Source organism: Cricetulus griseus, chromosome 3 (genome assembly GCF_003668045.3).
Source record: "Cricetulus griseus strain 17A/GY chromosome 3, alternate assembly CriGri-PICRH-1.0, whole genome shotgun sequence".
Taxonomy (NCBI): Eukaryota; Metazoa; Chordata; class Mammalia; order Rodentia; family Cricetidae; genus Cricetulus; species Cricetulus griseus.
Window position 1 is genome coordinate 200,099,663 of NC_048596.1, and position 70,134 is coordinate 200,169,796.

The 70,134-nt window shown below is 45.7% G+C and overlaps 3 protein-coding genes across 5 annotated transcripts; 2 read left to right on the plus strand and 1 right to left on the minus strand.

Annotated features, from left to right (window-relative positions):
* The first annotated feature begins 474 nt into the window (after positions 1–474).
* On the plus strand, positions 475–19,644 carry Def8 (differentially expressed in FDCP 8 homolog). Of its 3 annotated transcripts, XM_027410584.2 has the most exons (14): positions 475–578; positions 3,929–4,083; positions 4,912–5,123; positions 5,870–6,003; positions 7,542–7,639; positions 10,704–10,853; positions 11,983–12,124; positions 13,267–13,431; positions 14,172–14,299; positions 14,417–14,530; positions 15,869–15,949; positions 16,647–16,787; positions 16,910–17,019; positions 17,878–19,644. In XM_027410584.2, exons 4-14 carry the CDS (start codon positions 5,880–5,882, stop codon positions 17,978–17,980), a joined length of 1,356 nt encoding a protein of 451 aa, XP_027266385.1. In that variant the 5' UTR covers positions 475–578; positions 3,929–4,083; positions 4,912–5,123; positions 5,870–5,879; the 3' UTR covers positions 17,981–19,644. The 3 variants fall into 3 exon arrangements, with proteins under 3 accessions (XP_027266385.1, XP_027266383.1, XP_027266384.1); XM_027410582.2 differs by lacking the exon at positions 4,912–5,123; XM_027410583.2 differs by lacking the exons at positions 475–578; positions 4,912–5,123 and adding an exon at positions 603–979.
* Positions 19,645–23,381: 3,737 nt separating this feature from the next.
* LOC100758986 (AFG3-like protein 1) lies at positions 23,382–53,390 on the plus strand. Its single transcript, XM_027410580.2, has 17 exons — positions 23,382–23,560; positions 26,980–27,058; positions 27,673–27,747; positions 30,728–30,822; positions 31,842–31,991; positions 33,664–33,732; positions 34,508–34,632; positions 35,631–35,901; positions 39,787–39,924; positions 40,136–40,289; positions 41,875–41,982; positions 42,906–43,031; positions 49,200–49,310; positions 50,803–50,918; positions 52,073–52,273; positions 52,352–52,546; positions 52,710–53,390. Exons 1-17 carry the CDS (start codon positions 23,423–23,425, stop codon positions 52,926–52,928), a joined length of 2,370 nt encoding a protein of 789 aa, XP_027266381.1. The 5' UTR covers positions 23,382–23,422; the 3' UTR covers positions 52,929–53,390.
* Positions 53,391–57,883: 4,493 nt separating this feature from the next.
* Positions 57,884–66,789, minus strand: Dbndd1 (dysbindin domain containing 1). The gene is given in 5 exon segments (XM_027410581.2): positions 57,884–58,041; positions 60,246–60,386; positions 61,064–61,213; positions 66,653–66,725; positions 66,727–66,789. Coding segments are annotated over 5 exon segments (585 nt in total).
* Positions 66,790–70,134: the final 3,345 nt, after the last annotated feature.

The window sequence follows — 70,134 nt, forward strand, 5'->3', positions numbered from 1 at the left end:
AGAAGAGTGGCTAGTCCATGGCACTGGTGGAAGTCAGGCCCCACAAAACATCTGGGGAATGTGATCAGGAATGCACTCAAGTTTGACTTGAGGTGGGAATGATTTACCTGCTGTTAAAGAGGTGTGTGTGTGTGTGTGTGTGTGTGTGTGTGTGTGTGTGTGTGTGTGTGTGTTGTTGTTGTTGTTGTTGTTGTTGTTGTTGTTGTTGTCTGAGATAGGACTTTTCAAGCTTGAGATATACCTTAGGTGTTGCCATGGTGGTGTCCTGGGGACATTTGAATGCCAGTGTTGGAGTTATGGGGACGTTGAGGGGTTGCCACTGCAGAGCCATTCGCTTGAACACAATTACCAGGGGAATAAAATTTCTCAAAAGCGAGAAAAGACTCATGGCAAAGGCAAAGCACCCCATGGCTCTGAGTTGGGAGACTTGGAAGCATTCTAATGAGCCAGAGGGGCCACCGGTGTCATGAACCTCCTAGCCGCAGGCGGCAGCAGCGGGCGGCGGAGCCGGTACAATGTAGCAGCGGCAACAGAGTACAGTGTAGCCAGCCGGTCCGGTACAATGTAGCGGCAGCCAGGTAAGCGGCGGAGAGGCCTGCGTAGGCGACCGATGGGTCTGGTGGGGAAGCAGGCAAGGGTACAGATCTCCGCATGTAATCGCCACGGGCCGAATTTCGGGATCCAGTTTCTGTCGCTCGCACCCTGGGAGCAGAACTGGCAGAGGCCTCAAGCAAGACGTCCAGCTCCCGGCTGCCGCCTGCTGGCTCTCCGCTTTGTGCAAGGCCTTGGTGACCTCATTGGTCCCCGCATTACGTGGGGCAGAGCTCAGCATCCACAGATGGGGACCCCCACCCCTCCAACCCCCAGGGTGGCAGTCAGAGGCTGTGTTTGGGACCCCCGACCTAAGGACCACAGCGCTGTCCGCCCTCTTGAGATGCTGGGCTTTTTCTGAGCCTTCGGTTTCACAGCTATGAAATAGGTGAGGAATGTCGTACAGACCTGCCCCAGTGAGGACAGGAACATTCTCAGAATGAATTCATATCGTAATGGGTAGAAGTGTGAGGCGCGCTTCTGGGGTGGCTTCGCTGCACCTGCCTGGGTAGTTGAGAATGGTTAACACTGGCCCTGATTGGCCCGTATTTCCTGCCCATCCTTGTTATAGAAATGAGCAGATAGGATGTATCTTGTCCATTCTCAGGGCCTCCTGTGGTCCTTGGACTAGCACTTTTTGGTGGCTGAACCCACAGTAACACTTGAGTGGCAGGTTCTTGGTATCAGGAACACTTCCAGAACTTCCACTTAGTACTTACGATGCGTCCACAGACCCTCCATCTTTACTCTGAGGATTTCAGTTGTCGAATTGTAATTATTATGTGCTTACTAAAGAGGGTTCTGGAGGGGCTTGATGGAATAGAGTTTTGTTTTCCCCTTTCTTGAATCTTTTCCTTGTGACCAACCATGAATACTGGGTGCAGAACTCTGTGAGGTGGGTGGGGAAATAGGAGATGGTGTCATACTCAAAGCCAGCTGTTGCTTCCAGCAGCTTGTGCTGGGATGTTTGTCTATTTGTTCTCAGTTGTCAGGGCAATATGATTCTCCAAACTGGTTCCAGACAAACTAGGCAGACAGGTCAAATGGCTTCTTTGCTTAATTCATCCCCTGCTTTTGTTCCAGAGCTGCTGGTGGCAGTGCCAATCAGGAAATGGATTAGGAAACCATTTTCTTGGGAAAAGTATTCCAAAGGAGGGTTGCTAGCAAGTACTCTTGTCAAGACCTTTGTGCCCCTCTGACTATATTCTAAAACATCAGAGGGTCTCCAGGGAAGGCTTCTGGGAGTGGCTCCTGCATTCTCGGCCCAGCTTCTTTTAGATTTTGCTGGTCACTCCATGGTGTCAGCAGCAACTCCAGTTTCTGTTGTCACCAAACTGCACACTCATCCTTCCCTTCTACCTCAGACTACTCCCCAGCTTCCCAGCAAGAGAATAGGGCCATATATTGATTCATTTTATATTATTGTTGTTATTTTGTTCTTTTTCTTTTCTTTTTTCCCTTTTTTTTTAAAGATTTTATTTATTATGCATACAGCATTCTGCTTCCGTATATATCTGCACATCAGAAGAGGGAACCAGATCTCATAATGGATGGTTGTGAGCCACCATGTGGTTGCTGGGAATTGAACTCAGGACCTCTGGAAGAGCAGTCGGCGCTCTTAACTTCTGAGCCATCTCTCCAGCGCCGTTTTTTTGAGACAGGGTTTCTCTGTGGCTTTGGAGGCTGTCCTGGAACTCGCTCTGTAGATCAGGCTGGTCTCGAACTCACAGAGATCCGCCTGCCTCTGCCTCCCGAGTACTGGGATTAAAGGTGTGCGCCACCAACACCCGGCTATTTTGGTTTTTCATGACAGGGTTTCTCTGTGTAACAGCTCTAGCTGTCCTGAATCTCACTTTGTAGACTACACTGATCTCTAACTCACAAAGATCTGCCTGCCTCTGCCTCCAGAGTGTTGGGATTAAAGGCATGCACCACCGATGTGGGGCTTGGAACTTTTTTTCTTTTTTTTGTTTTTTTTGTTTGTTTGTTTGTTTTGGAAACGGTTTCCCTGTAGCTTCGGAGTCTGTCCTGGCTGTCTTGGAACTCTCCCTGTAGACCAGGCTGGCATGGAACTCACATAGATCCGCCTGTCTCTGCCTCCCGAGTGCTGGGATTAAAGGTGTGCACCACCACCACCAGCCTGGAACTTTTTATTAATGAATTTAATTATTACAGCAATCCTGATACTAGACCCTATGGAGATTGTCTCAGTGGTTATAGAAATGAAACCAGCCTCTGTGTGAACTATTAGGCAGCAGTTTTAATTGCAAAGGAGTGAATTTGAGAGAAAGGAAACAGCTGGTTTTGAGAAGCTCATGCTGCCAAAAGAGAAACATGAAGGCATTTTATTGTTTTTTGTTTGTTTTTTTGGGGAAGGATATAGAGTTTGTTAGTCATTAAACTTTCTTCTTTTTAAACAGGGTTTCACCATGTTTCTCTGACTGGCCTTGAACTCACAGAGTTCCTTCTGCCTCTTCTTCCTAAGAATATAATTGATTTTATTTTATTGTGAGACAGAGTCTCACTGTGTAGCCTTGGTTAGCCTGGAACTTGATATGAAGTATAGGCTGGACTTGAACTCACAGATATCTGCCAGCCTCTGCCTGGAATTAAAGGCATGTGTCACCTGCCCATGGGATGGATGGATGGACACACACACACACACACACACACACACACACACACACACACACACACACGGTCTTGTTTTTTGAGACAGTTTCTCATTTTTAAAAGAAATGTCTTCTTCATTGTTGAAGGGGATTTTTCTCATGTAAGATGGAGATAGATGGCCAGTTTGTCCTTGGAGGCCTCCAATCATTATCCTATGCTTGGTGGAGTTTTCTCTAGCAATAAGAGGAAGGACAATGAGTACATCTGTAGAGTGCTAACAAGAGGGGAGGACCTGGGTGAATAACAGACTTTATGGATTAAGGGCATGAGAGTCTGCCTCTTTCCCCCCATGATTGTCCTATTACTGCTTAACCCTTCATGGTACTATTATAATTCCTTTTTTGAGACATGAGTAATTGGGAGCAGAGAAAGGCTGAGCGGGTGGCAGAGCTGGTATTCTGGTTGAGTCTGTTCGTCTCATCAATATGAGGTGACTGGAGTGATCTATTAGAATCTGTTTTGGTTGCGAGAAAGAGAACTCTCCCTTCCAATAGCAGTGCTACAAACAAGTTTGTTTCTGCCTTACTTGACTAAAACCTAGTGGTGAGCAGCTCTAGGCTAGGCGGAATTGCTTTAGATCTTGTTACTTGGCAGTCCTCGTTTGTGGCTTCTGTCATAGCTCAAGGTGGTTGTGCCCTCTTCACCCATTACGTCTGCATTCCAGACAGAGGAGGAAGGGCGGAAGAACAATTCTGAGAAGTCCTGAGGATCTTTCTGCTCGTGTTCTGTTGATCAGAACACAGTCATATTACCATGCCTAGGTGCAGGGAAGACTGGGAAGTCATGTGACGATGGTGGCTCCTCCCTCAGGATGAAAGGGTGAGTGAGCACTGGGGTAGTTTAATCTCTCCTGCACTCTGGCTGTTCCTTGGGATTCTTGGGAGGTGCTGGGCATTAGTTAGGGACAACTGGCAGTAAGTAGTACACTGTGTGACTTACCCAAAGTCATTAGCCCAGGGCACCTGCATCCCCTTAGGCCAGTGGTTCTCAACCTTTCTGATGTTGTGACCCTTGACTACAGTTCTTCATGTTGTGGTGATCCCCAACCATAAAATTATTTTTGTTGCTACTGCACAACTTTAATTTTGCTACTGTTTTGAATCATAGTGTAAACATCTGATATGCAGGATATCTGATATGTGAGCCTTGTGAAAAGGTCATTCAACCCAATCCCCCACAAAGGGGTCAAGACGCACAGGTTGAGAACCACTGCCTTAGGCCTTCTGTTAGCAGCTGTTAGTTCTTAATCACTATCCTCCCTAAACAGAGGCAAAGCCAGCAGGACTTGACCTACAGGCATTTGGAGAACCTGGCTCTGGAGAGGGCCTCTGCTGGTGCTGAGAGGGGCCATCGGTACACGTTCCCACTCTGCATAGTGAGGACTGAGCAGGGCCAGCCATTCTGGACTTAGAGCTCTTATTTTTCTTCCAAGGGAAAGAGCAGGGAAGGAGTCACAGATTGTCATTTTATTTATTTATTTATTTTAACATGGGGTTTCTCTGTATAACCAGGAGGAACTCACTTTGTAGACCAGGCTAGCCTGAATTCACAGAGATTCGCCTGCCTCTGCCTTCTAAGAGCTGGGATTAAAGGTGTGCACCACCACGCCTGTTGTGCTTAGTGCCTATGAACTAATTTCACCAACAGTGTGACTCACCTCTGGATGAGGAAACCGAGGCAGAGAGAAGCTATGGAATGTGGCCCAACTAGATAAGTGGAGAACTGCATTCCAAGTGCTTCAGTTTTACTCGGATACAGCCCTTCCCTTTTTGCCAGGAGCCACCAGCTTTGTATTCCCAATGTGGGTTGATCTCTAGAGAGGGGAAAGAGTGCCAGTGATCTTTAACTTCTGACAAGTGGTAAGCTAAACACTTTCTGCTGCATGGGATCCCAGGGCAGGAAGCTATGGGAATAACTCAGCCCATGTGGTTCTGAAGCAGGACTGGAATGCAGGCCCAAGAGGCACAAGCCCATACTGGAACCTAGATGCATTTGCTGGAGCCAGGGAAGAGTGTAGGTCACCCTGCCAGTAGCAGGACAAGGATGGGCCTTGGATTTGATTCCAGAGAATTCACTGGTGAACATTCTAGCAGGGATGGTATTTTTGGGTGCTCTGATTTATATGGAACACCTCAAGTAAGGGGTCAGGAAGGAGGATCCAGTTCCAAGAGGTGTGTCTCATAGGAGCAGGCTACCCCAAGCGCCTGGATGGACTGGGGCCAAGTAAGAATTTTGACATTTGAGGCCTAGCAAAGAGCCTACTCCAGAGCTAGAGCCCTACAATGTCTGGGACCAAAGGAGCCCCTGCACAGGAGCAGGGCCTTGGATTCCAGACTTTGCATCTGGCACTCTGGAATAAGCCTTTAGCCCTGGGCCAGTCCTCACCACTGGGGGTTCTTCTGAGAGAACACTGCCTGTGGAGCCTGGTTAGAGGTAGCTGGGGTGGCCTGTAGGAAGGTTAAGGATTCAGGCTGCTTTGTGGGGCTGCCCTGCACTATCCCCCAGCCTCTAGGAAGTGAAAGAGACAGGGAGCACTGGAGAAAAGGGATGAGCCATGATGAGCCTGGGGCCTGGACACTCATCTCAGCCATGCTGGGCCCCGCAGGTGGGATGCTATGGAATATGATGAGAAGCTGGCTCGGTTCCGGCAGGCCCACCTCAACCCTTTCAACAAACCGATTGGATCAAGGCAACATGAACAGGAGCCCAGTGAGAAGGCCCAAGAAGTCACTTCTGACGGTGAGCACTGGTGGTGGGTAAGGGCTGTGTAGACTGACACCTTATACCAGCCCTACCACTCTTTCTGCCTGTGGCCCTTCCCGTGGGGTGGGCATAGTCACTTTCCACCTGCTCTGGGGTTCTCTTTTGTCTTCCTTACCAGAATGAACACTCTAGAGGTCAGGGATCTGAGTCTGGAGAATCACTGTTAAGTCCCAGGGCCTCACACAATATTGCTTAGTGAACACTTGAGCAAACCCAGAGCCCAGATATAGGGAGAAGAGTCCAGTGGGTGGAATGTCCGTGGATAGACCCTCACCTTCTTGGTATCAGAAAGGGAGCAGGGCAGTCATTTTGGATAAGGTAGTTAGAGTCTTGGAACCAGAGGTCGAGAGGGTGGCCTGAAGTCTACACAGGACTTAATGAATTTTGTGATGTAGACAGTCAGTGTTTTTTCTTCAGTCACACAGGAAGCATCTGCCTTAGAAATTGGTATTATTTGTTTGTTTATTTCTTATTTAGAGACTGAGTAGTTCTCTATATAGCCCAAACTAGGGGTTCTGTTTCAGTTTCCCAACTGCTGGGATTGCGGGCATGTACGGCCACACCTAGTTTGGGATGTTTCTATAATGCTATTATGTGGACTGCTCTGAGTACTACCCAGTATTGGTTCACAAGTTTTTTGTTTTTTTTTTTTTCCCCCTGAGACAGGGTTTCTCTGTGGCTTTGGAGGCTGTCCTGGAACTAGCTCTTGTAGACCAGGCTGGTCTCGAACTCATGGAGATCCACCTGCCTCTTACTTCTGAATGCTGGGATTAAAAGGCAAGCACCACCACCACATGGCTGGTTCACATGTTTTTGTTGTTGGTTCTTTTAGCAAAGCACCTAAGAGTCAGACTTTCTACAAGATTATCAAAAACTGGAATCCTTCGCTTGTAATTTTTTTTTTAAAGATTTTTATTTATTTATTATGTATACAACATTCTGCTTCCATGTATATCTGCACACCAGAAGAGGGCACCAGATCTCATTACAGATGGTTGTGAGCCACCATGTGGTTGCTGGGAATTGAACTCAGGACCTCTGGAAGAGCAGTCAGTGCTCTTAACCTCTGAGCCATCTCACCAGCCCTCGCTTGTAATTTTTTTTTAAAGATTTTATTTATTTATTATGTATACAACATTCTGCTTCCATGTATATCTGCACACCAGAAGAGAGCACCAGATCTCATAACGGATGGTTGTGAGCCACCATGTGATTGCTGGGAATTGAACTCAGGACCTCTGGAAGAGCAGTCAGTGCTCTTAACCTCTGAGCCATCTCTCCAACCTTCACTTGTAATTTTGATTAGTGCTTTCTGGGTCTCCACAGTGAGACAGAGTCCTTTACAAATGCCAACCAGACAGAAGTAGACAGCTGACTGGTGCCTAGATTTCCCCACTACCCCCTTTCTGTGGGCTCCCCAACACCTCTGGCTCAATTCTCTCCACCCCTGGGTAATGAGAGAGAAGCCACAGGTGGACCTTTTACCACATTTCATCCATGTCCTCTTGCTACAGAGACTCTGCCTGAGCTGCCCACTGGGGAGCCTGAGTTCCACTACTCTGAGCGCGTGATGGATCTTGGCCTGTCTGAAGACCACTTTTCCCGCCCTGTGGTAAGGTTTGGAGTTTAGACCCTTACTTAGGTGTCATCCTCATCACAGCACTTCCAGGTGGCTAGTGGTTCAGGCACACTCATGAGCTGGGGTGCAGCTTCCTTTCTAGCTAGCCACTACTCTTGGGGCTCAGTGACTCCCAAGTCAGCCAGTCTCTTGGGTTTCAAATCTGAAACATACATGGCACCTGACCCTCATCTTCAAAATCTGAGAGTCTAGAGACAGCTTGGGGAAGGGAGGTGGGGTTCCTCTTGTATGTATTCTTTTTTTGTTGTTATTGTTCTTTTTTTGAGACAGGATTTCTCTGTAGGTTTGGAGGCTGTCCAGGAACTCTCTTTGAAGATCAGGCTGGCCTCTTTTGAACTCACAGAGATCCGCCTGCCTCTACCTCCTGAGCACTGGGATTAAAGGCATGCACCACCACCACCGCCTGGTTTTTTATTTATTCTTATTTATTTGTTTATTTGTTTATTTGTTTATTTTGAGGCAGGGTCTCACCGTGTTATTTTTGCTGGTCTGGGACCCACTATGTAGATCATGCAGGCCTTGAATTCAGAGATCCACCTGCCTCTGACTTCTAAGTGCTGGGAATAGGAGCATGTGCCACTATGCCTGGGAGTTTTCATTTATTTATGCGACCTTTAAGCTTTGTTCATGCAGATGTATACATACACCATATATCTGTATATAGTCTTTTTTTCCAGACAGGGATTCACTATGTAGCTTTGACTGTCTTCCTGGAACTCACTATGTAGACCAAGATGGCCTCAAACTCACAGCAATCCGCCTGCCTCTGCCTCCCAAATGCTGGGATTAAAGGTGTGCATATATAATTTTTATATGTGTATCTGTACACACTAGGAATTATACTCAGAGCCTCAGGCATGCGAGGCAAGAGCTCTACAACTGAGCTGTATCCCCAACCTTAAACCCCTCTTTTATAAAAGATTTATTTATTTTTATTTTGTGTGTATATGTGAGTGCCTGCATATATGTATTAACACAACATGTGTGCCTGTGGGGCCAGGAAACAGTATTGGATTCCTTGGTGCTGGAATTATAGGAAGTTGTGAACCCCTATGAGGGTACTGGGAACCGAATTTACGACCTCTGCAAGAGGAGCAAATGCTTTTTTCTTTCTCTAGGTTTTTCAAGACATCATTTCTCTGTGTAGCCCTGCTGTTTTGGAGCATACTCTAGACCAGGCTGGCCTGGAACTCAGAGAGCTACCTGCCTCTGCATCCTGAGTGCCCGGATGAAAGGCATGGGCTACCCCACCACCTCAGGAGCAAGTGCTCTTATCTATTGAGCTGTCACTCCAGCCTTCACGCTCCCATTTTTAACTTTTCATTTTGAAATTAATTCTTCCTAAGTTTCGAAAGCTACGCTGAGATTTGCATTTTAGCCCAGGCAGGTCTTGAATTTTTTTATCCTTCTGTTGGAGTCTCTCAAGTAGTTAGATTACATACCCATACCATTCAAGCCCAGAAAGTTTTATTTCTTTTATAACATGTCTCACACTTCCTCTTACCCACAAAATGAGCTCCAAAGAGGAAGGAAGGATACCACTACCTTTCTGCCTGGGTCTTTCGAAAGCCCATCTTGTGGAAGGAGAAGGGTATCTCTTGAGGGCAGAGTCAGCTGACTTCCCCACCCCCCACCACACAGTGGCTCTGCAGTCTGAACTTGGAAGCAGAGCATTCTGGGTCTGGGCCTTGACTAGGCTGGGAGCTTTTGGCTCAGTCTATGAGAAAGCACTCAGAAGTGCTGAGTCTGGGGTGAGTGTGCATCTTTAGGCTGCATCGCTAGTGTCTTAGCCATTAAGCCAGAGGCCTTTTCCCCATTTTCTCAGCTTTCTTTTAGAAATGAAACAGCATGGCTAAAACTGTTGGATTTGGATTTCCAAAGTGGATGTGTGTAATGTTGGGGGCCTCTGGCATGCTAGATAAGCACTACTTCTGAGTAACACTCCCAGCTCTTATGAATCATCTTTACCCCCACTCACACCCATGAGACAGGGTTTCTCTATACATAAGATGGCTGTCCTGGAACTAGGCTGGCTCGGGACTCAGAAATCCACCTGCTTCTGCCTCTCAAGTGCTGGATTAAAGGCCTGTGCCACCAGGCCTGGCATTTTTGTTTTTAAATTCTTAATTGTGTGTTTGGTGTATGTGTCTGTAAGAGTACATGATCTCATGTGTATAGAGGTAAGGTGTCAATGTCAGGGGTCCTTTATTGTTCTTTACCTTATTTATTTATTTGAGATAGGGTCTTGCTATGTAGCCCTGGCTGGCCTGGAATTCATTATGTAGATCAGCCTGGCTTCTAACTCACAGAGATCCACTTGCCTATGCCTCACCTGCTCCACCTTACTTATTTAGTTTTGAGACAGAGTCTCTCACTGAACCTGGAGCTCACTTATTCAGCAAGATCAGGTGACCACACCACTCCAGAGGTCATCCTGTTTCCACAGACATGTTCTGCCATACTCAGCATCTTATCTGTGTGCTGGGGATCCAAACTCAGATCCTCATGCTTGTATGGCAAGCACTTAACTGATTGTCATCTCCCAGTTCTTTGTTCTGTCTTTACGACAGGTTCTCAAACAGCCCAGGTTAACTTCAAACTTGCCATGTATGTGCCACCAATGCCCGGCTCTGTCCTCTAATTTCTTATGTTTAACTCCTGATCTCCCTGCTTCCATTTCCTCTGACTGTTTGGATTACACAGATGATCAAGTGAGGTTTATTTGGTGCTGGGGACCAAATTCCTATATGTTAGGCAAACACTTTATCAACTGAGCCACATGCCCAGCTGCAGAAGTCATCTTTTGGAAAGTCTCCTGAATTAAGTGTTCAGAGGCCTGTGGATAGATTGGTCCAACTAGGAGCAAGGAGCAAGAGTGAGTCTTAAGTGTTGCTAGCTTTCCTGGGCCTTGAGCAGGTTTTATCTGGGTAAGGGAGCTGAGGTCTGCTATATGCCTAACTACTCATGAGGACAGGCCTACCTTCCCTGGGAAGGAACTTCTAGATGGTCATCTGACTGTGGCCTCCGACCTGGGTAGGGTCTTTTCCTGGCCTCGGATGTCCAGCAGCTGCGGCAGGCCATCGAGGAGTGCAAGCAGGTGATTCTGGAGCTGCCCGAGCAGTCGGAGAAGCAGAAAGATGCTGTGGTGAGACTGATCCACCTCCGGCTGAAGCTCCAGGAGCTGAAGGTGGGTGTAGACCTGCTCTACCACAGACATGCCTGGAGCACGGCTGGAACTATGGCAGGCAGGAGGACAGGATGCCGCCGGGCTTCTCTGTTCTCTGAGAGTTTGAGTTAGGAAGAGAAAAGCAGGGTGAAAGTGTAGGCAAGTTACTTCTCTGATAGTAGGGCCCCTCCTGATTGCGAGAGACAGAAACCCAATCCTAAGGCACTCAGAGCAAAAGGAAGATTGTTTTGTTAACGGTTTGGGGTCCGGGATGGGGGGTGGGGTAGCTTCTAACAATGTCGGGAATCCTGTACTCTTTTTCTCTACAGAGGTGGCAGGTATGACCTAAGCAACTGACACCTGTCTTTCCACATGTTTACCTTTCTCAGTGTGGGCTGGAGGTCAGTGATGAGTGATTGGCCAGGCCTGGGTCACAAGCTTAGGGAACTTTCACAGTAACTGACTACTCCTGGAATATGTGCTTATCCCTGAAACCATCACAGCCATTGGTTAGTTTTGTGACCACCCACTGAAGCAAGTGTGTGGACAACTCTTTGAGTTGTGCGACCTGGGAGGAGTGATAAACTGAGGATGTCATCAGGAGGCAACAGTGTATCATAGAATCCAACCCACAGAAGTTCAGGTGTAGTCCAGAGTCTGTGTTTTTGTCTTGGCTTTGTATCCTTTGTACTGACTCAGAAACCCTGGGAGTTTAAAGTGGAGTATTCATTAGGAAATAGGTAAGGATATATATGGTAGTAAGCATATCCCAAGATACACATATAGTTGGTTCAGGCAACAGCCAGAAATATATTAGAGCCCTAGTTACTCTGCCAGATCCCGAAGGGAAGCCAAGGTCACCCTACCACAGCCAACAGAAGGGCTGAGGCAACATCCCTCCTGCTTAAAGGCCCTTGGGTCTGTACAGCATATGGATGCAAAGAGGCTGGGAAATGTTGGGTGTGTTCTTGGGGGCTGGTACCTAGCTACAGTTCTGTTGCTAAAGAGAGAAGGGGAACATGCATTTGGGCAGAAACTCAAACTCTCTGCTACAGGCAGTTCCTGGAAGGCATTTGCTGAGTTTCTTGAGTGAAAGGAACGAGCTACAGCTTTGTTCACTTATGACTTTTCCATTGTTCTTCCCCTATAGGATCCCAATGAGGAGGAACCCAATATCCGGGTTCTCCTAGAACACCGCTTCTATAAGGAGAAGAGCAAGAGTGTCAAGCAAACCTGTGATAAGTGCAACACGATCATCTGGGGCCTCATTCAGACCTGGTACACCTGCACAGGTGGGCTGAGACCAAGACCCATTCCTATATAAACTCTGCTCCCAGACATGGGTGACGTTCCCGTGAATTGTCCAGAGTGTACAGGTGACCAAGCATTGCTGTCCTGGAACTTGCTTTGTAGACCAGGCTGGACTCAACTCAGAGATCCGCCTGCCTCTGCCTCCCCAGTGCTAGGATTAAAAGTGTGTACCACCACTGCCTGGTTTTTGAAATTTAAATTCACCTGAGTTGAATATGTAGATTAGTTTTATTATCTACTTTACAAATGCTCATTACCACATGAGGCTGCCGGTTTCATATTGGATAGTGCAGAGAGAATATTGCAGAATGGTGGTACTGCCTGTATGAGAAACCAGATTAGGAAATGCATGGTAGTCAGATAGTGCAAAGGAAAATGGAAAGGGAATAGTATTTACAGGGGGGTACAGTGGGTACTGTTTTTGGTAGAATGAAAAGACTCATGACAATTTAAGCAAGAACTTGCAGGTCAGGGCACAAGCCAGGAGTATTTTTAAGGAGGAAAGATGTGGTATGGGGGAATCTTATATGCAAAGGCCCTGTGGTTAATGTGTGTCTATTGCCTATGAGGAAAAGTATGTCGAGGGGAGGTGTAAAAGAGTTACAATTGGAGACGACCAAGGCTATTTCTTTTTTATATACAGTGAGGACTGTACGTGGGTACTGAATACTTAGACTCTGGTTGCTAAGTTGAGCTGGAAGGAAGAGAGGATTGTCCCTGATGAAGGTTGAGTATTGTGTGAGGAGTGGTTGAGGTCAGTGCTGGCTGCAGAAATAAATGAGGAGTCGGGTTAACTCATGTTGTAGTCTCAACCCTAGAAGGATAGAGGAGATGGGAGAAGAAGATTGAGATGTAAGAGAGGAAACTTCATTGGATAGCTTGGGTTTGGTGGATGCTAATGGCAGGTTGACTCCAGATGTGTGAGTCATGTTTAAGAGACAAAGCTTACAATCCTGAGACATGAGGATCTTTGAGATGCTGAGCTACTCAGTAGTGCAAGGAGAAAGTCTTGAGCTGATATGGACACTGGAGGGGAGTTGATGTGTGTGGAGCAGTCCAGCAGAAGGTCATCCTGGGCTGTCAATCCACACTATAACTTTTGAGTGATATTTTCCTACTGCAGGATGTTATTACCGCTGTCACAGCAAGTGCCTGAACCTCATCTCCAAACCATGTGTCAGCTCCAAGGTTAGTCACCAGGCTGAGTATGAGCTGAACATCTGCCCCGAGACTGGTTTGGACAGCCAGGACTACCGCTGTGCCGAGTGCCGTGCTCCCATCTCTCTGCGTGAGTGAAAGATCCCGGGGTCTTCTTCTAAGCTGGGGAAGAGCAGTGGCAGAGCTGATTCGGGAAGGGCACCTGGTTGATGTGTGAGGAGCTGTGCTACAGCAGCTGAGGGAGGGCCTAGGGCCACCATTGTCTGTGTGCCTTGTTTTGGGGATATCACAAAGGGAAGTTATTGGCATTCCTTCAGGTCTCATAGAAGCAGATGGTTTCTGGCTGTTTCCTTACTTGCCCAGGTCTCTCCAGGGCTGATCTCTGATCTCTGACTACAGTGCTTTTGTGTTCCCATTTTCACAGAGAGTCCACAAAGACAAGGGCTAGGGGAAATGACACAGCACTGGGGATATGATTCAGTGTAAAAATGCTTGCTTAGCATATATAAGGCCCTTGGTTTCATCCCAAGTGTGCAGAAGAAAAGGAAAACTACACAATAATCACATTCCAGAGATGGAAATTTTTACTACTATGAACTTGTGGGTCCCTCCAGGGGTTCTTTCTGTCTTACTCTGTTGTCTCATTTTGCTGATGAGCAGACAGAGTGCTGAGACACCAGGATGGCCCTGGGCCTCCTGGGTGAGAATGGGTAAGTCAAGTCTGGGGGGCAAGGGACCCCTAACTCAACTTACTCATTACTGCAGCCTTGGTGAGGGATGGTGGACCACATGGTGTGAGTCCTTGGGTAGGGAAGTCAGACCTTAATCCCTAATAGCTACCCTGACCTCGGAACAACCTGCTCCCCACAGGAGGTGTGCCTAGTGAGGCCCGGCAGTGTGACTACACTGGCCAGTACTACTGCAGCCACTGCCATTGGAATGACCTGGCTGTTATCCCTGCACGAGTGGTGCACAACTGGGACTTTGAGCCACGCAAGGTGGGGGCTTGGAGATGTGGTGGTTGTGAGGGTGGGGAGGGAGAGCAGGGAGGAAGTGGACATGGTTTGACCCCAGCAGTCTTAGCCCTGCAAGCTGCTCACTCAGCTCCTCTGCAGGTGTCCCGCTGCAGCATGCGATACCTGGCACTGATGGTGTCTCGGCCAGTGCTCCGGCTCCGGGAGATTAACCCTCTGCTGTTTAACTACGTGGAAGAGCTGGTGGAGATCCGGGTGAGACTGGACCTGGTTAGGGTGGGGTGAACTTGTCTCCCCATGGGAGGTCTGAGCAGAGGAGGTGTGTTACTTTCACAGGCTCCTTGGCTATCTGTTGGATCAAAAGTGTTACAGCCATAGAGACAATGTTAAATTCTCTTATAATATCATTGACAAAACAGAACTTAGGGTGGTGGTTCATCCCTGTGATGTTATCATTAGGGACCTGGGCAGGAGGATCACTAGTGTGAGGTCAGCCTGAGCTCGTCAGAGGGCCTGTCAGAAAGTGTGTGGTGTGTGTGTGTGTGTGTGTGTGTGTGTGTGTGTGTGTGTGTGTGTGTGTGTGTAGGGGAGAAAAAGAATTTTAATTCTATTCATCTATCAATCAACTATTATCTATCTACCTATTTACCTACCTGGCTGGGGATGTAGTTCGGTTGTTAGAATGCTAGCTTAGATTCAGGAAGCATTGGGTTCAATTCCTAGCATTTTGTAAATCTGGCATGGTAGAACACATAGCTCAGGCTGACCTTGAATTTGATATATAGCTGAGGTTGGTCTTGATCCCTGATCCTCCTGTCTCTACCTCCTAAACAGCAGGTTTGTGCTTCTACACCTAAGTACATTTTCAGCCCAATAGAACCAAAATATTATAATATGCAACCAACATACAAAATTGTCAAGCTATTTTATTCTTTGTGTGTACTATAACTTTGAATTCTAGTGTGTATGCCATACTTATAGCAATCCAAGTGAAGACTAGACATTTTCAGCAGCTCTATATGGCTTTGGCCACTCATAGCAGGACGAGTCAGGGCTGAGGTCAGAACATGCTGTAGTTCGGGCATGAGTTGATGATGTTGTAGGCAAGGTAGTAGAAAGGACTTAGATTCCATGTTGTATGGAGGGGTCTGAGGCAAGGCAAGGCAAGGCCAAGGCATTGATGAGTGATATGGAATCTGCCTAGGATTTTGGTCCACTATGTTGGATATGACTTAGTACTGTCCTGAGGCAGTAAGATGGGCTCACTGCTTGTCTGTGGGGCTAGGCGAAGTGACATGAATTGGAGATCTCAAGAGACATGTTTAATGAACACCCAGATCCTATGTAGCCCAGGAACTGATTTGCACTTGAAGTTGGATAGACCACTCAAATGTAGGACCATCTTGTGGAATTTGAGAGCACCTTTCCCAGTCCCTACTGACCTCGCTGTCACCCACAGTATAAGAATAAGCCACCGTGTGAGCGTGGCCCCTGTGAAGCCAGTACAAAACCAGCCCCTTAGTCCTACAGAAACAGCCACAGTGCCACCAGTGTGTCATGGCTGAGATGTCCACCTGTTGTCTGTGTCTGCAGAAACTGCGCCAGGATATCCTGCTCATGAAGCCATACTTCATCACATGCAAGGAGGCCATGGAAGCGCGACTGCTGCTGCAGGTCTGACTGCGAGAGGGACAGGTCTCAGAGAGCCAGGCTGATAGGATACTTGGTGCTCAGATTCTTCAGATCACATAGTAGATAGATGTGTTATACTTCTAGAAGTCTTCCAAACTTTTTATTCTGGGAATGTCATCTGTAATAAACTGTCATATATTCTACACACAACAGTGTTCTCTGATGATCTCAGTTTGGGAAACTAAGATAAGCAATCATTGTGTTTAGCCTTCATGGAGGTGGCCTTGACCTTAGCCTCCTTAGGCAGGCTGAACAAAACACAAGTTTTAAGACTCACTTACTGCTTTGTGCACTAAGAATCTCAGACACTGATCTAAATTATGGGAACAGTGAGCAAAACAGGCCCTTGGAGAGTGACCAGTGGGTCAGGAAGGCAAGGAAAATAGCAGTATGTCAGGGTGTGGCACTGTACATAGAAGCAAGCAGGGCAAGGGGTGGAAACTGAACAGCCATTGTGGCTGGAGGGGCAGTATGGGTGTGTGAAATAGGGGGCGTATAGTTCAGGAAATGTTGCCCTGGCTGTATCTTCCCTTTGGCTTCTCCAGGCTCTTGAGGTCCTTATACAGCCACCCTCTGAAACTTTCACAAGAACCCTGGACTCTGACAACAGGATTGGCCCTGGGTGGGGAATGGGGACCTTTTCTCTGCATTTGGGGTAACACCTGCTGGGTCTTGGCAGCTCCAGGACCGGCAGCATTTTGTGGAGAACGATGAGATGTACTCTATCCAGGACCTCTTGGAGGTGCACATGGGCCGTCTCAGCTGCTCGCTCACTGAGATCCACACACTCTTTGCCAAGCACATCAAGCTGGACTGTGAGGTGGGTCTCCCCATCCCCTCTGTGACCATGACCAGTCTGCAGGATCAGGATTGGTCAGTGTATTCCTGGCCTGAGTTGGCATTTACTTGTCAGTCATTAATACTGATTCCCTTTTCCAACAGCGGTGTCAAGCCAAGGGGTTTGTGTGTGAACTCTGCAAAGAAGGTGATGTGCTGTTCCCTTTTGACAGCCATACATCTGTGTGCACTGACTGTTCAGCTGTCTTCCACAGGTGGGTGTGGCCTGTAACTCACTCTCAGTCTAAATACTTGGACTCCTCTCTGCCTTCTAAGCAGAAAGCCTTCCCTTGTCCCTGGCTGCAGCTGGTCTTGTGGAACCAGGAGAGAGGAGGTAGACATTTGGGCTTTTGCTGTCTGGTTTTCAGAGCCTTTTGCTGGAGTTAGGCCCTAATGTCTACACCCACATTAAAAGATCCATTAAGGGGCTGGGAATGTAGTCTAGCGTGTATGAAACCTTGTGTTTGGTTTCTAGGGTCAGATGGGCCCAAACCTGTGCTCTTCATGCCTGAAGAGAAAAAAAGTTTAAAAACCAAAAAAAAAAAAAAAAAAAAAAAGGAGTCTGCCGAGCCCTATTATATTCTGACACACAGTTTGGGAACTAGGGGTGAAGCTGCATTAGTGTTAATAAATGATGGAGGTAGCTAAATAAGTAAGAGCTCAGAGGGCTGACAAGATGGCTCAGTAGGTAAAGGAGCTTGCTGCCAAGCCTAGTTACTTGAGTTTGGTCCCTGAGACTCACACGGTAGAAAGAGAACTACCTCCTGCAAGTTGTTCCTGTCTTCCACAGGGGTATTGTGGCACATGTGTGCCTACCTTCACCTGTGCAGATATACACACATACACATAAAAAAAGCTTACAACCTGGGTATGACTGCTGGAAGCCTGACTCGAGTAGAGGCTAGCACCTACATTCTAGGCTTTGTGGTAAATCATACTTGGGTGCAGATTCTGCTCTGCTCTGTGGTTGTGAGCATCTCTGAGTTTGATTGCCTATTTGCAGGAAGATATTGATAGCTAGCCCGGGATGTAAAATTTTCTGTGCAGAACCCATCCTGTCTTTCTAACTTCAGGGACTGCTATTACGACAACTCAACCACGTGCCCCAAGTGTGCCCGGCTCAACTTGAGGAAGCAGTCACTATTCCAGGAACCTGGTCTGGATGTGGATGCCTAGAATGCTGGAGGAGACGCCAGGCACCATATCTCCCCCCCGGCTGTCACCCTACTGGCATTGCCAGCCAGGTGTTCATTCTACTCTGGAGACCCCTGAGTGTATCCTCTGGGCCTCTTCATGTTTTTTGGGCCAGAAGCAAGTAAATGACTAGCAGCTACCAGGACTCTCATTCCCCGGGTGCTTGCTGAGACTTGGAGTTCTATACCCGGCTGTTTATTGGGTGTGCTGCTAACAGGGGTCAGAATGCTGCTTCTGCCCCATTGTAGGACTCCTTAGACAGGGGAGCTTGGGTATGACTTCCCAGGAAAGTGGGAAGTTACTTTACTACAGCTGGGAGTCCTCCAGTCCTTCTAGGCCTTAGAGAGGGCCCTGCTCCTGACTACACCACCCTGACAACTGGTCAGAAACCCCAGTGAGACCAGAGGAGGCCTCCTGACTGAGTTTTATCTCTGCTGTAATAATTTAGGTTCTACTTAGAGGCTCCCATCCCTCTTAGCACCTTGACTCCTTGTGGATTCAGGTTTTCTCTGACTGGGGCTGTTCCCAACAGTGTCACATGGGCTGTCTCAGCATCCTGAGAGTCATCCTCCTCCTCGTCTGTCAGTCCTGTATGTTTCCCTGCCCTTTCATACAATAGGGAGGGAAAGGGTCTGTGGAGCTTTTCTTGGCACATACACCTGCTCCTGCCATAGCCTAGTCACTTTATCCTGGTGCTCTGAGCTGGGCAGCTAGGGACTCGTTCTAAGGAAGAGATCTCAGTCTCCAAGTCTCCAGTTACATAGCTGGGACTATGTCCTGGGAACAGGTTCAAGGTCAGTTATTGTTGGCCTGTGTGGCATTTGGGGGACCAAATTTTCCCACAGATTTTTGTGCTCTGCTTAAATATGGCGAGTTACTGAGTTTTGCTTTAGGAGCCTGAGACCAAGAGCTAGGAATATTTGCTTGAGAGAGACCCAAGCAGGTGGTCTATGGCCCAAGCAAGAAAGTCTAAGCTTTGGAGGTGGGCACGACTGACAGCTTTCCAGTGAGGCGCATTCTGCCTCCATGCACACACCCCATAAATCCTATGGTTGAAGATGTGTGGAGTCCAGGGGATCTCAGAATATGGCTTCTGTCTTTCTTACCTAGGAAGTGGAATTGCTTACATCTGCCCCTTTACTCCTTACCTGTGAATGGCCATTGACACACACAGGTGGTGGGCAGAGGCCAAGGAGTGTCACAACTTGGATTTCCCTCACCTTCAATGGGGCACAAGAAGGAATGCCTCAGCTAGTAGATGAGCTTAGCTTGCTGGCCTATTTGAGGGGTGGATGGACATACTGCCACCTCCTCCTTGAACCATCAAGGTGGCTTTACTCTTGCTATTTTTTGTTTCAGTTTTCCCATCTGGAAAATGGGGAAAGTGGAGTTGACCTACCTCAGGGTGGAACAATAAGGAGTCCTTTGAGTGTGATGTAGGTCAGCAGTAGGTTCCTGCCTGGCTTCCTCTTTGGTGTTAAAGAGGGTCTTAAAACCAAATGCCATTTTCCTACACCCCCAAATCTTTGTGTTTCTTACCATTGTATTACATTTCTGTCCTGTGGCTATTGGCCCTTCCTGAGCCTCCTGTGTAATCAGCATCATGTGTTCCCAGATATAAATCATAGTGTCTAAAAAAAATGTTACTAGTCTGTTGTTTATTGAACCAAGTGTTGGGCCTCCTCTTACAATACACTCTAAACCTTCTTCATCAATACTTCTCTACCATCACCTTCACGATGATGTAGATTTTTGTAGAATCATTTGTGGGTCCTTCTATGAATCCACAGCTTGGCAAGAGGAGTCTAGCCAGCTAGGTGGCAGTGGTGGCCCACACCTTTAATTCCAGCAGAGGCAGACAGATCACTGAGTTCAAGGCCAGCCTGGTCTACAGAATGAGTTCAAGGACAGCCAGGGCTACACAGAGAAACCTTGTCTTCACCCCCCCCAATAACAATAGTAATAATAATAAAATAATAATGATAATAATAATCTTGCCAGGCTCAAAAGCCCATTTGAATGACTAACACTTATGGAAGAGTGGTATCCAGCATGGAACCAAGCTGGCAACAGGGAGACTATGTCATTGTTCAATTAAATATGGGATATCTAGACTGTTTTTGATGAATCTGGGATAAAGCAGAGTCCATTGACATACAAGCCAATTACAGGTTTAGGAAAACATCTTGCCTTCGCTATTTCATGGGCTTGAGTACGATATTTGGGGATAAATAACATTTAGGGGTTTATTAGAAGAAACATTTATAATAGTGTCCGACAAGGCCTGAGCCTGTTCTGACAATGTGTAGAGAAATTTCCCAATTTTTCTTGGTCTTCATTTGGGTGAGATGGCATGCTCACACACACATGTACCCTTGGGGTTTAGGTTCCAGGAATTTCACATGTACATGGCATGCAAGGAATGCTCTGTAGTAGGAGCTTTGTTTCTTGAAGTCCTAGATCATCTTATTAAGTATGAGACCAGCCAATTGTATAACCATGACAGATTCAGCAAGAGTTCTTCTACTCTAGCTCCTGGGGGACATCATTAATCTTTATAAGCCAGATGTAGGAAAAGTGCCATTATTGTAGCTCAAGGCCATTACTTTTGCCCTTGAATAGTGGGTTTTTTTTGGTTTTGTTTTTATTTTGGGGGGCAGTTTCAAGACAGGGTTTCTCTGTGGCTTTGGAGGCTGTCCTGGAACTAGCTCTTGTAGACCAGGCTGGTCTCGAACTCACGGAGATCTGCCTACCTCTACCTCCTGAGTGCTGGGATTAAAGGTGTGTGTCACCACCGCGCTGCCCCAGAATAGTGGTTTTTCATGTTGTGGCTTCAGAGGAACTATAGGCTCTCTTTCAGTATGTCCCAGTATGGTGGTGTATCCCCGAAAGTCCCAACACTTGAAAGGTAGAGAAGGGAGTATCCAGAAACAGAGCTCAGCTTGGGACATGGAGTGGGATAATGTCTTATGATTTCCCCCAAATAGGACACATTCAAACAATCCAGTCTTCATAGGCTAGTATGCTGTTACGCCATGCCAGAGAAAGCCCGAGAACTTGGGGTCATTTCTTTCCTTCTATTGGCACACCCACACCCACACACCACAAGAGATGCATGTGCCTCCATGCTACAGTTCAGGAACTGTAACCACTGCACTTCGGATGTCCCACATCTAACTATGGACAGCTAGCTCCCTTTCAGGTTTGGAGTGTTTTTTTTTGTTTTATTTTTAGATTTTTTATTTATTTATTTTGTATACAACATTCTGCTTCCATGTATATCTGCACACTAGAAGAGGGCACCAGATCCCATAAGGGATGGTTGTGAGCCACCATGTGGTTGCTGGGAATTGAACTCAGGACCTCTGGAAGAGCAGTCAGTGCTCTTAACCTCTGAGCCATCTCTCCAGCCCCGTTTTCTTTTTTTTTTTTTAAAGGTTTGTTTATTTATTATGTATACAATGTTCTGCCTCCACGTGTGCCTGCAGGCCAGATCCCACTACAGATGGTTGTGAGCCACCATGTGGTTGCTGGGATTGAACTCAGGACCTCTGGAAGAGCAGTAAGTGCTCTTAAACTCTGAGCCATCTCTCCAGTTCCCCCGAGTGTTTGTTTTCTTTTGATGCTTTTATTTTACAATAGGCAAAACTTCCTATTTGTCAATTTTCTCGATTACCTAAATGGTAACCTTTTGCTTTGTTCACTTTATTTTTATTGTCTGCGTGTGCACTCATGAGCATGTGTGTGTGTGTAATCACTTGTTATTAATTTTCAGTTATTTCCCCTTCTAAATTCACATTATATTACTCTGAAACGTTTCTTCCAGAGGCTGGAGAATTGGCTTAGCAGTTAAGAGCACTAATTGCTTTTGCAGAGGACCTGGGTTCAATTCCTAGCACCCAGCTATATGGTAGCTTATAACCATATTTTAAACTCCAGTCCCATGGGATCTGATGCCCTCTTTTGAGTTTTATAGGCACCAGACATGAATGTGGTACACATACATACGTGTAGACAAAATATTCATACACATAAAATAATAAAATAAATTAATAAACCTTTTTTTTTTTTTCAGCCAGGGGTGGTGGTACACTTTTAATCCCAGCACTTGGGAGGCAGAGGCAGATGGATCTCTAAATGGAAGGCCAGCCTGGTCTACTGTATTCTTTGGACAGCTAGGGCCACACAGAGAAACCCTATCTCATAAAACAAACAAACAAAAATCCAAAAAACAAAACAAACCCCCCCCAAAGATCCAATAAATAAGTAAACAAATATTTCTTTTCATGGCCTTAATTCAACTATCAACGGAAACTAACATTGATATTAAGGCCTTATTCACAGAGCTTGATATGGTAGTGCACATCTTTAATCTCAGCACTCAGGAAGAAGAGGCAGGCAGATCTCTGTGAATTTGAGGTCAGCTTGGTCTACATAATGAGTTCCAGGACATCCAGGGCTAAATAGAGAGACTGTGCATCAAGAAGAAACAAACTCTATTCACACTGGGCTGCAGCTCAACTGGAAAAGAGGATGTATATAGCATGCATGCAGCCTTGGGTTTGATCTCTAGCATAAACTGGGCATGGTGGCACATGACTGTAATCTAGCACTCCCTGGAGGTCCAGGCAAGAATATAAGGAGTTCACAGTCACCTTGGCTGCATAAATGTCTGAGGGCAGCTTAGATTATATGAGACTCTGTCAAAACAGAAACCAACTCAGGCGGCAGAGGCAAGAGATCAAGTCCAGATTGATCTACAGAGTGAGTTCCAGAACAGCCACTACTACACAGAGAAACCCTGTTTCAAACAAACAAACAAACAAACAACTCAAAACAAAACAAACAAAATACAACCCAAGCCGCCTTTGCTCCTGTAAGCCCATCATATTCAGTTGGCAAGTCAAAACTGACGTGGCTGCATATACCAACCAGCTAACCAATCAAAACTAAACAAAGGTCTCTGCCGGGGAACAATGAGGCAAGATGTGTACCAAACAGTTCCGTCGTTTACGAGAGTTGGAAGCACGGCTAACCTGGATACGAAATACCGGGGAACACATCTAAGCCGTACACCCACGGAAGAAGACGACTCTGACTGAGTTCAGTTCGGTGAGCCGCTTCACACCGAGGACCCGCCCAAACCATTGGTGACGTTGACAATGCCAATTTTAAAACACGTCTAAACGTCCTTGGTGCCTAGATCAAGTTGACAGCGGGCCACCGGTCATCAACCATCAGGCAGCTCAAAGTGACACTCCTGTTCAGGATCTTTAAAAGTCCAGTTGTGAATCGGACACCTAAAAAGAGGGTCCGAGCCAATGCTGTGGCCTGCTGCGCACGCGCGCACACAGGGGCGTGGCGCACTATGACCCGTCTGCTGCGCTTGCGCGCGCCTAGGCGGCGCGAGGTCAGGGTTGGGGGATGTTACTCCGGCTGGTGGGGGCAGCGGGCAGTCGGGCCTTGGCCTGGCCTTTTTCCAAGTTGTGGAGATGTGGCGGCTGCGCAGGAAGCGGCGGGGCGGCCTGGAGCAGCGTGAGAATCCGAAGCATTGCTCAGCAGGTGAGCGGGGAAGCGCTCTCCACAGGTTTCAGGCGGCGTGGTGGGGGCTCCAATGGACGTCGTAGTGACGTCATCTGCCTGCGGCTGGGTTGGGCGCAGCCGCTTCCGGATTTCTGCTTCAGACTCTACCAGAGGGAGGGACAGGGACAGGGACAGTGACAGGGACAGAGACAAGGAGAGACAGAGAGAGACAAAGAGAGAGAGAGAGGGAGGGAGGGGGACAGAGTGACAGAGACAGACAAAGAGAGACAGAGAGAGAGAGAGGGAGGGAGGGAGGGAGGGAGAGAGGGAGGAAGGGATGGGAGGTGGGTGGACAGGGCCCTTTTAAAAGGGAACGTAATGAATAGGTCCAGGTGGTGCTCTTAGTGGCAGCAGCTGAGGGCGTATCCTGTCAGAACTCCAAAGGCAGGCCAGTACAGATGCCTAAATACGAACACTACCTACTGCTGATCTTAGCACGTTAGGGTTTGCAATATATCTTTTAGCTATTTTTGGGGGGTAGTGGTCCCCATTTAAATGGTAGACTCCATTCATCAAAGAGGTGTAGTTCTTAATACTAAGCAGAGAAATAGGGCCACATGGGATTTCTGCCATGGATGCTCATTCTTAGACAGTTCAGCCTTATTCCATATTTTATCACCCATCACAGTGTGTGCATCTGCTACTACATTAAGGAGGGTCGCTATCCTGTACCTAATACCTGTTGTTCCCTATTTTTGTCTTTTTTTTTTTTTTTTTTTTGGTTTTTGAGACAGGGTTTCTCTGTGTAGCTTTGGAGCCTATCCTGACACTCGCTCTGGAGACCAGGCTGGCCTTGAACTCACAGAGATCTGCCTGCCTCTGCCTCCTGAGTGCTGGGATTAAAGGCGTGCACCACCAACCCGGCTTGTCTTTTTTTTTTTTTTTTTTTTGAGACAGGATTTCTCTGTGTAACCACCCTAACTGCCCAGTACTGTTGTTGCCTCTTAATATTAGTGTTGTGTAACTTTCGATGAGCAAATGTCCATTTACCTCAGATAGGGCACTCGTGACAGGTCAAAGAAATTATTCCATTCCTCTAGCTTTGTAAACCAAGGAGTTTATTGGAATTAATTATGGGGGCATCAAGGAAGAGTTACTTACAGGAGTGAGTCAGTCAAAAGCAATCATCATTAAAAGGTGCACACATAGGCAACAACCTAGGGAAAAACTGCATTCCTGGAGCTCCCTGCAAAACCTACAGTCAGTGCCCATTCAACAGGGTCTCATCTCCCCAGCAGTTGTTTTGCTGCCTATATAACTTTGGGGATGGGCCTTGTGAACCTTGTAATTTCCTGAGCATAAGGTTTATTAGCGTCTTGAGTTTTAAGAGCTTCCCTCCTTCCTCCATAATCGAATCTTTAGATTTGGAGGAAATAGCCACACAAGCGGGGTTGTTTCTAGCATTTTCAGTTGCAGAGTTGTTTCATGTTCCGTGTCAAAGATTCTGTTGTGGTGATTAGCCTGTGGAAGACAAGTTCTATTGTGTGTGTTGTAGATTGTTACAGCACAGACAGTCTGAGTCACTGGACAGCTGTGGGCCTATGTCTTTGTGAAAGAAGTAAGTGGAATGGTCTTTAAGTTGACTGTGTCACTTTTTAAGAGATGAATAAATGTCTGTGCACCCTAGACAGAGCACTGGCAACAAACCAAAGAAATGATGTTGTATAGTACTTCCAGGAGGTATGAACAAATGTCTGTCCAATCCAGATAGAGATAGGGAACTGACAAAAGTATGGATAGCACTGAAGCTCACTTCAAACATACAACCCTTGAGGCCATAACATACAATTTTGGTTCTCAAGACATTGTCTTTCTTGGACTGGCTCCATTCCCTGTATACAGCTTTCCTTGGCAGGTATCTCTTGACACTAGCAACTCTAACCCAATCCAGTCTTCACATTCACAGCCTCACAAAATGGCCTCTCAGGATTTCTTGCCCTCTTGGGGCCTTCATGTAGGCAATGCCCTGCCACGTATTGTCTGGCCTCAGAATCTCTCCTTAACTGCAGAGGAAGATTCCATAACCTCTTTACTCATGTATGCTTCATGACTAAAGCCAGAACCACATGTATCTACTGCTGAGTTTAGCTACCAACTTGGGGTGAACCTTAACCCTTCAAATCACATTTTCAGCAGATTTGATGTGTTTTCCCTTTCCCAGAGCTGGAAATCCTTTCACAAGTTTGAGGTTTAGCTGATTGGAATCTTGCTGTCCCTTTATTCCAGTGCAGATCAGGTCACACCCACCTTGAGCTCCTTATCTCTTTCAGCACAAACCTTAGCTCCAATATTACATTTCCTGATGATCTTTTTCTTTTCAAATTGTGCATTTGTATTTCTTTTTTGCCCTACTTGTTTTCTTTCATTGTATACTTGCATAAGGGTGCTTTTTAATAACCATCTGACAAAGTCAGTGTTAGGCTGTCTTGAAAACTCCTCCACCAAAGAAATTAGTCTATTACTTTGTGACTTAGCCTCAGACAGATTTTTAGGATGAAGGCAGAAGGTGACCACATTTTTGGCCAAAGTATCATAGGAATGAATGCCTCTAGCCCAGGTGCTATTTAAGTTCTTCCTTCCCTCTGAAGCCTCTTGAGCTAGGCCTCCATATGGCTTTCAGTACTACTGTCTTCCAGACTCCTACTAGGATGGCCCATTAAGCTCTACTTAAAACATTCAACCACTTTTCTAGTTCAAAGTCCCAAAGTCTTCCAAGTTCCTCAAAAATAACAATAAAACAAACAAAACAACCACACAAGTCTGTCACAGCAGTAGCCCACTTCCTGGTACCAACTTTGGTCTTAGTTAGAGGTAAATGCTGCTATAAAACACGGCCAAGGCAACTTAAAAGTGTCTATTTTCATAGGGTTAGAGTCCATGGTGGCAGAGCAAATGCATCATGTCAGGAACGGCTGAGAATTCAGATCTTAAAGGGGAAAGCAGTAGGCTGAGAAGACACTGGGAATAGCACAAGTCTTTTTAAACCTCAAATCAAATCCTGCCCCCCATTGGCACACATCTTCCAACAAAGCCACACCTTTTTTGTTCTTTTGAGACAGGGTTTCTCTGTGTAGTCCTGGCTGTCCTGAAACTCAACTTTGTAGACCAGGCTGGCCTCAAACTCATAGATCAACCTATTTCTGCCTCCTGAGTGCTGGGATAAAAGGCACATACCATCACTCCCTGGGTGGACATTGTAGCTATAAAAAATTCTTTGTGAGTTTTACAGTTAATTTAGTTCTTATTTATTCTATTTGAATATTTAAGTAGGTAAATAAAGTAACAAGTTCATGCCTCAGTCTGAATTCTGTCCCTTGCATCCTGTCCTGGCCACTATGAGAAGATGCTGTGTTGCATTGTAGAAATGACCTAATCATCTCTCCTTTAAATGTCCTCAGGGGATATGCTTGCAGCAGCAGGCTCTGCAGGGAAGACTGACTTCGTTTTCCCCAAGGCTGTGTTCAAAACCTCCCAAAGGTACCGTATTTCTTTTACCTTCTGCCTTTACTAGCAGCATAAAGTTTATAGGACTAGTCTAACTTGCTCAGGGTGTCTCCCACAGTGACTGAGCAGGTGACAAGGGGGCATGACAGCTGAAATGCTCCAATTCTTCCCTTTCTAGTTTGCATATTGAGCCACACAGTACCACCTCCATGCCTTTATCACTTTGGTACATCATTGACATTGGCAAAAGTGAAACTGTCTCAGAAGGATATTACTAGATGAGTCTTTTGCATAGTTGATTCTCAGGATCCAGCCTCAGGTTTGGAAAGTGAAACAGGTAGACTAGTTACCTGGAACACAGTGGTCTACTTGTAGTTCTTCAGAGCAAGCCAAGGACCTGTGCTTAGTGTTCTGAGCAAAGGTTCCATATTCATAGAAGCGTTTAGAGACCTCTATATCCAGAGAGTAGAAGAAATATTCCTTAGCTTACATGTCTGTGTTTGCACCTGGGACTGCATGTTGCTTCGAAGAAGAAAGGCAGGAAGGAGAGCTAGCTTTCTTAGCCAGATTTACAATATTGCTGCTTTTCTGAGTGTGTGTGTTTTTTCTTTTTAAAAATACTACAACCTCTCGATTTTGTTCTTAAGGGTTTGAGAAATTTTTTAAGAATAAGAAGAATGGAAGAAGTACAGACCCAGGAAACTCAGTACCTCCCAAAAAAGGTAAAAAGGCCAGTTTGGTAAGTCAGACTGTCAAGTTTTACATTTGATTATTTTAGTTGATTTTTTTGTTTTTATTTTATATGCTTGAGTGTTTTGCCTACCTATGTGTGTACTATGAGCATGCCTGGTGCCCAGAGAGGCCAGAAAAGGGCACCAGAACCCCTGGAACTGGAGCTTCAGACAGTTGTCAGCTGCCACATCAGTGTTGGGAATTGAACCTTTGTCTTTGGAAGAGTGGCCAGTTCTCTTAACTGCTGAGCCATTTCTCCAGCTCCTTATTTGAGGTTTTTTTGTTTGTTTGCTTGCTTTTTGTTTCTCAAGACAGGGTTTTACTGTATAGATGTGGCTGGTTTAGAACTCAATGTATAGACCTCTGCTCAAGCTCATAGTGATTTGCTTGCTTCTGCCTCCTATGTGCTGGGATTAAAGTTGTGTGTTACCATGCCTGGCATGTTTGAGTGTTTTTAAAGTATTGAATGACAGTTGGGGTTTATCTCCTTGAGGAGGGAAAATCAGGAAGAAGACATGATTGTCTGAAGTTGAAATTACCTTTTTTTTCTCTTTTTTTGCTTGTGAGTGCTGCCTCCTTGTTCCTAAGTCACTGTTTCTTGTTTTTGTCTTCATCTCTTAACTATTTTTTTAGCTTCTTTGGATTGGATCTAAGCCTTGCTGGTCTTTTTTTTTTTTTAATTTCGTTTTGTTTTCCAGACAGCTTTTCTCTGTATTATAGTCCCTGACTGTTCTGGAACTCACTCTGTAGACCAGACTGGCCTCGAAGTCAGAGATATCCCTGCCTCTGCCTCCCAAGTGATGGGATTAAAAGCATGTACCATTATTGCCTGGCTTTAATATTTTTTAAATTAGGTTTTTTTTTCATGTGTTCAGGTGGATTTTGTGCATGTATACCTGTACACCACTGTGTGCCTGTGCTGGAGGGGGTCAGAAGAGGGCATCAGATACTCTGGAAGTGGAGTTACAGATAATTGTGAGCCACCATGTAGGAGCTGGGAATGAAACCTGGGTCCTGTCTAAGAGTATTCAGTGCTCTTAACTACAGAGCCATCTCTCTAGCCTCTGATTAGTCATTTTTAAGTTGCATCTCAGTTTGGTGATTTGGTGGGGTTTTTTTGTTTTGTTTTTTGTTTCTGTTTTTCGAGACAAGGTTTCTCTGTGTAGCTTTGGAGCCTATCCTGGCACTCGCTCTGTAGACCAGGCTGGCCTCGAACTCACAGAGATCCGCCTGCCTCTGCCTCCCGAGTGCTGGAATTAAAGACGAGCGCCACCAACGCCCAGCCTGATTTGGTGGGTTTAACAGGTGTGTTTCACCTGCTTAGGTACCTATGAGCATTAAATAGTAATAAAACACACACAAGCTAATCAGGAGGTATGATGGTATATCTTGCTACCATTTTTCAAGACATGTTTTATCTGTAAAAATTGTGTAAATATTTATTTCATTAATTCATGTTGCCATTTCTGGTGTCTCTGTAGCCTTTTCTGGACTTGTATGATATTGTTTTATGGTTGTTGGAGTGGTGATATGTAGAGAAGGACATGTTCTGACCTAGAATTTGTTTGAATATTGCAAAGGAGGCTCCGGAGACCCTACTTCCTGTTATAGTCCATGGGTCAAAAATGTACATGGGGCCAGGCATAGTGGTGCATGCCTTTAATCTCCGCACTTGGGAGGTAGAGGCAGATAGATCTCTGTGAGTTTGAGGCCAGCCTGGTCTATAAGGAGTTCAAGACAACCAGAGTTACGTAGTGAGACCCTGACTCAAAAAGAAGAAGAAAAAAATATACCCATGGCAGGTTTTTTTGCATATTGATATGATGTTCTTGAGAGCAGGTAATGTGTATCTTGATTCTCTTGAGAAGGGATGTGCCTGTGTCATGATCCCTCTTTTTTTTTTTTTTTTTTTTTTAAGCCATGCTATTTTTAGCCCTCTCTCCCACAAAAAATTGCTATTAAAATTTAGGACTGCCTGGTATGGTGGTACATATCTGTAATCACATGAAGCTGAGGCAGGAGGATTGCAAGTTCCAAGTTAGCCTGGGCTACATAATGGAGCCCTATTAAAAAAAAAAAAAAAAAAAGAGTTTATGTTTGAACCCACAAGGTAAAATTTAAGTGATTTTATATGTATCGGAAGCTACTTTTCAGCAATATCTCCTAGCTTCTTCTTTTTTCTATTATTTATTTATTTGGTATGCCTATTTGTATGTACATTATGCATATATGTGTATGTGCTTATAGGCTAGAGGTTGATATTGGGTATCTTCCTTAATCACTCCACAGGGTTTCTCTGTATTGTTTTGGAGCCTGTCCAGGAACTCGCTCTGTAGACCAGGCTGGCCTTGAATTCACAGAGATCCGCCTGCCACTCCTCCCGAGTGCTAGGATTAAAGGCGTGTGCCACCAACGCCTGGCTATATTTAATTTTTTGACCTACATTTATTTGAGTGTGTTTGTGTATATGTGTGTACATGCGAGTTAGTGCATGTACCACTGAGCACATGTGGAGGTCAGCGGACAACATGTAAGACTTTGGTTCTTTCCTTCTATTACCTGTGTTTCAGGGATGAAACTCAGGTTCTCTTGCTTGGCGGCAAATACCTTTACCTGACGAACCATGTCACCAGCCCTCCACCTTATTTTTTGATGCAGGGTCTCTTTCTGAAACTGGAACTTGCTGGGTGGGCTAGACTGGCTTACCAGACCCTCAGGGATCCTCTTGTCTCTGCTGCTACAGCACTGTATCTGCAGGAATGCATGCCGCTGTATCTGGTGCTTAACATGGGTGCTGGAGATCTAAACTCAGATCCTCATGTTTGCACAGCAAGCACATAACTGACTGAACTACTTCCCTAGCTCTTTTTCTGTTTTTTGAATTCTCTTTCTCTGGAAAATTATCTGTACTTCTTTTTCTGTTGTAATATTTGTGTTACTTCTTTTTCTGTTCTTTTTTTTAAATATCAGAAACTCTAGAACCAAAGAACGCTGGGCCTGGAGGAGATGGAGGCAAGAGAGGAGGGAAGCGAGATGACTTTGCCTGGTGGAAACGGATGCAGAAGGTTTGTATGTATCTAAAGACATTCTATCACTTCTCTAGAGGGTGTGCCGGCTACAGAGCTAAGGCTTTGTGTGGTCTTTGTCTTGTTTTGTTCCTGCTCTTGGACAAAATTGCTGGGTAGTTTGATTTCTTTCTTGTTTGTTTTGGCTTTCTTGAGACATGGTTTCCTCTGTAACTTTGGCTGGCCTCGAATTCACTGTGTAGCCTAGGCTTATGGTGAACCTCCTATCTCTGCCTCTGAGTGCAGGAATTACAGATGTGTACCACCATGCCGGCTTAGACTGTGAAATTTTAAACAACATATATTTTTCATAATTGAAAAGCATATGGTCAGAGTGCTGGTGTGTCCAGTATTTGTAAAGGCTTTGGTCTCTGTTTTCAAGGCTCCATTCATGGTGTCTTGTATACTCTTTGTCCATAGAGGAATAATACTGTATCCTTATATGACAAGAAGGAACAAAATCCATCCTTCAAGACCTTTAATGTTAGCACACAAATTCCATCCATGAAGATGGACCCCACATGACTTAATCATTTCCCAAAGGTCCCACCTCTTTAATGCTTTCACTGTTGGTGTTGATTTCCAGGGTGGATTTTTGAGCAACTTAGACAGTTCAAAGAGTCTAAGAAATGTATTAAAAACGTGTCAAGACTTAGAGTCCAAGATAAGAGAGAACCTTCTGCAAAGCATGGTGGAATATATGCCTTTACAAAGTTCTGTGACATTGAGACTGGACTGGTCTACATAGTGAGTTCCAGGCCAACCAGAGCTACATATTGAAAGGAGAAATTGACATTTTCATAAAGAAATTGTCATTTTTATGCTGTCCAGAGGATCTGAGTTTGGCTTACAAACTGCCTGTAGCTCCAATTCTATGGAACAAAACTTCTTCCGGCTATAGGCACCCCTTTCCTGGACACATACATGTAAATAAAAATTAAAAAGAAAAATTTTAAGCAAAAAATGAAACCACCTTATTTGTCATTTAACTAGAAAACGTGTTGTCTTTTCTTCCATAGGGGGAGTTTCCTTGGGATGACAAGGATTTCCGGAGTCTGGCTGTTTTGGGGGCAGGCGTGGCTATGGGATTTTTATATTTCTATTTTCGAGATCCTGGAAAAGAGATCACCTGGAAGCACTTTGTACAGTATTACCTAGCCAGAGGTCTGGTGAGGAGATTTATAGACTGTCTTCTTGGGAGGTTTACCATGCCCTGAAGGATCTGTGATCTCTGGGAGGGGCCGAGAGACAGGCTGCTGTGTGATTGAGTACTGAACAACCCACCTGGGGACAGGAACAGCTCTAGCAGAACAATGTCAGGTTGGGTGGAAGCTGTCTTAATACCATATCCTGGCATTATCAAAAGATAAAAAAAATTAGCTTGTCTATCCATTTAACTTTGAATTTCAGTCTCATGTCTGATTCAAACTTTTTTCCCCTTCACTGTACCCCTGGCCCCTGCTGGCCAGCCCTGGACTTGTGAGACACTGTCTTGTGAGAGGTGCTTGGTAGCTCTCCTAAGAATAGTGGGGAACAGAGCTGCTACAGCCCTTCCCTGCATATGGCTCTGCTATCTGTGGGTGTGCTGAGGAGAGTGACACAGTGTGTTGAGTGCAGAACAGAACCTGCAGACAGAGTTCCAGAGTTTCCATAATTCAGGCATATAACCTGCTATTTACTGTATTTGAGAGCATGTTTACATTAGTCATTTCATTTATATTGTAGTGGTTTAAAATTATTTCGTGTTGGGCTGAAAATATGGCTCAGCAGTTAAGAGCACTTGCTGCTCTTCCAGGGGACTTGAATACCCACATCAGGCAGCCACAACAGCCTGGAACTCTACCCCTGGGGTGTCTGATGTCTTCTTCTGGCCTATGTGGGCACCTGTACACATGTGGCAGACACACTGAGATGTACCCATAAATAGAAACAAATTTTACAAACAAATTGAGCAAAATAGGTTGTATCAAGTTGTGGTTTCCTTTCTGATTGTTGTTTTTGAGTTGAGGTTGCCCTCTGCAGCCTAATCTGGTGTTGAATTTGTAGCAGTCCTCCTGCTTCTTTGAGTACTGGGATTATCAGTGTGCCTATTTTCTTTTTTTCTGTTTCTCAGAGGCACATATCAGTCTGTTGTACAGCCACTTGTAGCTCATGAACATTGTTTTTGTTTATTTTGCTTTTTTGTGGTAAACAAAATGTTTCTGAATCAGGTCTGTACTCAAGATTTTACTGTATTGTGTATGAGAGATGGGTTGGTGGGTGCAGACACTTGCTGCACAAGCGTGAGAATTTTAGTTCAAATCCCCAGAACCCACATAAAAGCTGGATCCATAGCAAGGATGTCTGTGATCTTTGTGCACCTGTGGGGAGATGGGAAATGGAGAGAGGAGAATCCCTGGAAGCTTGTGGGCCAGGTAGACTGGAGTATGCAATGGAGAAACTAGAGACACTGTCTGGAACGAGGCTAGAGGTGAGGACTGGCCCCCGAAGTGGACGCTGTCCTCTATGTCCACATGTGGCTGCATGTGCATCCAAAGTCACACACATTGTACACTAACAGATTGTATTCATTCACTCGTCAGTGTAAAACTGACTTGTATTCTACTTAGGGTTTTAAAGTAGTCTATTATGGAACTCAGATGTCCCAAATCTGAGAGACTTCTTGAGTTCTTTATTAAAATGAAATAGATTCATGCCCCAAGCTTGCAGATCCAAGAGAGCAAGAAACTAAAACTTAGAGTGGGCTATGGATGTAGGTGTGCCCATGACTACACTGCTTATGGTTAGCTTGAATGTCCTTTACTGCCTTGACTGTTACTACTGCTTTTATCTTTTTCCAAGGTGGATCGGCTGGAAGTTGTGAACAAGCAATTTGTGCGTGTTATTCCTGTTCCTGGGACGACATCCGAGGTGAGGGGTCGATTTAAAGCCATGTTCAGACACCTTTTGTTGTTTGTTTGTTTGTTTTTTGAGACAGTCTAACTTTAGATCTGGATATCCTTGAACTCTTTGTAGACCAGGCTGGCCTTAAATTCACAGAGATCTGTCTGCCTTTGCTTCCTGATTAAAGGCATGTGCCATCACTGCCTGCCACCCCCCAAAAAAAATTTAAATAAGTAGATAATGGCTAATGCAGAAAGCCTTTGAGACTACTATAATTAATTTTTGTCAAGTAATATGTAAGAACTACTTGCCAAAATTTGTAAGGAAAGAATAAAAAGACAAAGGGAGACTTTGACTATTGTTGCAGCATTTTATATTTTGTACAGAACTTAAAACCTTGAAGTTTTTTCTTTTCTTTTTTTTTTTTTTAAAAGATTTATTTATTATGTATACAGTGTTCTATCTGCATACCAGAAGAGGGCACCAGATCTCATTATAGATGGTAGTGAGCCACCATGTGGTTGCTGGGAATCAAACTCAGGACCTCTGGAAGAGCAGTCAGTACTCTTAACCTCTGAGCCATCTCTCCAGCCCAAAACTTAGAAGTTTTGTGTGCCAGAACTGAATGAGCTGCTGTTTGCCTATGCACTCTTGGAGCTAGCTTCAGGAAGGGATTTGTCCATATTTGTCTGTCAGAGCTGGGGAAAGAGGCTTGTCTGGGAGAACACAGATGTAGATGAATGTGTCAGCATTTCTCTCTGGGACACAATGGTAAGCCTAAACTTCCTCTTGGTCTCTGCAGAAGTTCGTGTGGTTTAACATTGGTAGCGTTGACACCTTTGAGCGGAACCTTGAGTCTGCTCAGTGGGAGCTGGGGATTGAGCCCACCAACCAGGCTGCAGTGGTCTATACTACCGAGAGTGATGGGTGAGTTCTAGGGATGCGGAGGTCCTTGGAAGGCTCTAGTATAGGACATCTGGCTCTTTTTTCTTTCTTTTTTCTGTGTAGTAGCCCTAGGATATCTGATTCTTAACACAAAACAAAAATTTGGTGTTTAACCTATTTGGGGGTGTGCTAACTTTTAAAAACATATTCTAGGCATCTGTTAATATTTACACTATCAATAATTAAAGAATATTTTGGTCTATTTTTAGATTTTTTTGTTTTGAGATGGCCTCACTCTTAGCCATCCAAGTCTCAACTCCTGGGTTTAAGTGATTCTCTTGTCTCAGCCTCCCAAGTATACACCATGGCACTGGCTTATGTCTCTTTATTGCTAAGAGAATGCCAGGCAACCTTTAAAAAGTAAGTAGGAAAAATAATCATATTAGGTATTGATATCTTTTCTGAACCAGAGTCTTCTGAGGAAAGCATATGGCTCAGACTCTGCCAGATTATTTAGTCTGTGCTGGGTGGGTCAGGGCAGATGCAGAACAATTTAAGAAACTGCCCCCACCACCCTTTTTTTTGAGACAGGGTTTTTCTGTGGCTTTGGAGGCTGTCCTGGAACTAGACCAGGCTGGCCTTGAACTCACAGAGATCTGCCTGCCTCTGCTTGCTGAGTGCTGGGACTAAAGGCATGCGCCACCACCGCCTGGCTTGAAGCTGCCCCTTTTGTACACTGAAAGTTTTAGAGTGGTTTGCTCTTTCTGGGTAACAGTGGAGCTTCTGACCTTTCTCTCTCTATATTTTTTTAAAGATGTATTTATTTATTATGTATACAGTGTTCTGTTTGCATGTATGACTACAGGACAGAAGAGGGCACCCGATCTCACTACAGATGTGAGCCACCATGTAGTTGCTGGGAATTGAACTCATCACTTCTGGAAGAGTAGCCATTGCTCTTAACTGCTGAGCCATCTCTCCAGCTCCTCTGACCGTTCTCTTAAGTGAATGGAACAAATTCTTTTCTTTGATTTTTGCAGTTCTCTTCTCCGAAGCCTGGTGCCCACCCTGGTCCTGGTTAGCATCCTCCTCTATGCGATGAAGAGGGGGCCAATGGGGACTGGTCGTGGTGGACGAGGAGGAGGCCTCTTCAGTGTTGGTGAGACAACGGCCAAGATCTTAAAAAACAACATTGATGTGCGATTCGCAGATGTGGCTGGCTGTGAAGAAGCCAAATTGGAAATTATGGAGTTTGTGAATTTCCTGAAGAACCCAAAGCAATATCAGGACTTAGGAGCCAAAATTCCAAAGGTATTGATTTCGGGAAACAGTGATAAAATCTAGGCTCCAAGTTGAAGTACAGATTGCTGCTATTTAGAAGAGACAAATACTTAACGTTTATTTTTTTCTTCTTTAAGTTTGTGTTTCTGTTAATCACAGTAGAGGATGGAAATAGTGCCTTCAGTATAGAACATTAAAAGTCCTCTTGTTTGATTGGTGAGATGGCTTATGTCTATAGTTCTAGCACTTGGTTGGTCAAGGTAGGACTAGTGAGAGTTCAAAGCTAGTTTAGGCCACATAGTGAGTTCATGGCCAGCCTTTGCTATAGACTAAAAGACACTGTCTCAAAAACCCATATTTGTTTGTTTGTTTTTAAAATTTTGATCTCATCTACAATGACCTGATGGTAATCCAGCACTCTGAACTCTAGATACAAGGTTTGTTGTTGTTGGGACAGGATCTAATTATGTAGCCCTGGCAGGCCTGCGGCTCACTGTGTAGACCAGGCTACCTACCTCGCAGAGATCTGCCTGCCTCTACCTCCCAAGTGTTGGCATTAAAAGCATGTACTACCATCCCCAACAGAAACAGGGTCTTAGATCTTTTTCAGGGGGTCAGTGAGATGGCTTTGCTTTTAAAGACATGAACCATCAAGCCTGTTGATCCAGATTTGATCCCTGGAATCCACATAATAGATGGAAAGAGAGAACTACCTTCTGTGAATTGTTCTATGACCTCCACATATGTGCAGTGGCGTGTACATGTCCACATGTGCCCATTAAAAAGCAAATACATTAAACTGGGTGTGGCGGCTCTGTGGTGAAGGAACTTTGCCACCAAACCTGACACCCTGAATGTCCGTCCACATACTGTCCTGGTCCCCCCCCCCAACCTCCTGATAGGGTTCTCTGTGTAGCCTTGGCTATCCTGGAACTAGCTCTGTTTACCAGATTGGCCTCAATGTCTCAGAGATCCACCTACCTCTGCCCTCCCTAGTGTTTGGGATTGAAAGTGTGGCCCAACACTGCCCGGATACAGCCCAAGTTCTAATCCCTGTACCCACATGGCATTTTTACATGGTGGAAGGAGAGAACTGACTCTAGCAAGTTGTACTCTGACTTCCTCATATATGCCATAGCTTACCAACCCCATCCCCCCAAACATAACTAAATAAATGTAATAACTTTAAAAAAATCTTTTTAATTTTCAGGCATAAATTTAATTTAAAATTAAAACAAAGGTGTGTTATAAAGATGTGAATTTGCAAGCTTTTTTTTTCTTCAAATGTCTGCTTATGTGTGAGGGTAGGCATGTATGTGTCTTAGTTTAGTTTCTATTGCTATGATGAACACCATGACCTAAAGCTGCCTTGGGGAGGAAAGACTTTATTTCATCTTGGACTCCAAGTAATAGTTAATGAAGGATGTTGGGGCAGAGCTCAAGCAGGACAGATACCTGGGTGCCGAAGTGCAGGGGTTCGGCCTTTATCAGTCCCAGGCTACAGAGGCCATCTATTCTGGATTGATGTCTTTGGGGCTGCAATCGGAGCCATCTGAACAGGCCCGGTTCCATCCCTGAGTGGGAGAGTGTGGACCTGGAAACTCCTAGCTACCCCCCGGGGTTAAAGACGAGATAGACACATCTTGTCATCTCAGAAGGGCTCTCAGTCCATGCTGGAGACTGGAGTCCACGGTTTATTCAAGCATCCTCTTAAATAGCTTTCCAACTGTGGGGGTGACATCAGAAGACATCTATTATCATGTATAAAGCTGATATCAAATATTTCCTTTAATCCTAGAGACACCCCTAAAACTGCATGTCCTCACCAGCCTCTCCCCAGTCCCTTAGAATAGGTGTGGGCCCACTCAGGACCTAGGTCAACAGGCTGTTGTTATGCAAACTAGGAGACATTCTTCACTGAGGGCAAGCCATCTGGTGGTAACCAGACACCATCTAAAAGACAATGTGAGATTTGGGCTCCTGGAATCAAGCTGAGGTTTGCCCCCCAAAATATAATCGATCTTTTTTGAGCCCCGGCACTGAAACCGAGAGGAATGCTGCTTACTGGCTTACTCCTCATGGCTTACTCAGCTGGTTTCCTTATATAACCCAGGACCATTTGCCCAGAGGTAGCACCACCCACAGTGGGCTAGGCCCTCCCACACTAATCGTCTGTCAGGGAAACACTCCACAAACTTGTCTAAGTCCAGTCTAATCGAAGCATTTTCACAATTGAGGTTCAATGTTTCCTGAAGATCTTTTGGGTCAAGGTGACAGAGCACTATGCAGCATAGCTTGGCACAGCACATGTGTGAAGGTCACAGGAAAATCTCACTTTTCACCTTGTTTGATACAGGATGTCTTGCTGTATATGCCGGACTACGTTTCTGGGGATTCTCCTGTCTCTGTCTGCTAGCTTATGTAGGAACACTGCTATTGTGTCTGGCTTTACATATATTCTGGGGGTTCACACTCGGGTCCTTGGGTGCCTGGCCTGAACATCTGATGGAGCCCCCCCAAAATGAGTTGTATCCACCCTTACGCCAGAAAGGCTGTGAAGCTGGACAAGCTCACTGGCTAGATTTCAACGCAATTGTGTTTCATTCCTGGGTGGCTATGCAAACTGGTACTACTGTCTTAATAATTAAGGAAAGCACTCTGGGCACACCTTTAATGTCAGCACGGGGGGGGGGGGGTCCGAGGCAGATGGATCTCTGTGAGTTTGAGGCCAGCCTGGTCTACAGAGTGAGTTCCAGGACAGCCTGGGCTACACAGAGAAACCCTGTCTCAAAAACAAAACAAATCAAAAACAAAAACAAACCCAGAGAAGAAAAGAAAAAAGAAAAGCATTCTGTTTTTTTGAGCTAGCGGACTTCTCCTAGACCTATTTCTGCAGAAGATAACTTCTCCAAGTGAGGATCTGGTTCTGGGTGTTTTCTTTTTAGAGTTGTATCTGTGTATAAACTGTGATGAATATGTTGTGTGTTTGTGTATGTGTCTATATGTGCACATGCAGGTGTATGTATGTGTGGAGAGGTGGCAGGCCAGAGGACAACCTTAGGTGTCATTTCTCAGGAGCCCTCCGCCTTCTGTTTTGAGATTAGGTCCCCATTGACCTGTAGCTTTCAAGTAGGCAAGGCTGGCTTATTGGCCATTGAGCCCATAGGAATCAACCTGTTTCTGCTTTCCTAATAATGTGATTACAAGTATGATTATCTTTGTGCCTGGCTTTTTTATATTGACTATAGAAATTGAACTCAGATCTTTGTGCTTTCATGGCACCTTACCTCTACTGAGCCATTTCTCCAATCATGTGCATTAATTTTTTTATAAAGATTTTTATGTATTTTGTATACAGCATTATGTATGTATGTATGTATGCTTGCAGGCGAGAAGAGGGTGCCAAATCTCATTATAGATGGTTGTGAGCTGCTATGTCATTGCTGGGAATTGAACTCAGGGTCTCTGGAAGAGCAGCCAATGTTCTTAACTGCTTTGCTATCTCTCCAGCCTGCATTATTATTATTATTTTTTTTTTTTTTAAGGAGAGATTTGCTGGGTGGTGGTAGTGCACACCTGTAATCCCCCAACTTGGGAGGCAGAGGCAAGTGGATCTCTGTGAGTTTGAGGCCAGAGCAAGTTGTAGGGCAGCCTCCAAAACAATACAGAGAAACCCCATCTCAAAAAACCAGAGAGAGAGAGAGAGAGAGAGAGAGAGAGAGAGAGAGAGAGAGAGAGATTTTCTTAAAATCTTAGGCTCTAAAAGTGGTGGATTTGATGAGATTCTTGTTAGTCATAGGAGTTTCTTATATGTGTTAGGAAACAAATTCGTTTTTAAATCTAAGTAGAAACTGGGCTTGTTCCTAGTGTGCTGTCTGTCCTTCTGGAGAACTAGGTGTCTCTTTTCTCTTGCAGGGAGCAATGCTCACTGGTCCACCTGGTACTGGCAAAACACTTCTTGCAAAAGCAACTGCTGGGGAGGCCAATGTGCCCTTCATCACTGTGAATGGGTCAGAGTTTCTGGAAATGTTTGTTGGTGTTGGGCCAGCACGGGTAGGTGGATGGGTAACTAGCTATAGAAGGTGCCAGGATACTTCTTGTCCAGGATTGGTCATTTTGTATAGCTATAGGCTTTGTGTAGGACAAGCGCTGAGTGTGCCCCATGAGGGAGGTACTGATGTATCAAAGGGAGGGCTCAGGGTGAACTGTTCTTCTGTATGATAGGATTGTAAATAACAAAATAGGGTCTGGATTCCTTTTCCAGGTTCGTGACATGTTTGCAATGGCCCGAAAAAATGCTCCTTGCATTTTATTCATTGATGAGATTGATGCAATTGGCAGGAAGCGAGGCCGTGGTCACCTGGGAGGCCAGAGTGAGCAGGAGAACACTTTAAACCAGATGCTTGTGGAGATGGATGGTGAGTGGGCACTGTAGCAGGTCTGCAAGAACTAGGTTTCCACAGGAATTTATATTCATTCTTCTCTCTCACTATTTAGCCTGACTTAGAGTTCTGATTCTTCCTGATTTCATCTCTGGAGTGACAGGATTTACAGGCATGTGCCACTGTACCTGGCTGATGCATTCTGATTTTAAAAAAGAATGCTCTCAAGCAAACATAAGCGAGAAAGCAGTGTTTGATTCCCATAGAGCTCCTCATTGCACAGTGGGAAATTTGTTTCCTACTGCCAGGAGGGCGGGAAATTAGCTGGGGTGAGGGCACCCACTTCTTTTGGGAGGTAAAAGTGTATATGAGCGTAAGTGTCCCTGTTGGTGCACATAGGACAGAGGGGACTTAGCCATACTCCTTTCACACTGGGTCTTGTTCTGCTGATCTCAGAGTGATGCTAGCCAGGGTGTACCTCCAATGAATGCTTCTAGTCATTATCCCAGCTTTTGCATTTGGTAAAGCTTCCACTGGATCTTTGGCTTCCACTGGATTTTGTCTTCATTTTGGCTTTAGGGTCATGTTGCGGTCCCTAAGCCCTCTCTGGGTTTGGTTTTTGCTAGGGAGTCACAGAATCAGGTGTACTTAGGTATGGTCCAACACAAAGAAAGGACACACAGTAAAATTAGCCAAAAGGGAAGGCACAAGGAATGCTCCATCAAGACCAGATGCAGAATCTAGAATCTTCTCCAGGAACAAGTTGTGATGGCATGTAGGAATTGCTTTGATCCTGCTGTTTTCATTGGATCAGGTACCCTCTGCTTGGCATGTACCAAGATTCCAGACTTGTGGGAGGAGGGCAGGTATTGTGCATAAATAACATTGTTTGCACTAGTAGTTTGGGCACCAGGAGCCATTGTCAGAGAAAGGTGGCCAAGGGCAACACTCATGTGGTCCTTAAGACAGCCAAGCCAGGCTGGGTGGTGGCGGTTGCACACACCTTTAATCCCAGTGCTCTGGAGGCAGAGGCAGGTGGATCTCTGTGAGTTTGAGGCCAGCCTGGTCTACAAAGCTACACAGAGAAACCCTGTCTTGATAAACCAGGAAAAATAAAAAAGACAGTCAAGCCAGTTATATGCACTTCTATACATACCAAAGTTGTTTCTGGGTCCTGTATTAAATCTTTAGTACCTAAAGGTAAGTGAAATAGGTCCTTGCTATGCTTTTCTCTGGTGGGGACTGAGTGGAGATAATAAAGGAGAGAACACATATGCACACCTAACCATCATCTTCATAAGCTCGCCTCGGATGAGTGTTCCTTGCTTGCTATCACCTGGTTGTGCTTGATGAATCCTTCAAGCCCACAAGGATTTGGGTGGAAGGAGGCATTGAGCCCTGAAAAGATGGTATCAGAAATACAAAGACTCCCCATGTTCCAGGCTTTATCTCATATCCTTTACTCAGCTTATAGCTGGGCAGGGCCTCATACCTGTTTCTTGGCGCTTACAAAAGGATATGTGGGAAGTAAAAGCCAACATGGGGCCTGATTTGGAATGGCCATACAGATTCTGGTGTTGCCTGGGCCTTCCTCAGATTAACCAGTATTTCTTGTGTTTAGGATTCAACTCTACCACTAATGTGGTAGTGCTAGCTGGCACCAATCGCCCTGATATCCTTGACCCAGCCCTGACACGTCCTGGCCGGTTTGACCGCCAGATCTACATTGGTGAGTGCCTATCATGTAGGTACTTGGGTTTGGATCTCAGCCCCCTGAGATTAAAGGTTTGGGTAACTCCCTTGTGCTTTTGGAGATGCTGATGCTGAGTCTCGTCTGACAGTCTATATTTTGGGAATAATAGGTGTGGTTTGGCTGTCCACTTGTCCTTGTAGTGAATACAGATAAGAGTGGCATGGCCTATTTCTATTCTCCAGATTTTATTCTCATACAGCTTTATAAAACCTTGATAGTTTAGGAAAAAAGGATTTATCCCTTGTCCTTCTCCCTAATGGTCAAGGATATTCACCTTCCCTTGACATTTCCCCAAGTGGAGCACATTGATCTTGGATCTATGGTACCTGTGTCCATGACAGTTTCTGTTGGGTCACATGGCTTTGGGGGAATAGATTTCATATTGATTAAGAAGGTAGGTGTGGGGCTGGAGAGATGGCTCAGTGGTTAAGAGCAATGGCTGCTCTTCCAGAGGACCTGGGTTCAATTTCCAGCACCCACATGGCAGCTTAAAACTGTCTGTAGCTTGGGTTCCAGGGGGTCTGATGCCTTCATACCCATGCACATAAAATAAAGTTAAATAGATTATTAAGAAAAAGAAGGTAGATGTATGCATGTGGGGTGTGTGTGTGTGTGTGTGTGTGTGTGTGTGTGTGTGTGTGTGTGTTAGTGGTGATTGAACCCAAGGCCTTGTTTATGCTAACTCTACTAGTGGGCTACATACGTAGTCCAAGAAGGTGTTTGGTGTTTTGATGTATGGAATTGCCCAGTACAAGTATACTTAGGGCTTCTTTTATCATTTCAACCTTGTTGCAGGCAGGGAACTCTGCTGGCTGTCCTTGAAGTTTTGTGAAGTAATTTTGTGGAAACCTCTTCCAAAAAGCTCTGAGAACATAATTTTATATGTCTGATTTTATTAGGTCCCCCTGATATCAAAGGCAGGTCCTCTATTTTCAAGGTCCACTTGCGTCCACTCAAGCTAGACGAACGCCTCACCAAAGATGCTCTTTCAAGGAAGCTAGCAGCTCTTACTCCGGGCTTCACTGGTAAGTGTTTTATTGCTGAGCCATTCATCTTAGCAGGGGCCAAGTGCATTCATTAATCTATAGTGACTGGTAGTTGTCACACCTGCCCATTTGGTCCTGGCAAATGGACACCCTGGTCTATAGAATTTTGAACCTGAAACATTTCAAAGGCTTCAGATCTTCTTAATCTAAAGCCTGTTGGTGCCCATTTGAGTTTGTTGATTTCTATTTAAACTTAAGTCTTTACTACAGAGGTGAAAATAATGTCTGAGGGTGAATCCCCTGAAGAGATGGATCATATCACACATTGGTCTTGGCTTGAACTCCCATCTGGAGTGATTGTTTCGCTTTTCCATTTTCAAAACCTCATCTCCAGTGCTAGGATAATTGTTTCCCTACCAGAGTGGTTTGAACCCCTATGGAAGGGGTTTTCTGACCTATTTGCCTCTCTATAGCAGCCCTTTGAAAACCACAGTTGCCTCATGGCTACTGTAGCAAATTGTTTGCAGGTCCTCTGCTTCTGTCATATGAATCATTTGGCTGTAGAGTGTCCTCACTCTGGCTACCTGTAGCATCCTGCTCAGCACTGGGTCAGGCATGTTCACACAAGTATACATTTGTCTGTGGTGTAGTGGTGAGAAGTTCTTGTCAGACTAACATGTGAAGGGCCTTCTTGGTATTCTGTCTAGAGTGTCCTTCCCGTCCCACTTTTTTCACCCTTTGCAGAATTCAGGTATCCACTTATGTGCCCAGCTAATAAACTAGAGTAAGTTACACAGACTTTAGATTTCCCTGTGAGGATTTTCAGTTTGGAGGACTCAGCAAGAGAATTGAACACTTCCACACTAGGGCAGACTCAGAACTCCTCCAGAGCCCACTCTGACCCACTTCCACGTGGATTTGAGGGTGCTGCTTCATTAAAGTGCATTTCTAGGGCTGGGGAGATGGCTCAGTGGTTAAGATTGTTTGGTGCTCTTCCAAAGGACTAGAGTTTAGTTAGTAGCACTCACAGTGGATGGACCTGTAACTCTTGCTCCAGGGATCTGATACATTCTTCTGGACTCCACAGACACATAAGTAAGTAATAAGATAAATTTTCAAAAGCAAAGTACTTTTCTTCCCCAAGACTCATTGTACATAAAGGACACATAGCACATAATTCTCTGAGGATATTAAGATTCTGAGGACAGGGCTGTGTCATTGTTTCTGACAACAGGAGCCATTTAGAGTTCCACATTAAAAGAACTGCTGGTATGTTTCCAAAGTCAGAGATCAGCACTGATTGTGGTACCCCTTTGGTTCTTACTGTTGAAGGCTGTGTAAGTTTGGATTGACCCTTGGCTAGGAGATGTAACTATTTTAAGCCTGAGTGTTTCCCCAGAAAACAAGCAGCATAAATTTTGGTCATAATCTCTACTTATTTTTCACTTCAATGGATCAAGAAAAATAAAAACAGGTACTAAAAATTTTGGTTGATGATTTAGCAGAAAACTGTAAAACCTGCAAAGAAGCAGGTATTGTATGTTCATAGAGGAAGGAAAAGTTAAAGCCCCAAGTAAATACAGTATTAAGCATAGTAAACAATTTTTGTTTGTTTGTTTGGTTGGTTTGTTTCATTTTTGGAAGCAGGGTTTCTCAGTGTAGGCCTAGCTGTTCTGAAACTCATTCTGTGGACCAGACTGGCCTCAAACTCAGAGATCTGCCTGCCATGTGCCATTACCACCTGCAATTCTTAAAATGGGTAGGTGAGAGGGTTCAGAGGGATCCCAGTAACCCATATAGTGGAAAGAGAGAACCACTTTCCACAATTTGTTCTCTGACCACCATACATGGAGTTTGACACACTCACACCCATGCACAATACATGAATAAATGTAATTTTAAAAAATTCTTTAAATGGGGCCAGAGAGATGGCTTAGTGGTTAAGAGCACTGACTGCTCTTTCAGAGGACCTGGGTTCAATTCCCAGCACCCACATGGCAGCTCACAACTGTCTGTAATTCCAGTTCCAGGGCACCCAACACCCATGGCAAAACACCAATGCACATAAAATAAAAATAAATAAATTAAAAAAAATTCTTTAAATGAAGCCAGGTGTCGGTGGCGTACGCCTTTAATCCCAGCACTCAGGAGGCAGAGGCAGGCAGATCTCTGTGAGTTCTTAGCCTGGTCTACAGAGGGAGTTCCAGAACAGGCTCCAAAGCAATACAGAGAAATCCTGTCTCGAAAAACAAAAACAAAAAAATTATTTAAATAAAGCTGGGTGAGCCGGGCGTTGGTGGCACACACCTTTAATCCCAGCACTCGGGAGGCAGTGGATCTCTGTGAGTTCAAGCAACTGCCAGGACAGCCAAGACTACACAGAGAAACCCTGTCTCAAAAAAAATAAAAAACAAACCAAAGCAAAAAAATTCTTAAAATTACATATCTTAAATATTCTCAAAAATCTAAAAGAAAACATGGACAAAGAACTAAAGGAAATCAGGAAAACTGTTCCAGGAAACAGAGTGAAGAGATGGAAGTAGAGAAAGGTCCAAGTATAAATCTGGAGCTGAAAAAGTACTGGTAAGTAGAATGTGGAATTTACTAGTGGAACAGAATGATAGGTTTGAACAGACAGAAGAGAACCAGGAAACATGGAGATAGATCAAATGAAATGTTCAAGTCGGTGGGACAAAAAGAGAAGACAGTGGAGAAAAGGAAGAGCCTAAAGGGCCTGTGGCAGTCCAGAACCACCTGTTGGACTTGTGGAAAGAAAGGATAGAGAATAAATACAGAAGGAATATTTGAAGATATGATGACACGAAACTTCCCAAACTGGATAAAAGATGTGAATGCATACATCCATCCAAGAAACTCAGAACTCAAAGTGTGAATAAACTCAGGCCCACAGTAAGAATCATAAATCAAGTATGAAAACCCAAAGGTACGAGAGACTCTTGAAAGTATCAAAAAAGGGGTACATACAGCTCAGGGGTTCTCAATGATGAACACCTAGCTTCTGTTTAGAAATGAGTTCGGAAGGCACTGATGAGGTGCCGAGAAAACCATCAGTTATTTATTTTGTGACTGCCAACGCTGTCGTTTAAGAGTGAAGGAAAAATTACAGATTATAAAAGGCAGAATGACCTTTTCATAGTAGCTCTGCCCTGCAAGAAATGAAAGAAAGCTCTAGACTGAAGCAAGAGGGTGATAGGCAACAACTTGAGACCATAAAGAAAAACACATTTATAAAGGTGACTATGTAGGTAAATGTTTTGTTTTATAACTTAAAAAAAACAAGTACATAAAACTAATTACAGATCTGTGTTAAAGATCATAGCATTCAACAATGTTTTCATGCCTACAGATTCCTACAAGGAGGAGGAAGGAGGTTAAAAAGAGCAGAGTGTATTCTTATGAAAGTCAGAAGTGGAAACACTGGTTTCTAAAATTCAAATGGAACTAGCTACAAGGGCCCCAGTAGCCAAAGCAATCTTGTAAAGGTTGAAGGACTCACACTTTGCTGTTTCAAAACTTCCCACAAGGCACTGTAAGCAAACAGTGTGGTCCTGGCAAAGGAGAGACAGAGACCAATGGAAGAGAGATGAAAGTCCAGATAGAAGCTTTTACGTCGCTAGTCAGATGATTTTTGACAGTTGGGGAAAGAGCCGGAAAGAGCCGACTCGTCAACAAATGGTGCTGGGACAACTGGGTCTTCACAGGCAAAAGAATGAGGTTGGACCCTTAACTTTACCAGCTGCAAATATTAATTCAAAATGGATAAAAGTTTTAGGAGCTTTGACTGTAAGACACTTAGAAGAAAATAGGTGAATCTTTATGACATTAAATTGCCAGTGCTTGCTTATATATGACCCAGTCCACAGACAAACAAAAAAATAGACATACTGATATTGGATACTAAATCTTTGTTTCAAAGGATATGCTCAGGAGAATGAAAAGATAACCCACAGAATGAAAATCATGTATCTGATAAAGATTATGGTATATAGAATATCTAAAAAGCTTTTATAGCTTAGCAAAAAAAAAAAAAAAAAAGATATGGTAGTACATACCATGGTCCTCACATTAGGGAGGTTGAGGCGTGCTTGGTTATATAATGAGACTCTGGGAGGGACTTAAATTTATTTTTGCAAATAATGGCCAGTAAGTACATTAAAAAATGTTCAACCTTGACTATTAGGAAAGTACAAAGTAAAACCACAATGTGTTAAAACTTCCTACCTGAAAAGGATGGCTATACTTAAAAAAAAAAAAAAAAAAAAAAAAAAAAAAGCTGAGAACAAGAGTTGGAACCCTCATGTTGCTGGTGGGAATGTAAAATGGAAATGGTATAGCCACTATAGAAATCAGTTTGATGGTCCAAAAACAAAACAGAGTTACCATATGACCCAGAAACTCCACTCTACATGTATTCTCAAGAGAATTGAAAATGCATTTCAGACTTGAACGTGCATGTTTAGCTCCATTGTTTGTAATAGTCCCGAAGCCGAATTCAACCAAATTTCCAACAATGCTGAGTAGATCAGCAATATATGGTGTATACTATATAGAACAATGGAATGATTTCCAGTTGTAAAAGGAATGAAATACTAGGGGCTGGAAAGATGGCTCAGAGATTATAGGAATACTTACTCTTGCAGAAGATCTGAGTTGGTTTTTCTCAGCACCTGCATGGCCACTTAGAACCACTCCTCCAGTTCTGGTCTCCCTGAGCACCAAGCACACATATGATGCATTTTGCATATGTGGAGACACATACTCATGAATTTAAAATACATAAAATTTAGCAAAAGGGATTAAGTACTAATACATACTACAACATAGATAAGTCTGAAAAATAATGCTCAAAGAAAGAAGCCAGACATAAAAAGCAACATCTTAAATGAATCCTTTTCCCATTAGGGTTTGGAGTTTCACTAGAGATCTAGAAAATCCAAATCCACACAGGTGAAAACAGACTAGTAATTGATTGGAGTAGGGATAGGAATTAAGTATAAAGGCACAAGGTTTCTCAGATGATGAAAAGCGTTTTAGAACAGATTTGGGGATATACTAGAAAACCTTGGTGTCTTAGTTTCTTTTCCTGTTGCCTTGAAAATAACCTGACAAAAGTAACTTAAGGGAGAAGGGTTTGTTTTGGCTCAGAGTTCTAGGTTACGATCCATTGTGATGGGGGAGTCGTAATGACTGGAGTTTGAAGGAGCTGGTTGCATCCCATCTAGGAATGGAGAACAATGAGTACAAGCATGTTAGTACCCAGCTTTTTTCCACTTACACAGCGCAGATCCTTCCCACAATTAAGATTACATCAATTGATAGAATCAAGACAATCCTCACATGCTATTTTAGCTATGTTTCTGTCACTCTGATAAAACACTATGACCAGGGGTGGAAAGATGACTCAGAGGTTAAGAGCACTGACTGTTATTCCAGAGGTCCTAAGTTCAATTGCCAGCAACTATATGGTGGCTCACAACCATCCATTATGAGATCTGGTGCCCTCTTCTGGTGTGCAGATATACATGGAAGCAGAATGTTGTATACATAATAAATAAATAAAATCTTTAAAAAAACCCACCATGACCAAAGCATTTAATTGGGCTTATGGTTTTAGAGTGTTGGAGTCTGCAATGGTGGAGCAAAGGCATGGCATTAGGAGAGAGCTGAGAGCTTACATTTTAAACCACAAGTTGGAAGCAGAGAGAGCTATCTGGGAATGGTGTGGGCTCTATTGAAACTTCAAATCCCAACTCCCAGTGACACATGTCCTCCAACAAAGCCACACCTCCTAGTCCTTTCCAAACAATTCTACCAACTGGGAGCCAAGTATTCAAACATAAATGTCTGTGGAGGCCATACTCATTCAAACCACCACACATGTCCATAGATCTGTCTCTCAGGTGATTGTAGATTATTTGAAGTTGCTAATACTATCCATCACATTGTTAAGTTTACTAACAGTTAATGTTGCATATGCCTTTATGATACATGGATTATTTCTCAATAAAATTACATAACTAACCAGAAACTTTGGCATAAGTTATAGTAACTGGTGAAATAATTTCTACCTACATTTTTTGCTGAAGTTTAATCTGGCTTCTACTTGAGATTTTCCTTTAATGAAGTTGATGTGGGTAGAACTTCAACAGCCAGAAACATTGACTTGACTTTCTTTTCCCAACTTAGGTGCTGATATTTCCAATGTGTGCAATGAAGCAGCACTGATTGCTGCCCGCCATCTTAGCCCTTCTGTCCAGGAACGACACTTTGAGAAAGCCATCGAGAGGGTCATTGGAGGTGAGCCCACATCCCCTGGGAAGGGACAGACATTTTTTGGACAGCCCAGCCTTACTTCAGCATATAGAAAACACGATTGGTGTTTTGAACCAAAATTTAGAACTAGGCCTCTTCTAGGAGCTTTCACTCCCTTCTGAATTGTATGCAGGCCTTGGGAAACCAGAGCTAGGCTTGGATGTAGAACACAGGCAAAGTCTACTTGGAGAGAGGAAGAGCAGAACTTGGATGAATGATATTTCCAAGGAAAAGCCTGTATTAGGCAGGTGCCATCCCAGGACACCTACTGCTTGAGCTCTCTTGGGATGGCACTGTTAAAGGAATGAATGTTATGTGTTTTCTTCAGCTCAGTCTTCTGTCTCCAGCTAGCATACAGGTTACTTGGGTAGTTCATATAGTAGCCTGGAGCAGTTCAGCTGGCTGTGCTAGCCAGGCAGGAATTGGAGTTTGGTGAATTAAGTGTTTCATAGGGCTGTGAGACTGAGAGGTACTACATGCTGCTGTTGGCTGGTCTGGTGTGGTTCCTGGAACTTAAGTTCAGCCAGGTTGGCAGTCATCCTTAGGCTTCATCATTGAGGTTTTGTTTTTAAAGTTTAACTGTATAGAGTACATACAATCTTGAGGGCTGTCCCAGTGGCTCTAGTGAGCTAATTAATTAATCCTTGCAGTCGCAGTCTGAGAAACTCAACACGTGAAGTTATCCCCTTCTCTTGGTCTTGTACCTGTTCTAAGTGTGCTAATTGGACATTGAGAACATTCCTGTTGCTTCTTGACACATGACAGAAAGAGACCCTGTGCTTCTGACTCATAAGTTCATTGGCTGACAGTGGTTTGCTTTTAAAAAAAAAAGTTTTTAGATTTAATTTATGTGTATGGGTATTTTGCTTACATGTTTATCTGTGTACTACATGTGTGCAGTGCCCACAGAATCCAAAAGAGGGTGTGATGCTGGGTGGTGGTAGTGATGCACACCTTTAATCCTATTACTTGCCAGGCAAGACAGAGGCAGTGGGATCTCTGAATTTGAAGCCAGTGTGGTCTACAGAACAAGTTCTAGGACAGCCAGGGCTACATAGAGAAACCTTATCTCAGGTGTGTGTGGGAGTGTTAGATCCTTTTGTAACTAAAGTTACACATGGTTATTAGCTGCCATGTCCATGCTTAGAATCAAACCCTGGTCTTACAGAAGAGCATCGAGTGCTCCTAACCTGCTAAGCCATCTCTCCAGCTCTAAAATTGACTTTGTAAAGCAGGATGAGTCAGGTTTGGTTAGACTGGATGAATGGGTTCCTTCCAGTGCTGGGAGATGGGTTTCACTACAGAGCAGAGAGTAGGATGGAGCTGGTGCTTAGCGGAAGACTGAAGCAGAGGGAGGAACAGGTTCCTGACAAGGCTTTGGAATGGGATATGGCAGTCAATCCAGACTGTCCGGTGCCCTTGGGGGTTTTAGGTGGACATTCTTCCCGTTTCTCACTCCTTGGAATGTGGTTTGTAGGCCTTGAGAAGAAGACCCAGGTGCTACAACCCAATGAAAAGACAACTGTAGCCTATCACGAGGCTGGGCATGCAGTGGTGGGCTGGTTCTTGGAACATGCAGACCCTCTGCTGAAGGTCAGTTACTCAAACTGAGAGAGTCTGCTGATAGCCTTGGCAGCCTTAAGGGCTCTGGCTTTCTAGATGTCAGCACACTTGCAGACATGGCCCTTTTACTTTCTGTTTTTAAGGGTGTGTGTGTGTGTGTGTGCGTGTGCGTGCGTGCGTGCGTGCGTGCGTGCGTGCGTGCGTGCGTGCGTGCGTGCGTGCGTGTGTGTGTGTGTGTGTGTGTGTGTGTGTTTACACGTATGAAGGTCAGAGGTTTTCTCCTATATGGGTTCTGGAGATGAAACTCAAGTCATAAGCCTTGGTGGTAAGTGCCTTTACCATCTGAGCCATCTTACTTTTCAAGAAGTATGTTGGTGAATAATTTGTCTGGTTCCTTTGGGGTAGGGAAGCAGAGCAGGATGTATTGGCTCTGGGTGGGGCCTTCCTTAAGTCTTAAGCTTTGGATCTGACTCTGTCAGAGTAATTGTGCATTCAGTTCCTGCAGAACCTCTTAGGACAGTCAGACACTGAGGCTGTTGGCATAGGTGTATTCCTCAGGGTAACTCCATTGGTCTATAGTAGCTCAAGCTTAGAGTTCTTAACCTGCCTCCCTTGGTCATAAGGGGACCATGGCCAGTGCAGCACCTGGTGGAACAGTGTTTGAGGCTGACAAAGACAAGGCTTTGAAATTTTTTTAAGATTAATTTGAAATTTTTAAAGATTTATTTTATGTGTATGAGTGTTTTGCCTGCATGTTTATGTATGCCAGGTGATTTCAGAAGAGTGTCAGAACTCAGCCTATGGAGCCACTGTGTGGGTGCTGGGAACTGACCCGTGGTCCATTTAAGAGGAGTTACAGATCGTTGTGAGCCACTGTGTGCTGGTGGGAACTGAACTTGGGTCCATTTGTTGCAAGAACAACAAATGCTCTTAACTGTTAGCCATTTCTCCAGCCGTGTGTGTGTGTGTGTGTGTGTGTGTGTGTGTGTGTGTGTTTAGGGTTGCACATATAAATGCAGTTCTCACAAAGTCTTGAGTGGGGCATCTGATCTGGGGCTGGAGTTACAAGACGGTTATAAGCTACCCCTTGTGAGTGCTGGGAACTGAACTTGGGTTTTCTGCAAGAGCAATACATGCTCTTGACCACTGACCCATTTTTACAGCTCCAGGCTCTTATTTTTCAGGTGTCCATCATACCTCGGGGCAAAGGACTTGGCTATGCCCAGTACCTTCCCCGGGAGCAGTACCTTTACACACGGGAGCAGCTCTTCGACCGCATGTGTATGATGCTGGGGGGTAGGGTGGCTGAGCAGCTGTTCTTTGGTCAGATCACTACAGGGGCTCAGGATGACCTGAGGAAGGTCACCCAGAGTGCCTATGCCCAGGTAAGGAGCAGTGTCATAGTATGTGACTCTGTCAGTTGTATTGGACACAACTGACCCTAGGCTCCTCCTGTACTTCAGATTGTACAGTTTGGAATGAGTGAGAAGCTGGGCCAGGTATCCTTTGACCTCCCCAGACAAGGTGAAACCATGGTGGAGAAGCCATACAGTGAAGCAACTGCCCAGCTCATTGATGAGGAGGTCCGGCGCCTTGTCAGGTCTGCCTATGATCGGACTCTGGAGCTGCTTACACAGTGCCGGGAACAGGTTGAGAAGGTAAGTGGTGCTCCACTCAGAGATAGTCAGGTTGTGGGTCCTAGGTTGGGATATGGTCAGGCCATGCTGATCTTTGTGCCTCTTTGGGTTATGTCCTGAATCAGGACCACTAATACATCCCTGTCCTGGGCACAGCAGCCTAATTGGTGGCTATCCTTTTCAGGTGAGCAGGAGACTCCTGGAGAAAGAAGTGCTGGAGAAGGCCGACATGGTAGAGCTGTTGGGCCCTCGGCCCTTTGCAGAGAAGTCTACCTATGAGGAATTTGTAGAGGGCACTGGCAGCCTAGAGGAGGACACAACCCTTCCTGAGGGGCTGAAAGACTGGAATCAGGGACGGGAGGAAGGAGGCACTGAGCGGTGCTTACAGGAGAGCCCTGCATAGCCATGGCCTGTGGGTGACCACCTGTGACCACTGTTGACTGGGAGCTGCTCAGCCTTTGCAGAACAGCTGTCAGAGTAACAAAAACAAATTAAAACAGGTGACAACTGCAAACAAATGTTTTAGGTAAGACCATTCAGAATCCACAGAAGAAGAGTTAGGACTTGGCAGCATTCAGCCAAGGCAATAGCTAAGGGATCAAAGGTGTGGCCTGAGGCCACAGACCCTGGGCTTAGAGGTCTGTCAGTTCAGATAGGAGAGGGAGTTGGACGATGGCTTCTATGAAGCCACAAGTGCTGTCATTTTGGGGATTCGATGTGTAGGGCCATTAGCTACATCATGATTCCAGTAGACACAGAACTGAATCAGTTTCTAAATGTGCTGCTGCCTTTTAGCTTGCTTCTGAGGTAATTGCTCAGAGGATGAGCCTTGACCCAACACAAATAAAGTTTGGTGAAAAATCAATGAAAATGTAAGCCAGTTATCAAGGGAAGGCTAGGTTCTTAAGCTGATCAGACCTTAGGAAAGAAAGCCATCACACTTGCAGGTCTCTGGCTAAGCAGAGGGAGTATGGCCATTCCTGGCTTTGGTGGCAGCATCAGAAATTTTATTAGTCAGACTGGCATCTAGCCTTGGGAATTGTCTGCTTCACCCTAGAGTGTCAAATTTCATTCCATTTTACAGCAATCCTTTCCCCAGCACTCCCCTCCCCTTTCTTTTTTGAATCTTTAAAAGGGTTGTTTTAGCCTGAGCCCTCTGGCTCTGTTGCCTATTTATCAACCATTTTGTTGTAGGATAGCTCTTGAGTAAAGGAAGGGCTTTGTGATCTCCAAGCCTCCTTGGGCTAAAAGAGGCATCTTTTTCTTGTTGCTCTGGGACATAGTGAGGCCTTCACTGGAGCACCTTAATAATGCTTGGAGTCCTGGGGTTCCGTGAGTATATATACTACTTCCAGATCTCAGGGCTGTACCATCAACTGTATCAGCCAACTCTTCAAATCTGCTCATGGCCCTGGCCCTGGGGAGGAATCCACTTGCTCCCTTGACTTTTTTTTTTTTTTTTTTTTTTTGGTTTTTCGAGACAGGGTTTCTCTGTGTAGCTTTGGAGCCTATCCTGGCACTCACTCTAAGAGACCAAGCTGGCCTCGAACTCACAGAGATCCTCCTGCCTCTGCCTCCCGAGTGCTGGGATTAAAGGCGTGCGCCACCAACGCCCAGCTCCCTTGACTTTTTAAAAGTTTTTGTATGTATGCCTACAGGTATTTATGTATGCATATGCCTGTGTGCATATGATTACATGTCCACATATGATTATGTGCAGGCCAGAGGTTAACATAGTATGCCTTCCTCAATTGCTCTCTATCTTACTTGATTTTTTCCCCATTTATTTAGTTGTGCTTGTGTCTGCACATGCATGTCCATAAACATATATGCACCATGGTACATGGTACATGGTACATGGCACATGGGTAGGTCAGAGGACAACTCGTGAAAGTCAGTTCTCTCCTTCTACTATGTGGGTTCTAACAATCATCAGGCTTGGTGGAAAGTGCCTTTACCACTGAGCCAACCTGCCAACCAGGCCACCTTGTTTTTTGAAATGGGGTCTCTTACTGAATCTGGCTAGATTTGCAGGCCAGCAAGCTCTAGGGATCCTCCCGTCTCTGTCTTCCTAGTGCTGGAATTACAGGCATATCTTTATGCCTGGCTTTTATGTGGATGATGGGGAACTGTACTTAGATTTTTGTGCTTGTACAGCAAGCACTTTAGCAACTAAACTCTCTCTCCAGCCCTTTAACTGATGTTGACAGGCTTCCTGAGTGACTAGCAGGAGGGTGGAGACCTACTCTTTGCCTTAAACCTTTTTGTCCTTAACTTTTCTTTGGGGCCTGGCTAAAGACCAGACACACTGGATTTACGTTGTATAGTACATTTTCTAAATTGTGTTTGCCTCAGAAACAGGAATTTTATCAGGGGACAGATACTTCCAACTTTTGCTGTTTGTAAAATGTACATTATTGAATTTTAAAACAATGTTTTTTCTCATTTCTAATTGTATGTGTATGGGAGTTTGGCTGCATGTATGTATGTGCATCGTGTGTGTGCAGTACCTATTGGCTCCTCTGGAGCTGGAGCTATATATAGGCAGTTGTGAGCCACCATGTGGTTGCTGGGAATTGAACCCAGATCCTTTGGAAGAGCAATAGCTGCTGAGCTATCTCTCCAGCCCCGCATTATTGAATTTTTAAAACCTTCAGGGCTCAACCTGTATCCTGGTCTCAGCCAAACTATTATTCACTGAGCTAGTTAGGGTCTTGTATTAAGATCCCTCTGATGAGATGGGGGTGATTCCTTGGCCCCAGAAGGCCTATGACATTGTAGACTCAGGCAAACTCTAGGGTCAGCATTGTCAGGGTTATTTGCGGTTGCTACTTTGACATATCTGTGGGACGCTTTCCAAAGTCACCTAACAGTGGTAGTGAGATAGAGTGGCTGGCTGGGTTGGCCCTGTGTACCTTGGGCTGCTCCGGTGGCAGATCTACAGTGTCAAAGCCTGCCGTCAGAGCTTGGGAGAGGCTATGGGGATGGTGGAATGGGGCGGCAGAATGTGAATTACCACTGACCCTAACCACTGCTCAGCAGACCACAGTCATCTACTACCCTTTGAGAAGATCTGGGAGCAGGGCTCCTGTATATCTCACACCCTGAGGTGGTCCACATACTTCTAACCACACTTAGGCTGCAATTCCCATCCTCTTTGGTCAGTGTTCCCATGGAGGTTTGCCACCCACACCTCCACCTTGTTTGATCCAGGTGTCTCCCCAAACTCTGTCTTTCACAAGTTTCTGGTTAAAGAGCTATAGCATCCTCTTGCTCTGCTGGTACCTTATCATGGAATCCATTTTCCTGTCTATTTTGTGTGTCTTACGGGGGCAGGGGGCCACAGCACTCCATTTCTAGACAGCAAAAAAAGTAATACCATATTGATGCTGCTCCATCTGCCATAGAAACCTGCAAGCATGCTAGCAGGTAAAGGCCAGCAAGAGGTGTAAGTCAGCCATCCTTACCTGCTCAGAACTAAGAGCAACTAAGGTTGGCAGGGCTTCTTCCTGCTTGCCTCCCTCTGAGGAAAGGGGAAAGGGACATGAATGTTTAGAATGTGTCAGAAATCGCACCATTCCCAGAAAATGCACACAGTAGACCTGGCTGCCAGCAGGAATACATGAGGTGACTGCCTGTGTGGAAAGTCATGGTCACCTGAGCCTGCAGAAAGGTAGTCATTCCTGGATGGCTTCATAATCACCTCATTTCACGGTTAATTTAACAGCAAGGTTTGGGCTTCCCTGTGGCTTCTGGGCAGAGTGCTCCTTCAGCTCAGGCCACTTTTGTTGGCAGGAAGAGTTGGTAGGATTTTATTTCTTGGTGATTCCTTTTGTTGTATTACTTTAAGGACTAGAAATCCAGGGTACTTGCCCCTAAAATGCAGCTCAAATAAGGACAGCCTAGAACAGCACAGCAGAGCCCCAGTGGCACTTTGATATCAGCTAGAAGGACTGCTGGCCTAAGATGGTGATACTTTCATCCCACTCAGTAAATGTGCCCCATGGAAGCTGGAGCAGGAAGAGTTGATGATGGGGGTAAGACCCTGGTAGGTTGGAGTGTGGCCAAGGGGACACAGCTACCATGAGATTAAAAGGCAGCTGCTGGGTTGTGTCCTTTGCAAACCAGGGTTGGTTTTCATTTCAGGAGACAGGCAGAAATAACCCAGATTTAGGGGTCAACAGTGCAGAGGCAAGGTGGCTCTGAAGTGGGAGCATCCTGGATGCTGTTCCCACCCCCCAGAAGAAGCCCAGGGCATTTTTTTTCCCCAGTAGCATTCACTGCAAATGAAGATCAAAAGCCTTGTCTTCCTCAGAAGACAGTGGGCAGCGAGGCAGGTTGGCCTGGGGACAAAAAGCAAGTAAACCTTTATTTTAAAACCAGTCTTTGATTCATGGTCAGAGCAGCAGTCTGTTTTGTTTTTGAGCACATGAAAGTAGTGTTGAGCGTGTCTAAACTGAGAGTCCAACATCTCATAGCAGAGTGGGTGGCTAGATTGGCCCTGCCTCCCCTGAGCTGCTCCCAAGACAGATCCACAGTGTCATCCTCCCAACTGAGCATTTGACAGACTATGTGGGTGGTTGAGCTAGGCAATGGGATGTGGAGGATGGGTACAGTATATGCCCTTATGACAGGAATGGGGAGATGGTACTTTGTCCCTCCGAGGAATCTGGGTGTTGTCACTGAGGTTTGGTGTTCTGAAGTAAGGAAGACAAGGGGTAATTTCTCAGCCTTTGAGCTGTCACATCCACAGACAAAGAGAAGCAAGCCTGGGTAGGAGACTGGAAACCAGTGGTACCTGCCCAAGACAGAGGAAAGGTGCACATTTTAAGTCAAAGTGGAAATTTTAGGGAAGTAACCTGTCCCTGCCAGTTGGCTGGACAGCAGAGCTAGCCCATGGCTGACCACCAAACCTACTTTGGGCTTATGAGCTCACTAACTAAGGTTGGATATACACCCCTCCAGGTTCCTGGGCAGCTCTCATGTGCTTGGATCTCCATACCTTGAACCTACTTGGAATCTCACAAGAAATAAAAAGTCTCAACCTAGAGATAAGTTTTTAGAAGATGGAGGCCACCATTATCCACTCCATTCCTTCTCTCATCCTAAGGCGGAGATTTCATACAGTGTCATCCCTGATTCAGGGTCCAGGAACCAGCTGGACCTAAGGCCACTGGGCTGTGCTTGTGCTGGGGTTCCCAGAGGCCTGTGCCTGGCACCCAGACTTTGACCTGCTGTCAGGTGATGGCAGGAGTCTTGAAGTAGACGGAGTGCTGCTTTTGTGTCAATACTGTCCTGATTTGCCATCATGGTGGTCTGGCCCAGCCCTTCAGCAACTCTGGAACAGATGGAGTTGGGCTAATCTTCCTTGGGCCCCTCCATAGTGAGGAAAGAGTCCACAACTGTGCCTTTCCGTTCTGGGTCAGTTGGGGGCTGTTTGTCACGGTTCTGCTCCGCCCTTGCTTTTGTCCAGGAGGGAGACCGTAGGCAGCCAGCTCGAGATAGTGGGTGCAGACCTGGTAAGAAAACAGTCTCAAATTCAGTAAAACGGGGAGGGGGGGTGGCTGAAGCTCCACATTGTGGCTCCTCCAGTCTTGTTGCTATGGCTTCTGGGTGTACATATGCTTTCTTGGTGTCTGCCACTGTATTGAAGATTTTATATGATAGACAAGGGCTTTTCTGATGACCCTAGGAGTCACTAGAGTCAAGGTTAAGTTGTTTTGTTTTCTCATTTGTTTTTTGAGACAGGGTCTCACTATATAGCTTTGGCTGGACAGGAAATTACCACATAGACTAGGCTGCCCTCAAGCTCAGAGATCCCCTGCCTCTGCTTCCTAAGTGCTGGGATTAAAGCCATGTACCATTATGCCTGGCTCAAGTTAAGTCTTGAGACTATCTGCCCTATCCCCTATGTGATCCTGATAGGACGCTGCCAAAGCCTTGACTTCCTAAGTGTCTTAGTAAAGCTTGTTGCCCTGCAAGCCTGACAGTCTCCCCCATCATGAGACTTAAGCCTCCTCTCCAGGGTGCAGGCTGTAGGAGGCTAGAGGCACAATTGGGCTGGGGTTGAGCTCCCCACTCTACTTGTTCAGCCACAGCTGTCATAGGCATTCCTGGCTCAACACACACATGCAGGCTTGAGGGGAAGGTGGAGCTAAAGAGGGATGCCACCAGGGTCAGGCAGAGCTCCATTTTGCAGGAGAGATGGGACAAGAACACCTGTGAGGTGGAGCCAGGGTCCTCCTTCATGTAGCTGTCCTATCTCAGAGCCCACAGCTCCTGATATACATAGGCCACACTACCAACCTCCAGGAAGCATGCGAGCAGCTGATCTGCAGAGCCTCGCTGGGGCTGGTGGTATCTTCCCAGCACTTGGGCGCAGACAAAAGTGGATCTCTAAGTTTAAGGGCAACAGGCTACAGAGTGAAACCATGTCTCTAAAGAAAAGTGAAAAGGGATGGTAACTGACTTTAATGAGGCCCTTGCTGCCTAGTATATGTTTTATCCCAGGTCATGTGTGCATGTTTTGACTTGGGGTGGGAGAAGCTGAAGCTGTTGGGGGAGGGGCAGGGCTCAGCTCCTTTGCTTTCCCTACCCCATAGCACAAAGTGGATAGCTGAAGGTCACATTGATATCTTTTTTAAACATGTTGGAATGCTAGGTGTGGTGGTGACTTTAATCCCAGTACTTGGGAGGTAGAAGCATTTGGGTGTCCGGAGTTTGAGGCCTCCTTGGTCTACAAAGAGAGGTCAACTAGGGGCTACATAGTGAGGCCACCCATGTCTTTTGTTTTTGTTTTTCTAGACAGGGTTTCACAGGCATTCCTGGCTCAACACACACATGCAGGCTAGAACTAAAGAGGGATGCCACCAGGGTCAGGCAGAGCTCCATTTTGCAGGAGAGATGGGACAAGAACACCTGTGTAGTTCTGGCTATCCTGGAATTTACTCGGTAGACTCAGATCTGCCTGCCTCTGCCGCCTGAGTGCTGGGATTAAAGATGTGCACCACTACCGCACAGTGAGACCATGTCTTTTAAAAAGAAATCAGCACTTTATTTCTAGTAGCCAGGAATTAGAAGCAGGCAGATCAGAGTTTGAGGTCAGCCTGGTCTACATAGTAAGTTCTAGCACAGCCAGGAGTACACAGAGAAATCCTGTCAGAAAAACCAAAAAGTTTTTTTTTTTTCTTAATTGGAGACTGAAGGCTTTGTCCCCAGTAAGGATTTGTGGCAAACCCTATGTTCTGTCTATAGAGATTGGAACTACCCTGCTGGCATGGGGTTCAGGAGAGGGTGGGAAGATGGTGAGGCTGCAGTCTTACCCACATACCCGGTCCCAGATGATAGCACCCCTTTCTCTCCAGAGGTTTAGCCAGTCAGGTGATCTGAGGGGGGGCCCAGGTTGGTGAATGTCCCCCTCTCTTTGTGCTTGACTTAACTTAAAACCCAAATCCCGTAAGTTTATATTTTCAAGGATAATAGCTTTGGCTTCCTGTTGTTCATTTGGAGAAGTCAAGGAGTAGGTATGACAGGAGGGAAATTCCTTCACACATGGGAAATAGCGATGTAAAATGTAAATAAGGGATGAAATGTGAGGACAAGTACTAAATACACAGTTGGGTGGAAAGTTTGTTTGTTTGTTTTTCTAAGCAGGGGCCCCCGGGACTTCCCCAGACTTCCTCCTATATGGTTCCATCCCTAAGCCAATGTGCAGCCTCACCTGCTGGGGATTCAGTGGCAAGGTTCTCGTCGTCGGAGTCCGCAAAGACCTCAGCCAGCTCCTGGTCAGACATGTCAGTCAGCTCCGTGAGGTCCAGGAGATCAAAGTGGACCTCCAGAGAGGAGACACTGCTCAGAGGCTCTGGGGGTGCAGGAGACAGTTACCTTTCAGCCTCAATTATTGAGGGGACTAACCCTCAGGGGTTTCTTCCCTTAGGCTTCTTCCCACATGGGTGACCTGGCACTTTGGGTTCATGTGTGTGTTTTCATAATATGTACAGGCCAAAGCTGATAGGTGTCTAGCTCAGTTGTTTGCTGCTTTACTTTTTGAGACGGGGGATCCTCATCCAACCAATTTGGCTATACTGGCTGGCCAGGAAGTCCCAGGGATTCTCTTTGTTCCTGCCTCCCCAGTTAATGGATTATAACATGTACTACCATGCTTATTTTTTTCTAAAGATTTTTATAGTGTTCTACTTGTTATGTACAACTGCACACCAGAAGAGGGCACTATAGATGGTTTTGAGCCACCTCTGGAGAGGTCCTGAGCCATCTCTCCAGCCCCCGTGGGATTTTTTAGTTTCGATTGTTGTTTGTTTTTTACAGGAGTGCTGGGGATCTGTAAAGCCAATACTAGCCGAGACCCAGTAGCTCTGCATACTCCAGACTGGAGAGCTTTCTCAGCTCCTCCATTTTGCAGATGGAATAAGTGCCTGCACAGTTGCCCATCACTAGGCAGTGTTGCTGCCTTTCACACTCTGGCTGCTTTGTCCCTGATGATTGGGGTTCTATGCTGCTGGGTTTGTCAGTGATACTTACGCCTCCTCTCTGTAACCTGCAGGAACCCCGGTGCTGGTATTGGGATGCCAACCTCCTCTCCCTCTGTCACAGGTGTATGGCAAGTGTCCCCTGTCTCATGAGCTGGAACACTCAGGGCAGCCTGTGGTACCTTGACTTCTTTAACAATCTCTGCAACCAAGACATAGTGTCAGTTGGGCGGTGGTGGTGCATGGCTTTAATCCCGGCACTCAGGAGGAAGAGCCAGGCAGATCTCTGTGAGTCTGAGCCAGCCTGATCTACAGAGCAAGTTCCAGGACAGGCTCCAAAGCTACACAGAGAAACCCTGTCTTGAAAAAAAGAGAAAAGCCGGGCATTGGTGGCGCATGCCTTTAATCCCAGCATTCGGGAGGCAGAGGCAGGCAGATCTCTGTGAGTTCGAGGCCAGCCTGGTCTCCAGAGAGAGTGCCAGGATAGGCTCCAAAGCTGCATAGAGAAATCCTGTCTCGAAAAACCAAAAAAAAAAAAAAAAAAAAAAAAAGAAAAAGACATAGTGTCACCTACATACTCATAGGAACCCCCACATCTCTCCAGGACTAGGATTTGTGGCTAGTGGGGAAGAATATGAGGAGTTGGCATGTCAGGTCCTCTGACATTCTGCTGTGGTCAGGGGTTCCTGGGCTGGTTCATGGCCTTAGACAAGGATGTGGAGATGCTGCTTCTCCCTCTCAGGTCCTGTCCTCCCTGGGTGACTAGGCAAAGGATACATGAGGGTGGACGAACAGACAAATAGGCCCACAGACTACTCAGCACTTCAACTCCAAGGAGCTCTTAGTATGGGAATTCCACATGAGGTTTGCTAGCATAAGGCTCTATTGTCTGTATACTGAGGTTTGTCAATGTTTTGGCTGGCCTAGGGTTTAATGACGGGTCACCTGTGAGTTTCTGTTTTTTTCTGTTGGGGACTGACTTCCTTATAAAAAACCCTCTGTAGTATTTGGACTCAAATAGAAAAAGAAGTGAAGTGGGAAGTGGCATCCTTGCTATCCCATCATCCCTCACTACCAGCTCCACTGCAGTTTGATGAATGTCCTTTTCAAAGAATGAATTGCTTGTTTTCTTATTTAACAACTTTCTGTTGGAGAATGAGAGTCCCTCAGGGATCTGCTGGAATGGAGACTGTGCTCCTCAGTTCCACACTAGTACTAGTGGTTTCCTTTCCAATGCTTGGAGCTATTACTTAGTGGAGCTCTGGACTCTTGTATATCTCCATACACAATCCTGGCAGCTTCTCCCATGGGGTAGTTCAGAGCCCTTAGCCTTCATCTCCTTTCCCATCCCATCCCCCTCAGCAGCCTCCTTACCATTCCTCACCCCTGCCAGAGATCCCAATAGCTAGTTAGGTGTGTCCCCTTGTGCCTGTCCCCTAAGTTACCATCTTCCCAGAGGAGAGTGTACTTACCTCCCTGCCCTGTACTCCAGGGCTCTTCCTAGAGACTTTCCTCTCTGGTTTCTAGGTCCTTCGTGGTGTGTCTGACCTCCACTTGAAGGTACTCAGTGTGTAACTGAGTAGTGAGTACATTCACACTCAGTGTGGATAAAAGCCCTTGTGTGAGCTGTGGATCTGTGCTGGGATGCACAGGTGACCCATGGGATTAGATTTGGCAGCCCTGGGTGATGAACAGTGAACACAGAGGAGCAGCTGCTTCTGTGAGCAAGAGTTGAACTGAGGAGGCCACAGCCCAGGCTCCTACTATCGACAGCTGCATGTCAGGCTAGCCTGTCTTTCCTGATGGAATGTGTTGCCAGCAGATTTGAACACTTTAATCATTTCCTATCGGATGCAAAGGACCTACAGGGAGTATGGATCTCAGATGGGTCCAGGAGCTCAGGAGCAGGGGGCTGGGTAGAAGGCACAGTAGAGTTGTGTGCAGGACTAGTGGACTTCTGAACTGTAGGTTCTATTAGTGTGTCTGGGGGGGGGGGACTACTGAAAGGTTCTGAACTGAGTGTCTATCTGTATTTTTGTGAGAGGTCAGTAAGGACACAGTCCAAGTGGAAGGAAAGAAATGTTGCTACTTTCCCACTTCCTTTATTTTCTGGGGTTTTGTTGAGATGGGGACCCCATCTAGGACATTAGCTAATAGCAAGTATGGCCCCTGTCTTGCACCCCTCACTAGAGGTCCTGGAATCACATGAGGATTCAGCTCCTGGGACAAGACCAGTAGTCTTGTCTTTTCATATTCTGTCCATGAAATTTTAGGATCAATGAGATGCAGTAGCCTCTTTTTGTGGGGTGCAAGAACATCATGCACACTAGGCAAGTGTTATCTGTAAAGTCTTTAAAGCATCATCATGTATCTAGTTTTAGTTTTTTTCCATCTTGCTTTGGCCTTGTTTCTGTCTTTATTCTGGAAATCCTGGTGCTTTGTCCTAAACCAAATCTGAGGGAGGAGAATGAGGAAGATAGAATGGTCACCATCAAGAGCATTCTTGTGGTACATGCCTACAGTCCCAGCTCGTGGGAGGTAGAGGCAGGGCTCAGTGAGACTGTCTACAAACAAGTAAACTGACCAATGTTGAGGCTGGTATAGTGGCTACACTTAAAATCCCAGCAGTTGGGAAGTGGCAGCAGGTGGTTCATGAGTTTGAAGCCAGAAGTCAAAATTAGCCAGGACAGAGGAAGCCTAGGACCCCCATCCCTGTGAATGAATGGATGAATGAATGAGTGACTCTCATCTCTGAATGGATGACTCCAAGGCCCCACAATAAATGGCTGTGCTAAGAACCATTCAGGTCAATCTGCACCTTCTTTGCAAGGTATTGTATGGAGAAGGAACAGATTCTCCACCAGCAAAATCTTCCTAGTTAGGAAGCAGAGCTACCATGTTAGGCAGGCCAGGGCAGGGTCAAATACTGAATAGCTGAATGGGCTCAGATCTCCTGGAGTCACCCAGGACAGGGTAGAGGGAAGTGGGTGTCTGATGCCCTGGGAAGGGCTCCACAGTGACCCTTGGCTCTGGTCCCATACAATCTCTATTAGGGGGCTGCTGCCCCCACCCTACCCTGTGGGTGGAGATAGGCGCTGTGGTGCTCGTTTCCTGCCTTCCAGGTTTCCTAAGGGCTAACTTGTCACATAATGCTTTGCTGTTGCCCTATTTCTAGTACATTTGTGACTTGCAAACTAGGCCCAGATCTTGCTGTGCTCCAAAGGCCTGGCCATGCTTTATGCCACTGAACAAGTGAACAAATGAATTAATGGTATGAATAAAAGAATGTAAACAAAATGACCATCAGGAGGGAGAGATGGTCTCGAAGGTAGGGGCCACCTGAGCCCCATTTCCCAGCATCTCTCTCCATGAATCCATACCATCAGTCTCCATCCAGTGCAGGGCCAAAGCCTCTGTTTCTCTTCAGTCTCTGGGGATCCCTTGGAAATGAGGAAGAAAGAGAGACTTGCTCCCCAAAGGCACAGGAGGGCTTCTCAAGGAGGGAACCTTTTACACTTTCATGCACATGCTTTAACTCCATGGTCTGCACACTTTTAAGAAAGAATTTAGTAGCTGGGCATGGTGGGGCAAGCTACTCAAGCACTACTTTAATCCCAGCACTCAAGGGTCAGAGGTTTATCTCTGAGCTCCAGGTCATCCAGGGCTATATAGTGAGGCCTTGTCCCCTCCCCCAAAATTATTTAGGTACAAAAATTGCATATTAGGCTTGGCATGATGGTGCACACCTTTAATCTTAGCACCCAGGAGGTGGAGGCAAGTGGATTCTCTAGAGTCTGAGGCAAGCCTGGTCTGCATAGCAAATGCCAGTGTAGCCACCGCTACATAGTCAGACCCTGGCTTAATGATACTTTATTAAAGTTTTATCTTTTGGAGATAGTTTCTTCAGTGGCTATTAATGAAAACGAGTGTAGATTTGATGCAAAATACTGAAGGTAGGTTGATAAGGTCTGTATGAGCTAGCTTGGCTATGATCCTAGCAGGTGGTATACAGACCACCATCATACTGGGCTCTGCTTTTGTGTTTGCCTCACACTCTCCAAAACAAAGTGTAACTCAGATATGACAGTCATAGTCACCCACATGAGACCTTAAGAAATGCCACCAAATAGAGTTTGCTAGCTCAGGATGCAGACAAGAAAACCTGGCTAGAGGTCTCAAGAGCAGAAGCCCCCTTAGTTTTTGCCTCTCTGCAAGCAGGCACAGTACTTGCAGAGAATAGGTATTTGTTCAATGAGTCCGGTGTCTGAGGCCCCCAGCCAGTAATTTATACATCAGAATCAGAAACAACTCATTCTATCTCTGTTTAAGCTTTTTGGGCAAGTTTTTCCTTTCTCCAGAGAAGGGAAAAACAAAAACAAACAAACAAACAAACAAAAAAACTGCCCTATACAAGGGGCTGTCTGTACTGACAGCCATGCTAACCAAGGCTCAGGGGGCACAGGCAGGTTGCCAACATCGCATAGCTCAAAAATAGCCCTGAGCTCTGCAAGCAAGTCCTTGCTCTCCAAATCATCTACCTTCTGGTACCCACAGAGCTGGTGCTGGGAAGACCCAGGGTCCTGGAACTTTAAATATCAAGAAATCTGATCTTCTATAAAAACAAAAGAGCACAACCAATCCCACTGACTGAGGGTGTCTGGTGCTTCGGAGGGTAAGGGTTCTCAAACAGGACATTACTTCCCAACTGCAGACACAGACGACAGCTTGGAGACAGCTCCCAAGGGCTTCAGAAGAAGCCATCGTGTGGGTGGGCTATCGATAAGTGGAATGGCAAGCAGGCCAAATTCTCAGGCACCTGGTGGCTCCTTGGGATGGGACCTTCAGGAAATCCTAGAGATGTTGGGCATGGCTAGGCAAGCGAAGGATTGTTCAGGTTACATCCAAGTTCCCACAGCGATTGATCCCTGAAAAGCTTTCTGGAAAGCTGAGAAGGGGTAGGGATGATTTTAAGAGATTCCCCTCCCTGTTATCAGCCTGTGGGCAGACTCTAAGGAGGGCAGATTCGCGGTAGGACCTTAACCCTCAAGGGTCTCCAACTGCTTTGAGAGGCTGAGGAGGGAACATATCATTCACACCTTCCCTTCCTAATATGTGGCAGCTGGGCAGCACGGACAACGCTGTCCTGCAGCACCCAAAGCTCGGGTGCATGCGCCATGACCTCACCAAAACCCCAGCTCAGCCAGGAGCCCCAGGCCCCCTTCTGCCTCTTGTCATTCCTCCCAGTTTCGCCGCCGGGGCGAACAAAGCCTACGCGTGAACAAGCGGTGGCATCGTCCCCACGGAACGCCCCTCCAGACCCTAACTCCGGTCCCGGCACGCCCCTCCCCCCACTCCCAGCCTCGGCTAGTAAGGGGCTCAGGGCGAAACCCCTCGCCACCGCCTAGGAGGGCAGTTAGCAAGGCTTCCTGAACCCGGAGCTCGAAGAGCATGGGAAAAGATGCAGTCTGCGCTTCCCGAGCCGGGTCCCAGCAGGTTTTCAAGGCGCTGGCCCGGCCCCCTCCTCCGCCCCTAGCTCTGAGTCGGACCGGCGGGCTCCGGAGGCCTCGGGAGCAGCGGGCCAGTAGGTAGAGGGAGGGGCTGGGGTTTGTTGCTGGGGTCAGGGGACCTGGATTGGACTCACCTCCCCGACCAGCGCTCTCCGGAGACTCCATGCGGCCAATGGGGTCCGCGAGGGGTGTGGGCTGCAGCGGCGGGAGCCGGCCCGGGTATCCCAACTGCTCCGGAGACTACTGGGTCCCGGCTTCGGGAGCAGCGCATCGGGGCAGCATCCAAGGGGCCGCGGCGGCGGGGAGGAGTCCGCGGGGCGGGGCGCGCAGCTGCTTCGGGCGCCGGTCCCCTCCCCATTTCTAGCAGCCTGCAGCACAGGTGCGGCCCCGCCCTGTTCCTCGAGCGCCCCCTGCCGACCTGGCCAACAACCCCCATCCCCACACCCCTACCCCTTCAGCACAGACAGCCCTTTGCGGACCCATGGCTACAGCTTGCCACTTCAGTCTAGGGCTCCTGCGCACTGACAAGCTGCGAGGGCTTTGGTCCTTTCATCCATAGGTATTTGTGGGGCACCAACTACGTGAGGCGCCTGGTGGAGAATAGGAGAGGAGGTGGCAGAGGAGCCAAAGCAGAACCGGGCCCCTCAGCTTAAATGCCTGGAATTGTGGATGTAATTAATACTATATGAATTCATATTGAGAGTTTAAGGCGCGCGAGGTGGGGAGGGGTGACCTGGAAAAAGAAGGCCTCATATATATTGAGAGTTCGCAATTGGAGTCCCATCTCTAAAGGCTAGTCCTGCACCAGGCCTGCTTGCATTGCACAGTGTACTGGATAGTTTTATGTCAACTTGACACAAACTGAAGTTATCTGAGTGATGGGAACCTTAATTAAGAAAATGCTTCCACAATGGCTAGCTGTAGGGCATTTTCTTAATTAATTATTGGTGTGGGAGGGTCCAGCCCATTGTGGGTGGTGCTATCCCTGAGTTGGTGGTCCTGGGTTTTGTAAGAAAGCAGTCTCTGCAAGTCACCAGGTGGGAGTCAAGTTTCTCCTTGGTGTCTGCATCAGCTGCTGCCTGCAGGTTCCTGCCCTGACTTGCTTTGATGGTGAAGGTGATGTGGAAGTGTAAGCAGAATAAACCCTTTCCTCCCCAACTTGTTTTGGTCATTTCATCGCAGCAACAGAAACCCTAAAACACACAATATCTCCTTACTCCTCCCAGAGATCTGAAGATGCTGAGCTCAGAGACAGGCAGCAATTTCAGTTGCACATTCAGGGATAGAAGTCAGAAGGCCCAACCTAAAATCCTTTTGCTCTTTTACAAAAAAACCAAACAAAAACCACAAAACAAATCAAACTATCAGGGAGGATGAGTTATTCATAACTGAAAAGGCTGAGAGGAGTATGAACTGATGGATAAATTTGTTTCTGCTTTGGGCTGAATGGATAGCTAGGAGGACAGTACCAAACAGCTTCATTCATTCAATGGGGTCTGAGTCAAAGCTCTGGCTTCCTGCCCAGATCTAGTGGACACTAAGTAGTCTGTGGCCTTTGAGCCAGAAGGCCAATTTCAGAAAGTTCTCTTTTTCTTTAGTTTACAAAACAAGGAAACACACCCACCTGCTGGTTAAAGCCCTCTGAAGTTCCATCAGGACTAGCTGAGTCAATGGTCATTCTTTGGTCATTATTTCCCTCCTTGGGGCTAAGCAAGGGTATAGGGTTAACACGAGTGACCACTGACCACAGTGTTTGGGAATAGGCCACTCCTAGTCAGCTGGGGTAGCATGTATTTTCCAAAATGGCTATGGCAGTCAAAATGCCATGGAGCCAATCATGGTGCTACACACTTGTAATTCCAGCACTTCACAGGTGGAGGCAGGAGGAACAGGAGTTCAAGGTCATTCTCTGTTACAAGGCACCTTTAAGGTGAGCCTTGGCTGCATGGGACCTTGCCCCGACAAACATCAAACCTAAAACACTGGTAGTGTTTCTTCCAGAACTACTCCCATCAAGACACTTTGGCTTGTGTTGTCAGAGCCTGTAACTGCATTGACCAGTGGAGTGTGGTCGATGTGATACCATGTGACTTCCAAGGCTAGGTTATTTAAAAAAAAAAAAAAAGTCCAGCTTTATTGGAAGGCTCCTGTAAAAACCAGGTCACCATGTGGTGAGAAAACCAGGCTACCCAGTCTCTATCTGTGTACGTTCTGGCTGACAGTCTCTTTGAGATCCCAGACAGCAGCTGGCCTACTCAGGTGGTTCCAGGTGCTACTTTTGAGTTTTCCAGGAAGAGAGTGATGAGGGGGCTGAGTAGGTTGCCCCACTAAGTCATAGCCAAATTTCAGATTCATGAGCAAAACCAATTAGATCACTGTATTGTCACTGTATTAGGGTTCCTTGTTACATAGTCAATATGGTTGTGTGTGTGTGTGTGTGTGTGTGTGTGTGTGCTCGATCGCGCATTGGAGTTTTGCCTTCATGTATGTCGGTGTGTGAAGATCTGCCATGTGGATGCTGGGAATTGAACCGGGGTACTCTGGTAGTCAGTACTCTTTTTTTTTTTAAGATTTTATTTATTTATTATGTATACAACATTCTGCTTCCATGTATATCTGCACACCAGAAGAGGGCACCAGATCTCATAATGGATGGTTGTGAGCCACTATGTGGTTGCTGAGAATTAAACTCAGGACCTCTGGAAGAACAGTCGGCGCTCTTAACCTCTGAGCCATCTTTCCAGCCATCTTTCCAGTAGTCAGTACTCTTAACTACTGAGTCATTTCTCCAGCTCACAGTCAATATCTAATAACAGTAATTTTTGTTTAGTGGTGATTTCCATTTGAAAGATGAATAAATGATAGAAACAGACTCTTGTCAAAGGTTTCCATGCTATTATTGACAGGTGATATGATGTTTGAGGCCAATGTCTGTTTTATCTTTGCATTTCCGTGAAGGACCTTCTCAAAACACACAGTAGAGAGGAATGGCATCCTATAACCCCCAATAACCCCAACCCAACAAATAACCAGATTATAAGTTGCCTTCTCTGTTTTCAGCCACCTTCTTCTACACTGACTTGTTCTGAAGCAAATTCCTATACACATCTTATCATTCATTTCAATTTCAAATATTTCAACATTTACTTCTAAAATAAAGACCAGCTTTGTTACACTGATCTCCACGCCTTCAATGTATTGATGCAGTGGGCTGTGGTAGTTTGGATTTTTTTTTTTGAGACAGAGTTTCTCTGTGTAGCCTTGGCTGTCCTGGAATTCACTCTGTAGATCAGTGTGGTCCCGAACTGGGAGATCTGGCTGCCTCTGCCTCCCAGGTGCTGGGGACTAAAGGGGTGTGACACTACTGCCCAGCTGAAAGGGGTTGTTTATTTAATTCAGGATTCCCAGTAGACTAATGAAACAAAAATGCAAATCAACCTGAAGTATCTATCATGTTGTGGATAAGTGCTAAGTAATTACTTACTTACTCTGCTACTTCACTGTCATCTCCTCTGGGAGACTCCTAACCCCTTGCCCCTCTGTGCTCACCTTAGAATTCACTGACAGTCATGTTGGTTCTTTGTTAAGGTTTACTATAAATAAGTCACTGTTTGAG

Coding starts and splice junctions, on each gene's coding strand:
- Def8 (XM_027410582.2), top strand. Junction 6,004..7,541: donor CCAAGAAGTCACTTCTGACG/GTGAGCACTGGT, acceptor CTCTTGCTACAG/AGACTCTGCCTGAGCTGCCC. Junction 15,950..16,646: donor AAGCGCGACTGCTGCTGCAG/GTCTGACTGCGA, acceptor GGGTCTTGGCAG/CTCCAGGACCGGCAGCATTT.
- LOC100758986 (XM_027410580.2), top strand. CDS start 23,423: ATGTTACTCCGGCTGGTGGGGGCAGCGGGCAGTCGGGCCTTGGCCTGG. Junction 23,561..26,979: donor TCCGAAGCATTGCTCAGCAG/GTGAGCGGGGAA, acceptor AAATGTCCTCAG/GGGATATGCTTGCAGCAGCA. Junction 35,902..39,786: donor TAGGAGCCAAAATTCCAAAG/GTATTGATTTCG, acceptor TTTCTCTTGCAG/GGAGCAATGCTCACTGGTCC.